At 41.3% G+C, this 72089-nt stretch overlaps 2 protein-coding genes and 2 pseudogenes across 2 annotated transcripts; 1 reads left to right on the top strand and 3 right to left on the bottom strand.

Moving 5' to 3' along the window:
* Window positions 1-17701: 17701 nt before the first annotated feature.
* LOC147451434 (uncharacterized) lies at window positions 17702-22712 on the top strand (annotated as a pseudogene).
* A 9182-nt stretch (window positions 22713-31894) lies between these two features.
* LOC147451435 (putative LRR receptor-like serine/threonine-protein kinase At1g69990) lies at window positions 31895-32389 on the bottom strand. Its single transcript, XM_086520928.1, has one exon. It carries the CDS (start codon window positions 32387-32389, stop codon window positions 31895-31897), a length of 495 nt encoding a protein of 164 aa, XP_086377054.1.
* Window positions 32390-33668: 1279 nt separating this feature from the next.
* On the bottom strand, window positions 33669-34247 carry LOC147451436 (uncharacterized; annotated as a pseudogene).
* A 5517-nt stretch (window positions 34248-39764) lies between these two features.
* On the bottom strand, window positions 39765-40982 carry LOC147451437 (uncharacterized). Its single transcript, XM_086520929.1, has one exon. The coding sequence runs from the start codon at window positions 40980-40982 to the stop codon at window positions 39765-39767; it is 1218 nt and encodes a 405-aa protein (XP_086377055.1).
* Between the last annotated feature and the right edge of the window lie 31107 nt (window positions 40983-72089).

A 72089-nucleotide genomic window follows, 5' to 3' on the forward strand; every position in this document is an offset into this window, starting at 1 on the left:
TAGAATAACTACTCATTACAAATGACGTTTATAGCCATAATCCGTAGCATTTCATAACTCGCAAAAGATACGACTTTGGTACGAAACTTGAGTTATGTTGTGTTATTGACCCAGCGGTCAACATTCATTCAAAGTTTCCATCCCAATATTTAATACCAACCTGGTAAAGAGAATGGTGTAGTTGATGCTTTGAGTAGAAGACTCTTTTAAAATGTATCAACCATTGCATGTACTTCATTTGAATATATGTCTAATACTTATGTGCAAGATGATAATTTTAAGACCACATTGTTCCATATGCTTGAAATTATTCTCACACATTTTTGAAGTATGCAATTTTGTTTATTTCAAGCATAAATATTGTGCCACACAACCTTTTCATCATTTGATTGTTAAAGAATTTCATAGACCACCTTATGCTAGACATAGAGGTTTTGAAGCTACATTTCAAAATTTATGTCATTATTTTTATTGGACAACTATGAAAAATGATGTTAAATTGTATGTTTCATCTTGTTTAATCTACCAAATGATTCAATATACCTCTAATAAGAAATTGTGTCCCTTGCATCTTCTCGCCATTGTTAAAAAACCTCAAGACAGTATTTCAATGGATTTTGTAACTAGGTTTTCACTCACTATTCACAGGTACTATATGATTTGGTATATCATTGATATTTTTCCTAAGCAAGTATATTTCATAAGGTATAAGAAAACTTTCATAGCACATCAAGCTACACTTCTATTTCTCCAAACTATCTTTTCACACCATGGTTTATTGAAGGTAATAAATTTTGATCAAGATTCCAAACTTTGTAGTATTTTTTGGACTATAGTCTTTGAAAATCTTGGTACTACACTTGATTTTACTTCTGCATTTCCTCCTGATTCAAACGGTCAAATAGAAGTAACTAACCACATGGTGATTGATTTATTTAAAGCTTGTATTCATTCTTAACCAAAGACATGGTATGGTTACCTATATATTTTATAGATTTTTTGTAAGAATGTCACTCACTCTGCTACAGGTAATGTCCATTTGATATTCTCTTGTTTCATTTCTTTCTAAATTGTGCATGCTATTGCTAATAATTTCACTCTTAGTTTTCATGAAATTCATACAAGTATTCATTTTTCCATCAAGCATGCCAATAAGCATTGCAAAACACAGATGTTTAAGGAAGGTGATTATGTTGTGCTTGAAATTGAGAAATCAATGATTAAAAGTGTTGACACCAATTTCTTTGTAAAACTTGCTCCATGTTTTTATGGTCCTTTTAAAATATTTTGTATCATTAATGATGTTTCATTTCATTTAGGATTACCATCACATTTGCATATTCACAATTGCATTCCACATAAGCCTCTCACTACGACCCCTACCTTCATGCCCTATCTATGAGGATGCACCTTCACTTGAAGACGAAGAAGAACAACTCATTTATGCAAGTGTTTGATCATGAGATCACCACTACACACTAGCATGATTACCTGTATATATTTATTGGCCTTTAAGGGACACCTTAGAGAGATGCCAAATGGATGTCTAGATTTTTCGCAATTTTCCACATCTTCTCTCTAGTTTTCATCACGCATGGTCCAGTTGAGTCTTTATTCAGAATTTAAAGACAATTACTATTCCTGGATAGAGAGATGTTATGATATTGGTCACCCTTATATTGGATGTGGTTAGCATTACAATTGGAAAAATTTGGTTTGTAGTGGTTAATTATTAATTATTATTTTGGTTTGTAGTGTTAATTATTATTATTATCTTTATTTTTTAATTAATGTTTAGTTGATGTTGTGTAAATTAGAGGACATGAAATTGAGGAGAACATTTCAACAAATTTAAGCTATATATTCAATAAAGCATTTAGTTCTAGCACAAGTGGCTCTTACATATTTTATTTGCATCGAATAAGTTGACATTGCTCACTTTGTACGTAAGTCGTGAAACCAACCCCCCATTATGATTCATGCAATAAGTTGTGAGAGCCTTTAGCTTTTGGCACTACTTTAGCTTAATAAACTATCAAATAGCCAACTCCAAAAGGGTACTAAGGATTTTGGGCGCTAATATTCTAGGCCATTTTTATGCAAGATTCTCTATCTCTCTCTCTCTCTCTCTCATACTATTTTGTGTTTGTGCTATTTTGTCACCATCTCTGTCCTTACAAGATTTCATCATCTCTCACTATATTTATTTGCATGTTTGTTTGTGTGTGTAGATTGACTTAGTCTTTGTCTACTTGTGCATGTCATTGAATAAGGGAGAGATAGTGAGAGGTGTGATAAGTATGTGTGTGTTGAGAGATTGAGAATTTGGTTACCATTCTCCCTTTCGTCCAAAATCCACTGCGTTGCCAATTTAAACATGTTTTAAACGATGGGTACATCCTAGATCCACTAATTGGTCAGTCATAGCAGGTTTCGGATTGATGGGTGAATCCAAGAACTATCACTTTAGACACTTTAAGGATGTTTTTGAAGGTAGGTGCATCCTGGATCATCCATTTGGTGACTTTAAGAAACTTATAGAAAATAGATGAATCCTAGATCTACCACTTGGTGCATCTTAGGCTCACCACTTTCCCATTCTAAATATGTCTTTGAAGATAATGTGTATCCTAGGTTCCCCAGTTGCTATCTGGTGTATCCTAGATTTACCACTTGGACAATTTAAGCAAGTTAGGGAAAGATGAATGCATTGTACATTTGGAAAGATGAATGAATTGCGGCTAATTTAATTGAAATGTGAACAATAGGGGCATCCTAGATCAACTACTTGGCCATTTAACTTCAAATATGAATTATCCCTCACTTTTATCCTACTCATTTTGAATCCATACTTGTCTTTAATTTATCTTTTTTGAACATTTGAATCTCAAATCCACATGTGGTGATTCCAAAGCATTTTAAATTCAAATCAAAATTTAAAGAGTCTACTTTAAGCATGTCCTGTATTATTATATAGAAGATAGATAACAAGACCACATATCTAAAAGATATCAAGAAACACACCTCTTTAAGATAATTGTGTATCGTGTGTTGATTTTTCTTGAACCCTGCATTGACACTAAAGTAGACTGCATCTCTACTAGTGTGTTGCATGCACATACGTACGTACCTATCAAAAGTGAGTAGCTATTATACCTTCAAACCACATGTTGGTGCCCCCAAAAACTGTGTGATTGGCTGTGTCGATCACATCCACATAAATGGGGGCAACCACCCCAATACTTAACCATTTACATTATAAAATTATCCCTATCTTGATAACATAGTAGTTAATGAAAGTAGCTTATGCAAAGAGTTTTATCAAGATTTGAAAATGTAACTATTTGGATAGTAGTGCTAACGGAGAGAGCATCTTAAGGGGAGTCGTCCCTTAACATTGTAAATTATTTTGGATTTCTAATGTAACTCTCCCACTCTTCAGGGTTTGGGAAAAAATCATTTTCACAAGCATTCACAATTCCTTTTTATGGGTTTTTAAAGAGGAAATTTTGAAATTTTGGGCAGCTTTTACTAACTTTACATTATTTTTGACCTAAATCTAGCCCAAGAGTTTTTCTTTTTTCTCTTCCTCTCAACCAATCTTTTTGAATTTCAAAGCATCACGATTCGAAGTTTAGACACTTTTCTTGAGCATTTGCGCTCTTATGTTTGAAAAAAATGTGTCCAAGTAAGTGCCAAGTCCCAACTGGAGAATTGGTCGTGTGTGTAAATGGAGGTAACAAGCATGGTGTACTTGCACAACATAGAAAATAACATGCTACAAGCATTAAAACCACCCACACATCTACATACGTGATGAACCCTACTTGCACATAATTCAAGTTATATACGATCTAAGAGAGAAATAGAGTATAACAACCACAAAAGCACGTGCAAGTGCACCTTTTAGAGTGGAGTGCTACATAGGCTTGGTGAAAGAGGAGGGGTGACAAGAAAGAAGAAGAACACAAACATTGGGTGTAATCTCCCCCAGTGCAAGAGTGCACACTTTCCTCTTGCACGTATTTACTTATGGATTTCTTGAATGCTCAAAATGTTTACAAATTGTTCGTCTGGACATAAAGTGAACATAGCTCATAAAGAGCTATTTAATAATACAATATCAATAAACATGCTATCCTTTTTGTACTTTTTGTTGACTGCTTATGACTTTGCCACTTGTCAGGTTCAATAAATAAATATTTAGCCATTTTTGTTACATTTTTTACGATTGGTAAAATAAATTCAATTGAAAATAAGATATGAGGAAAGAAAGAGATTTATATAAATCAATAAATTAAATCAAGTTCTTTATCACAAAAATTAGAGTGTTCAAAGATTCATTAATATTTCACCTTACAATGGTCTTCAATACTTCTTAATAGTTCTAATATGGTGTACCCAATGAATCTCTTTGTGAAATCCTTCAACCACTAGATCAAAGTTATTTCAATCTTGAAGTACATCATTGGAAGTTCCTATTCATCTCTCTGAATGAAGACACAAACATGTGCTCCCTCGCATGTTCATCTTACCATTCTTGCATAAGTGACCTATTAGATAGAGGCATCTGCAGGTGAAAATCCTAAGTGTGTTCACATCTCTACCACATATATGGTAACAAATCCCCCTTGGGAGTGATGCAGTGAATGAGAGCTAGAACATAGTATATAGGGAAGTTCCATTCCATTAAGAAAATGATCAATCCACAAAGGGAAGCAAGCCCAAAGCTTTGTGGAAAGATTTGAACTTCTCATGAGGCAATGTCTTCATGAACAAACACTACAAGAGGTTCTTTGCACTTGTGACTGCCTTAGGGAAGAAAATACATGGGGATATTTTTATCCCCGACGTCACTATAAGCGTCACTATACGTGTCGCAAAGATAACGTCGCTAGATGCATCTCTATTTGCGTCACTATATAGAGACGGATATAGAGACACATATAGCGATGCAAATAGAGACGCATATAGAGATGCAAGTAGAGACGTTGCAAGTCCATAAATAGCGACGTATATAGCGACGCCCGATAATAAAAGAATTGGTGGCAGGGCATACATTACCCTGCCACCCCATCAACCATTTTGAACATAAAGTTTCCAAAATTAAGATGCAAAACTGACAAAAGTATATCGACGAAAGTGAACTAACAAAAGTAATAAACTGACAAAATTATACACATTATAGGCAAAATCACTTGATTGTTAAGCTTTGATCAAAATGTACTTGCTATAACACAATTGTCATTATTGGAAATATACATTGTTGGCCCAACAAAATTGACATACACATGTCATCTCCTAATGCATGCTGTGAAAAATAAAACTAGTGTTATCTGGCTATGGTTACTTTGATGTCGACTAATCTGGCGTCTCATTGCATCCCGCTGTTGTGTGCTTTTCAATTGGTTATGCAACCATCTTAAACTCATGAATGTTGGTAGGCTCTCAAGACCCATTGGATAATGCATCGATGGTCGTCTTCCCCGTCTCCACTCGATTTGTGCAATCAAGAAACCATAGATCACACTGTAAACTACCTCAAATTCTTTAGCCATGTCAGATCCCCGCACACCTCGGTCTACAGGTGTACAGAGATCAGAGCCATCGGGTTTAATCTTGTCTTTATTGGTCAATGCCTATATTTGTGGGTATGAGAAATCTACACACCCACGTCTACATGACACTGCATATAGTGGACAAAACCCCTTTGCCTCTTCTTCAACTCTAGCTATTCCCTTGTGTTACTTGAAGAGCTATGGCCATAAGTGAAGCCACCGTTTTGTGGTGTGCGCAGTGCGAGAGTGCTCTCGCTTCTCTAGAGTGCTTTGAAAAAGAGTTTCTTTATTATACTTCTTGCTCAACATCTCTTCATAGCAGCTCCTTGTTCAAGGGATTACTGTGCACATTGACATGCATGCGTCCATTTTGAGATATTGTGCCATTGAAATTTTTCCAAACTAATGCCACATCCATGGAGAGAAAGAGAAATAGAAAGAGAGAGAGAAAGATAGAGAAGGTAGAGAGAAGAGAGTAGAAAGTCACTTTTGAACTCCATCTTTTTCTCATAAAGAAGTTCTTTTTCAAAGCACTCTACAGAAGCGGGAGCTCTCTTGCATTGCACACCCCACAAAACGGTGGATTCACTTACAAACATTGCTCTTTACTTGCAACTTCACATGCGCAAACGGCTTGTTTGTGAGCCGTTTGCACATGTGAGCTTGCAAACAACTACATACCTAAACTTGTGTGAGCTACATGCAAACCACCACAAACATAATTATAAACCTAACTCTAAATTTAAACCATAGTCCTGAAGCTAAACTTAAATATAGAAACTAAATCCAAAACCTAACCTTAAATCTAAACCTAAGCTCTAATCACTAACTATCTTTAAATATTCCTAACTATGCTCCAACCTTAGATATAGAGTTAAATCCTAAACCTAAACCCAAAGCTCTAATATTAAATCTAAACCTGAATTCTAATTTAAATATAAAAACTAAATCATAAACCTATGACTATCTCTCTCTCTCTCTCTCTCTCTCTCTTTATCTATATATGTTTCTCTATTTCTCATTCTCTCTCTTTCTTTCTCCTTCTCTCTCTCAATGTATATGTGTTTGTGTCTACATGTGTGTATCTCTCTCTCTCTCTCTCTCTCTCTCTCTCTCTCTCTCTCTCTCATACTAAAGATATATTAGTTGAAAGAGCCATTGAGCTCGGGAGATCTAGACGTCCACGACATTGATTGAGGCTCCATTAGAGGATCACGACAACTCTAGCGCGATATGGGAGATGCCTGTTACGTCTATTTACAAAGGCGGACATTGACAAAGCTCTTCATTGACCAATGCACTACTTTCTTAGACAACGCCTAATGTTGGAAATTGATGATGATGATGATTTTAGTCTCTCACTTCACTTCTATGTTTGTACCCAGACATTAGATTAGATTCACAAGGAGTTTATTGGATTGGTCTCATAAGTCATTTTGGATTTTGAAGACGTTTAATATATCATTTCATTTCATTTCTCTCTCTCTCTCTCTTTACTTTCTTTATCTCTCTTTCTCTCTCTTTAACTTCTCTCTGGCTCTCTCTCAATGTGTGTGTGTTCTTTGTTTATGCATGTGTGTGTACTCTCTCTCTCTCTCACGCACACACACACATTGTGTGTATGTGTGTGTGCGAGAGAGAGAGAGAGAGAGGAAGGGCACATGAGGAAGAGGAGAGGGAGGGAGCATACTTGGCTCTCCCTCCTCTCCTTGTGTGTATGTGTGTGTGTGTGTGTGTGTGTGTGTGTGTGTGTGTGTGTGAGAGAGAGAGAGAGAGAGAGAGAGAGAGAGAGAGAGAGGAGGCGCGGGAGGGAGAGAGAGAAGAGGGAGGGAGCATACCTGGCTCTCCCTCCTCTCCTCGTGTATGTGTGTGTGTGAGGGAGGGGGGGCAAGTATACCTATTTTGCAGAAAGCACCGAAACTCAGATCTACATATCTGATCTTTTGGTGCTCTCAAATTATTTTTACAGGGTTGGCGTCGCTATGAGTGTTGCTATAATCTTCGCTATGAGTGTCGTTATAATCTTCTCTATGAGTGTCGCTATAGGCGTCTCTATGAACGTCTCTATAGTCTTTGTTACATAGCAACGCTTATAGTCTTTGTTACATACCAAGTTTGACCCCAACACAACTGAAAAGGTTCACCATAACAAACGCACCAACCAAGGCATCTCGGTCTTCAAAACTAAGGAGGCATGTATAACACTTCTACAACAAGCATGACTCTTCAAGGGCACCACAGTATGGATAAACGAGGCCTTGACACGTGTCCAACTTTTCAAGTCAAAAAACAAGAACTCCAAAAGGTTTGAGATGCATAATCAGCCGACAAATGGGCCGTCTATCGAGGGGGAAAGGGAACATGAGAGAGAGGAGAGGGAGGGAGCATACCTGGCTCTCCCTCCTCTCCTCATGTGTGTGTGTGGGGGGGGGGGGAGAGAGGGGGGTATGTATACCTATTTTGCATCAGATCTACAGATTTGATTTTTTGGTGATCTCAAATTATTTTTACAAGGTTGACGTCGCTATAAGCGTCTCTATGAGCGTCGCTATAGGTGTCTCTATGAGCGTCTCTATAGTCTTTGTTACATAGCGATGCTTGTAGCGACATTGAACTTTTTCCCATCTGAGCGTCGATACACTCAAGGAACTCTTGTAGTGAAATTTGCAAGTTTATCTTGTGTCACATAAGACAAATTGATCTCTTACTGAGAGTCTGTCCCTCACATAGTGATAATGCACCTCAATGTGCTTTGTGGAAACATAAAAAATTGGGTTCCTTGTTGCAACTGCCAATGCATTGACTATTAGTGTAGATGATGTTGGCACTATTGTTCAACACACAAATCAGCCATAAGGTGTCTGAGCCATACACACTCAACCATAGATGTGAAGACTACCATATACTCAGCTTCACAACTAGAAGGGTGTAATTATGTTAACTTGTCATGCTTTTTGTGTTAGCTAGCATGTGCCAACAAGAACATATCGTTAGCATAAGGACAATATTTAGGGTGAGTATACGAAATTGTATATTTAAAATGAGTGGGGTGCAATCATGTAAGGTTGAGTGGTGGAACATTTTTCGAACTCAAATTTTAACTTCGTGAGCCAAAGCTCCATTTTTCCATTCTCAACAGTCAATTTCGACGAGGACATTAGTGAGTGAAGTGTATTGATGAAGCACACAAGGAAGCAAGGCATGGGGGCAATAGGCAAGAGATGTGGGGGCTTTGCCAAGTAGCCAGACAATGTTGCCTGCATGTAGTCTTGGATCGGCTCCCCAATGAGCAGTGGATTTGCCATTCACAACCAAAGAGAGAGGGGCATTACATATGTAGATGGAATGTATTTTGTCAAATTCTACTCTCTTGATAATGTAACCTTTTGGTTTTTGCTAAGGTTACTATTGCATGTGTGCAATCTGATGGAGAAATTTTGTGTAATTGTGGAAGATTTCAATGTTGCTTATGGCCTCTCCATGACTGGTTTGGGAGCAGCTCAGTGATGTGGAATGGTTCTGTGGGTTCAAATAGACGAAGGATTCCAGAGAGTATCGCATTAAATGCAGTTGCATCCACATCAACATGTATGAGCAGGTGATGCAGTTACACTATAAGGTCTATGAAAAAGGGTCCATCAAACATGGAGATCAACTCCGCATTTGCAAAGGGATTTGTCGAAGAATTTAGTCATTGATTGCAAGCAGTACATCCATGAAGCTCAATTGGGTTGAGTTTGTTGTGCCGTATTTGTAGGATCTTCAAGAGAAGGGCTACTACAAGGGCCATGTCAACAAGGGGAGGATGCATAATTCCCATCATCAAGTTCCAAAACATGAGGATGAATCAATTGAAATGTGGGAGGACAACTCAGGCCGAGTAGGTATGAGCAATAGGTCAGCTTCCAAGGGCACACCATTGTCTCATCGTAGCACTCAGCATGAGGCGGAAAGCCTTTCATTTTTTGGCTTGGAGGATTTGCAATGCATCCCAACAATTGTCCTTCATTTGAGAGCACAATTGCAAGATACAGATCTACTTTACCTGCTCTATTCCCCAAAGCTTACAATGCTCTAGTGTATGTACATACACAAGCTGTCCCAAGCTCCCTGTCGAAGCCGACTGCTCCCCCTTAATTGCTTGCTTTGCCCAACTTGATTGAGGCTTGCACACAAGTCCTTTGGCTTCTCCAATGCTATGCACTGTCTTCGATTTCTTATAGAGATCTCAAAGCTTCCAAAAAAAAAACTTTCAAGCTTGATTCCTACAAAGATTCCAAGCTTCCCCCTCGAAGCCAAGATGGGATGCGCGCGTCGGGGTATCGAGATCCGCCCAATCTCATCCGTGATCCGTGCCGGACCCACTCCGAACAACTCTGATTCGGTGCCGCAAAGCGTCGAGCTCCATAGGAACTCCGTTGCCACCAAGAGACCACCGCCGCCACGAAGCCGTAGCTCTGATACCATTGGTAAGTGCACATGTGTGTGAATGCGTGCGTGCATGGAACGTGTGGGGAAGGGCAAGAGCACCAGATGGTTTGGGTGGAGTAACCTTAGGAACCATAAGTAAGGAGCTGCTTATTCTTCATATAGAAAGAATAAGGGTATGTATACATGTGGGTGGGCGATCATACACCAAACGTCTAGCCCCGGGCAAAGGTGCAACGCCTTTACCCCAACAAAATTTACTTAAGGATCTATCGAGAAGTATGGATGCCCCTATTTCAGAGGGGCATATGAGAGGGACCATCAAGACTTTTAAAGATGGAAAATCTCCAGGAATAGATGGTATTCCTAATGAGTTCTAATAAGCTTACCAGTGTTTCATCATCCTCTACCTTCTCAAAGTCTGGCTACAGTCTGGTAGGCTAGGAGCTCTTCCTTCCAAAATAATCAATGTGGTCATTAAATTAATCGATAAAAGGGGACCCAAGGAGGATCTTCCTAACTAGAGACCTATCTCTTGTCTGACTTTAATATACAAGATCTTTGCATTATCCCAAGCTAGAAGGATCAGTCCATTCATGGAAAAAATTATCCTCCAGGAACAAAAAGGCTTCATCAGTGGAGATAGATTTTAGATGCTATAATCATTTTATGGGAAGCCAATAGGCCTGTTATTGAATCACTATAGGAATTTACTTTTTCTAAATTGACTTTGATAATGCCTATGATGCAATGTAATGGGAGTTCATTCTTCAATCTTTAGCTATTATTGGTTTTGCTAGAAAATTCATCAAATTTGTGCATGTGATTTTTGGAAATGCATAGCAAAAAATATCAGTAAATGGAGAGCTAACTAACAATATTCATCCTCCTAGATCTATAATGCAAAGATGCCCCTTAGCCTCTTTACTCTTTGCTATAACATCTAATGCTCTAGGATTTCTAGTTCACAATGGGCTAATTGTACATGACCATAAGGTGTTGAGTTGATGCTCCTTTGTTCTAGGTTCTTGTTTTAGTCACAAGCTCGGGGAGGTCACCTAATAATTATGTAACCTATCATGTGAGTTCAACAAAAGGGTATTTAAAGTTCTTGAAACTTACAAAAATATTTATACAAAAGGGTATTATTTTTTTAAATTTGAAAAAAACTTACAAATTTTAAAAGAAAAGGGTACATTATATTTTTAACAAAATTCACAAATAATGGATTTTATAAACATGTCTTGAACGCACGTGATATGGTGGTTTTACACATAGTGAACCCCTAGAGGTCACAAGCTAGTGAAATACAAACATTGCAGTAAGGACAAAGAAACAAGAAATTCGTAAACATAGTTTTCTATTTGGGAGAAGTACTGATTGTCCCTCTTGCAATTTTGGGACATGGGTTGAAGTTTGAGATGCGACATCTTGGTCAATTCCATCATCAAATGACACACTCTTGTATATGTTTTCATATTTCTCCGAGTGGACAATCTTGACTTTTTATCGAATCCAAGGATAGAGTCCATGGGAAAGCCTATGGCTATTACAAGATGGGAGTAGAGCATCATTAGAGGTCTGATCCAATAGGGTATATGTATCAATCTTTCCTTGTTGTAACATCCTTGTGTCGTAAGTAGATGTGGTCATAGACTCAATCTTGCACCACTTTATGTCGACACATGAATGGTCGCCCCAAAATGACATCAAAGTTGTAACTTGTTTCAAAATCCACTAATGTAAAGGTATGCCTGTACTCCAATCCACATGAGGATACTATGATATGTTCTAGCATACCCAAAGTTCTTTCTACAAACTCGTCTGCAAATTGTAATTTCATTCGTGTCTTCTTGAGAGTTGGTCTCTCCCATTTTTCCAAAATTTCTTTGGTGGCAATGGCCACTCCAGCCCCACTATCAAGTATAGCAAGTGTTTTCACTCCTTTGTGTCCTAGCAGCAAGGTGGTGTTCCCTTCTTCTCCTTCACAGTAATCTCCCACCTTGTTTACAGGCACATGTTCACTCTTGGTTTCTCTGGTGGAGTTTTACCCATTTGTTCATCTAAGGGAATGTCTCGATGAGGAATTTTCAATCCTGTCTTCTATAGATATTTGCTCAGTTCTTCCCATAGATGTGGTTTAATTTTCAACAATTCTAAGAGATAAAGTGTGCATTGTATGGAAGAAGATATCAATTTGTGCCAGGTTTTGGTATCCTTCATTTTGGTGTGGCTTTCTATTAAGAAGGTACCACTCTAACCTAATATTTCATTTTATGTTCTTTTATGAAATCTAGCAAAGTCCATAGAGAGTGCGGTTTACTCTCTTCAAATGCTATAGACCTATTATCTCTGTATAAAGATTGTATTTCCCTTGGGATTAAATTCATGATCCATGTTGATCTCAGGGATAGGTGCTAACTGTAAAATAGCACTACCATCTTTGCAGTTTTTTATTGTTTTCCACAAGGATTGTGGCCATGGTTCTTCCACTTCTAAAATAGGTTGTATTTCTAAAGACTTGGTCTCATCTGTAATGTTTGCAACCACTCTCATATTCAATGGAATTTCATTCCCTCATTTAGTTAGTTTGCCCAAGTTTTTTTTCTTTTAGTGTGCTTTTTTCCTCTTGTTTTGGCACATGCACTACTTGCTCAGGGATTGTCAATGTTTCTAGCTGCATTAGAGCTTGAGTTGTCTCTACGAGCCTTCTACACATTTCCATTCGTTTGATTTCAATTTTAGGATGCAGATAGGTCAACAATCTTTGTTCTAGTATTTTGATTTATTTTTAGCCTCGTCTCGCAGACTTGTAGCATGGCATCATCTAAGTGCTCGCTCACTCTCTCAATGTAGCTTGAACCACCCGATAAGGTTTTTGACACTTCTTCTCCCTTGACCCTTCCTTTGTTATCTTACTCACACTTGAGTTGCTCCCTTGTTTGTTGAAGCTATGTCTCTAAAGCCATGTTTTCCTTAGCCTTTTTGCTTTTCTTTTGTCTCTTTTTTCTTTCCACAAATTTCTTCCAGTCCTCACTAATATGTTCTAATTTTTGTTTGAACATGAAATTTGCGTTCATCCTCAACGGTTGCATTTTGGGCAGCTTCTTAAGCTTCAGCTCGAGTCACCACATGTATAGGAATCGTCAATTCTACCTCATATCCACTTGAAGAAGGCATCACTCCTACGAAGTTCATTGTTGCTTTTCCCTTGTTGTTTGGGTGTTTTGAACAATTAGGAATGAGGTGTGTAACACTACATTCTAAACAATATCCAAATATATCCACGTTCTTTGCTTGATGAGGAGAATTTCTTGGCCAATTATCACGTCCACACTCATAGCATGGTCCCACTTGATGTGTAGTTGGTGGTGAAGCTACTTGTTGTTCTTGTATGGTAAGAATGGTCTTTGATCCATACTCTTGATTGACTATAAACATCAATTTGTTCTCATCCATGGAGTACTCATTTCTCATCGGTTATGGCACACATGCTAGTTGAATGTAGTTGACTACCAATCTACCATCAATTAGAAGAGGTGGTTGTTTCCCTAGCATACGTTGTGGTTTTGATTAAGTGTTACACCACGGGGTGGTTTTTGTCCTAGCATACTTTGTGGTGCTACCTTCACTTTCTCATTCTCTCTTTGCTTGAAAGCATAGACTTGTGACACCATGTTGTTGTGCTTGATCCCCCTTTCAGAGAACTCCTCTACAAATTTTCACAAAAAGTTGTTCTATGTGTGAAAAATCATCTATGTTCAATGATTGAAACCACAGCAAGTTTGTTCCTTCCAATGTAATCCCATATTGTGTACGAAAATCCACAATCTGTTGAGCTCTCAAAACTTGTTTAAAGAGTGAGACATGAGCATATGGATCCCTTGACCCATTGTACTTTATCTTGATGCATTTGGCTATTTGAAATGGTCTTAATTGTTGTGGTTCAATCACCCATCTAACCAATCTAGGCTCTCTTGCAAAGAAATATCTCACTCTCTATTCTCGCCTTGGAGAAAATATTTCTTGGAGTCCTCTATGATATATACTCTGGCATCATTTTTTCTTGAAAATAAGTAGAGATCATAGTACCCTTGTATATATAACTTTTTAGGTCAATTGGATCCACAAGTCTGTACTCTCATCCATACTTATGTACCATCAAAACTTACACTCCTTGGGTATATGTGAATGCGTAGAGGTTTTAAAGATCTGTCAGCTCTCGAGATCCTTGTTTGTGAATCTATACAAGCCCTCGTGAGCATAATCCATCAAAACTCTCATGGATTCATTGATTTTGATGAATCTCATGTTGGGTTTGTTGATCTGAGGGGTACCTCTCCTCTAGGCCTTCTCCCAATCCAAGTATCAAAGGTGTTGCAATGTTTCTTGCGGCTTGCATGTCTTCATGTTGAGCAGGAAACCTTGGTGGCGGATAATTTGTCATGATAAAGGCTCACTTAATACTCTCAAATAGTCTTTGAAAAGCCGAAATTGGCTTTGCAATTGATCCCTTTTTGGCCCTGGTTAGGTCTCTCAAAGGTCAGGTCTTTGACACCCTTTGGCCTCTCGAAAGTGGTTTTGGGTATCCTAAAAGTTTGAAATTAGGAAACCTAGAAAAATTCAAATTTAAAACCAAAATTTAGCTTTTATTTTTGTTACCATGTACATGTGGTAGTGATGTGTGTGAACACACTAGGACCACCTAGGCATTTTTTCCCTCTTTAGGAGGTTTTCCCCCCATGCATTGTATATACGCCCATCACTCTAGGGCTATCTATTTTTTCATTGCACACTAAGTAATATACTCTCTAGTGTGTGCCTTGAGCTTCCTTTGTCTTCTCCAAGCTGTGTGTGTTTTCCTGCAACCCTAATTCCAACAATTGGTATCAGAGCAGGTTGTGTCTTCTTGGGCTTTGTCACCAACAGCTTTAGCACATGCCTGTTCATGTTCTTCCATTTTAGTGAGCTTTGGCGAGCGTTCACACGTTGACAAAAATTTTGGGTAAGCTCGTAGAGCTTAGTCTGCTCATATTTTTATTCGGGCTCATTTCGGCCTCCGTTTCCACTACAGTCAGGTTTGCAAAGGCAATTTCATCATTTTGTGCATAATTTTTGTCAGTGCCAAATATTGCATAACAGGTCCCATGCAGTCTACTCATGTGGTGCTAGATAGCACGTGTTGGTCTCACTCAATTTCTCCTCATTTCGGGCAATTTTCACGTCAGTAGGTGCATGCATTTTCCATGGCTGAGAACAACACAGATGTGTTCAAGATGTTTGTTGTTGAGGACAGATTGGATGGGGACAATTACCCTATGTGGGCTTTACATGATGCAGCATGTTCTGTGTCAAAGGGCATCTGGAATATTGTGCAGGGCATTGATGTATGTCCTAGTTCTGAGGATGTTGGCGATGTTGAGGATGTGGCAGGTCTTGCTGCAAGGATTGCTGCTATTTGAGTTGGTTTGCCTACTGCAGAACAAGCTTGTTGGGATGTAAAGGATGCGCAGGCTCATGCATTGATTGTACTGTTGTCTGTGAAGTGCACCATTACTCCTCACATTCGTTCAGCAAAATCTGCAAAACATGCTTGGGATATTCTGGCTTGTCTTTATGCAAGCCGCAATGAGGCAAAAATTACTTTACTGCGTAAAGAGCTGGAATCGAAGGTTATGCATCAAGAAGATGATATGGACACTTTCCTTGCTGGTGTCAAGATATCAATGAGCAACTTATTTCTACAGGTGAAGTCATTTCACACAGTTTCCTTGTGCAAATTGTTCTTGATGCCTTACCATATTCTTACCAGACTTTTGCTAGTACTTGGAGACTTATGACCCAAGGAAATCCTGAAGTTGTCAAGTTTAATGCATTATGGACATTGTTGTTGCAAGAGTCACTTTCCAAAAAGAACAGGACTAGACAGTGTGCAGTTGAACAGGCTTTTATTGCTTCTCAAAAAAAGGGTGGTAACAGCAATGCAACCACTTCTTATGGTTCTACTGCGAGTGGAAAAACTTCTGTTCCCAATGCTTCTGCTGGCACCACTTTGTTTGGCAATTTTTTTGATAAGGGCAAAAAGAAGATGCATTGCCATTATTGTAAAGCTAATGATCACTTGATCAAGCAGTGTCCTAAGTTGAAGGCCAAAGAGGCTAAGAAGAAAGAGGGTGGTTCCACTGCAAATGTTGGTTCCACTACAAATGCAACCATTATTGAGTCTTATGTGAAAGGAGACTGTGATGCTCTTGTTGATGTAGAATGGGCTTTTAGTGCAAAGTGCACTTACAATCCTGTTGTCCATGATGCATGCATCTCAGTTGCTACAGATTCACATGTGTGGTATTTTGACAGTGGAGCTACAAAGCACATTACCTCACATCGTGAATTGTTCACCTGTCTCGAGTATGTCCCTCATGGGAATTCAGTCACTTGTGCCAACAATGCCTCTTATCCGGTTCAAGGAGTTGGAAAGATTGTGCTTAATGCTACAAATGTAGTTCTTTCACACTTGTTGATGCACTTTATATACCTGGGATCAAGAAGAATCTTTTGTCTGTATCTGTGCTTGCTAGACTTGGACTCATAGTCAAATTTGTGGATGACAAATGTAAAGTTCATGATCTCAGTTTTGGTGATGAAATTGTTGCATCTTGCCTTTTGTGCCGTGGGCTGTATAAGCTCACTTTGTATGACAAGTGTGGATAAAATTTTACAAATACAGTTGCAGATTTAAGGACTGTTTCAGATGCAAAACTGTGGCATGCACGTTTTGGGCATCTGATTTTGTCAGTTTGCTGCGTTTGCAAAATTCTGATATGGTTGCTTCTTTGCCGCCTCTTGAAACACGTGTCAAACATGTTTGTGAAGGCTGTATTTTGGGTAAAATGCAGCGTTCTAAGTTTCCAAAGGATGGTTCAATTAGGACAACACGTAGGTTGCAGCTTGTGCATAGTGATGTTTGTGGGCCCATGCAAACTCCATTCTTGGGCAGTTACCTGTACTTCTTGACTTTAATTGATGATTACTCCAGTCATGCATGGGTATTTTCGCTTAAAGCAAAGTCCAAAGTTTTTATGTGCTTCAAACAATTTCTGGCTATGGCTAAAAATGTCTCAAAATGTACTATGGGCGTCCTCTGTTTCAATCGAGGGGGGGAGTATATGTCTCATGATTTTAATGCATTTCTGGCTAATCATGGGATAAAACACCAATGTAGAGTGCCTTATACACCTCAGCAAAATGGTGTTGCTGAGAGGAAAAACATGTCACTTCTCCTGCTGATAGAGTGGCCTCAGAACTTGCTCAGCTTAGTCGACTCTTTCTTCAGGAGTCTTCGGCTCGCCTGGCTGCAGCAAGAGAGGAGTAGTGTCTCCGACGGGGCGTTGCTTCCTTGCAGAGGATGCAAGAGCAGCATCCAGACAGTCCTTTGTTGGAGAAGCAGTTATAGCAGGCCCGCCAGGAGCTCGTCAGCACATAGAAGAGGTGCCATGAGTTTGCTTTCCATCGACAGGCATCTCAGTGGACCTAGGTGGGTGACAGAGTGACATGCGCTTTCTTTGAGGCAATGGGACCTCGGCATACCCATGCCAAGGTCACAGAGTTAAGGAGGTCGGATGGGTCACTTGCTTCAGAGCCAGAGGACATGTGTGCAGTTGCTACTAACTTCTACCGTGACTTATTGTCTACAAAGCCTCAGTCAAAGCGTTAGGATGCATGCAGAGAGCAGGTGTGGGCACAGATGCCTTGTCTTGTGATTGAGGAGATGCGCCAGAGGCTTGAGCTACCTCTTCAGCTAGAGGAGCTACACACGGCTGTTAGAGCACTCCCCCGTGGTAGATGTCCAGGTGAGGATGGCTTGACTCCTAGCTGTTTCTTGGACTACTGAGACTTGCTTAGCTCAGATCTCTGTAGTGCTTTTCAGTACATCCTGCACACAGGAGAGATGCCTGACAGCATGAGTGACGGCCTGATCTACCTCATTCCCAAGGAGGGTGTCTCCTTGGGGTGGCGCCCATCACCATCCTCAAATCAGCCTACAAAATTCTTGCCAAGGCTCTGAGTTTGAGGATTCAACGACTTCTAGAGAGCATTATACATGGGACTCAGACAGGTTTTGTCATGGAGCGTAGTATCCTTGACAACATCTTTACTTTTTGGGAGGCTTCTGTCCTCGTGCGACTCCGTGGTGAGGATCTAGTGATTCTTCTTCTCGATTTTGAGAAGGCCTACGACAGAGTTGACTAGGAATTTTTGGAGGGCACTCTACGCAGGATGGGCTTCTCAGATGCTTGGATCAGAGGGGTGTCAGCTTTGTACAGATGGGCATACAGTCAGGTGCTTTTGTCAAGAGGTAGAGGTGATCGTTTCATACTCACACGTTTGGTCAGACAGGGCTGTCCTCTTACCCCCTTTCTCTTTCTGTTCTATGCTGAGGCGATGAGCAGGTTTTTGGTTTCACAGCAGGTTGGTTTACGTGGCTTAGCGCTCCCTATTCGAGGAGATGAGCTACTGGACGTTGAGTTTGCAAACGACTCAGCTTTGTACTTGGATGGCAAGGAGGCCAAACTTCACAGGTGTGAGTAGGCTCCTGAGACTTTCTGTTGTGCATTTGGCGCACTGATCAACTAGAGAAAGACAGTGGCTTTCTCGGTTGGTAGTGCTCCTACGCCCGATATGATGCCACGTGAGGGTTTCAAGTGGATTCCCCCAGGGACTACAGTTCGGTACTTGGGCTGTCAGGTTGGTTTGGACTTGTCTCCCGAGCAGCAGATTGCTCCCCTCCTCCTGTCTATCAGGAGAAAGTTGTTACATTGGAGCTCTGCACGACTTTCTCTGGTAGGAAGAGTTGTAGTGGCCAACCAAGTGTTGTTGGTTACTATGTAGTACATCACTTCTTGTTGGATCTTCTCGAGTTTTTGTATCAGCCAGGTAGAGAGGCTGATAGTTTTTCTCTGCACGACTTTCTCTGGTAGGAAGAGTTGTAGTGGCCAACCAAGCGTTGTTGGTTACTATGTAGTACATCACTTCTTGTTGGATCTTCTCGAGTTTTTGTATCATCCAGGTAGAGAGGCTGATCAAGAACTTCCTTTGGTCATGGCGTGACAATCAGATAGCCCGGGCCAAACTGGCATGGTAGGTCATCACTCTTCCTTGTTCTCAAGAAGGGTTGGGGATCATACATCCACCACAAGAGAGCAAAGCCCTTCTTGGGACGTTTATCGTCAGAGGACTTCTTCCAGGTGAGGAGCCCTGGAAGGAGTTCTTGCTTTAGCTGCTTATTGCTAGGGTGCCTCAGGCCGGAGGCCCCTGGCACCCCTCGACTAGATGGATTTTCACAGAGATGCGCAGAGTTGGCTTGAGCAAGAGACTGGAGGACCGCTTCGCTGTGAGTCTGCTACGATCTTGGGAGCAACTGCGGAGAGGCCTGGAGCAGCGTCAGCCTACTTGCACGGAGGAGCACCTGAGACAGCCCCTTGTTTGGAACTCCATGGTTAGCACTGAGAGAGGCCACTTGGTTGGTAGTCGGCCTTATGTTTCCTGGGGTCCCATGGCAAAGGGTCCAACACGCTCTTTAGGTGACTAGTTACAGTTTTCAGGCTTGTCAGAGGAGCTTCAAGGCATTCAGCTACAGGGCATGAGAGGGGTGTAGAGCATGTGTCAGGACATCTCAGAGGCAGTACCAGCTGAGTGGCTCACACCTCTCAAGTCAGCAGTGCCCAGATGGATGGGAGCCTTCACGCAACTGGAGGTTCTCATCTCAGTTTGGGCTTGCTCAGAGACTATACCCTCCCTATTTTTTGAGCTACAGGGTGAGGGACGTTTACACAGAGTTGCAGTAAAGGCTCCACGGGTGGCAGAGTGCTATTTTCAGAGGATCCGAATGGTGGGCATTTGTGGAAGGACTTGTGTCATGGATCGCGATCAAGCAGCTCTTAAGACTGGCCACTGGAGACTGTGGGTTTGGGAGAGTTGTCCACTAGCACGAGTAAAGTGGGATCCTAGGGAGTGTCTTTGGAGGGACTCTTTCTCCTCAGCAAACCATCCAGGTGTCCCTTTCTTTCAGTACACTGTTCGACTGTCATATACTGGCAGCGTAGAGAGAGGCTCGTCCTGCTGTAGCACCTCATTGGCAGGAGGAGGGTCTCACAGTTGGGTTCTTGGCAACTTTTTGGGAAAGGTTGTGGGACTCTAGACACCAAGGCGAGTCACTTTGTTCCAGTGGCTGGTTGCACACCGAGCTACAACAGTTGGGAGTTGTACATGGTCTTCTCTCGGCCGCATGTGCAGCTTGTGACCATCCTGTGGAGAGGCAGTGTCACTATCTTTGGGACTGTCCTTTGGCACAGTAGGTGTGGCTTCATGTTCTTTGACTGATGCCAGCTCGGCAGTACACATGGGAGCAACTACTTGGTCTACTCTCACGGGCCCGACACTTCAGTTTGAGCTATCCTCCACCAACAGGATGATAGTGATGCAGAGGGGTCGACCTGCACTCCAGCCTGCTACAAAGATTACTCCACAGGAGTGGTGCAGTGAGAGAGGAGTGTTGGGATCTCATTAGCGACTTGACACTCTGGTTCATCTGGCAGGCCCGCTGCTTCCGCATCTTTGAGGCTTGCCCTGTACCACCGGCATAGACTGTTCCGGATCTTTGGCTAGAGCTGGTCCACACTCTCAGAGGACAGTTCGAGAGACTCCAGGGCAGCTCTGACCGCATGCGGGAGCGTAGAGAGGCTTTCCTTCGACTCCGGCATCCTTGGGCCTTTCTTTACCATGGTCTAGGGTGTGCTCAGATAACACTACCGTCCACATGTGTGGCTCTTCCCTCCTCCCATCTCTTGATTTAGCCTCGTTGTACATATGCTGTTTTTTCATTGGGAGAGTCTCCCCATCATGATTGTTGTAGCCCTCTCTTGCAGAGGTGGTTGTAGCCCTATGGGCGGTTTTCATTAACTAAGAGAAGGATCTTTTTCTCGGAAAAAATAAAATAAAAATTCAGCTGAGCTCTTTCTCTTTATACATTGGACATTTCTCGGGCTTATGATGCTGTGCCTTTTCATGCTGAAACCTCTTTCCCTCCTTGGCGAGCCACAGATGGTGAAATACTTGCAGCCCACTTAAAAGATCACATGCTGAATGCACCTAATGATCCAGTCAGCCCCTACTTTGCCAACTCTGAGTGCAAATATGATGCATCATCTCTCCTTGCAGATGCTTGCATGTGATGCCTTGTGAAGGCCATGCAACTTTTCTGGTTAGCGTAATGCCTAAAACCCTGCAAGCCTTTGATGGCCCTGGACCCTAAGCATTTTGAACGTGCCACACTCCCTGTTGCTGAACAACCACATGCAGGCGACTTCATTACACAGTTGCCTCCTGATGCTGCTTCTTACAATGTCGCTGTCCAATCAAGTCAGGCAACACTTGATGGGCCAAATCAATTACTAGACAAGCCTAAAGATCACTCCAAAGAAAATCTTGACCTCGCATGCGCACTAATCAAGCCATGCGCAGATGTTGAAGCTGCAGTCGAGGCTACCAAAAGCAGCTAACAATACTGAGGATGGCGACGTCCATGCTGAGCAACCTGATCCTGCTAAAGAAAAAGAAGTCGATCCTTTACTACCTCTATTGAGAAGTCAATTGCTGGTCTCTGTCCAACCCATTTTCTTGCACATGCGCGCCAAGGATATGTTGCCTTTTCTTGCAACTGCAGGCCAGCCCAAGAAGGCACTGAGTCTCCCCACTTGGAGGACCCATCTGACCATGTGGAGGAAGGAACTGCTGACCCATCTTGTCCTGAACATCTGGCGCATAGAAACCTTTCAAATTCAAGTGCAAGAGGAGAACACACCAAGGTAATGACACACAAAAAACTTTTGGCATCCCTGCGCCAACATGAGCCTTATAATGGGCGTTTCTTACAGTCTTCTCATGCTGCCCAAGCTTTGCATCAAGATCCTCTGCAAACTGCCGCTGGCACTGACTTGCAAGCGCATCAAGTTCTCGTGCCCTTTGCCTCCTGGAGAGCTGGACAATTCAAGTGCACATCTGAATTAACCAAGCCAACCAACCCTACTTTTGGAGATGATGGCCAGTCTCACAGTTTCCGTCTCCCAGTACCCACCTTCAGCTTGAGCACTCCAGCCCTGCTCCCAATCTTTCCAGCGGTTGTCTTATCTGATGCTAGTGTTCCTATAAATGAAGTCCAACATGCAACCAGTGCAGCACATCTTGATGCCCCAGAGGAACCAGCAACCCTATTCTTGGCAAACTTTAACCATGATGTTGTCCCTGTTCCGATCTCACAGCTGTCTCCATAGCTATTTTCATTTCACAGCTGGATGTTCTAGAAGCTTATGATGCTAAAACAACCTGCAAATACTGTTGCCGATGTTCTCACAACCGACGCTCATCCACATGAACTTTGTTGGGATTACATCTCGTCAAGGTGAGGATCCTTCCAATGGTCCAAACCCACAAAGTTCAACAGATGTCTTCACCGTGCTCAATTACTTGGACTACTACCTTATCTTCTTGACCAAAAGCCAATATGAAGCAAAATCTCCAGCACATGTTTTCGGTCGAAGGGGGGATCAATTGAAGAAAGTCATTCAACCTCAACATGCAGGTGAAGGACTTGATTCTCGTATCAAAATCAAGATGAAACCTCGACATCAAACATTTCCACTTAACACCTTTTTGCTTGAACCTGATTGATTGTGCAGTGTCAGGTGCAACGGAATTAAAATGGTGAAGATCTAGTTTTACACTTCCACAAAATCCTTTCCTTCTTTCCTTGCATTAGTGAATGCTTTGTACTTCAATGAATGTTGTCAGGTGCAGCGGAATTAAAATGGTGAAGATCTAGTTTTACACTTCCACAAAATCCTTTCCTTCTTTCCTTGCGTTAGTGAATGCTTTATACTTAAATGAATATTCCTTTTATGTTCCCCTGAAGAGAGGGGTTGAGAGAATGCAATAGAGATGTGTAGAGGGAGAGAGAAAGAGAGAGAAGAAGAGAGCGACACCCGATGGGGTCCCAACCAACCCTCTCAAGGGCCCCCTCCACACCGTTACTGATGTGGTATTTGCTTTAGATTGCGTAAATGGAATGTATACACAATGCAATACCTCAATGCAGACTCTAATGACTTGACGAAGACAAATCACTACAAGAGGCACCTTCGGGGCTGATTTGATGCACCTTTGGATCCTTCTCGATGTGGGATTGTGGATGGCCACCAAGGGTAGATTTGGGGTTGATTTGCGCTCCCGATGTGAGAGGAATAAATGGGCAAATGATAGCTACAACAACGCAGACCTGCGACGAAAAACGCAGTAGATCTCTCGTGTAGAGTAGGGCTGAAAACGCAGATCTCGATGACGGTGATGATGGGCAGCAATGTGAGCACTTGATGCCGGCGAGGGAATGGCCGAGAGAAGGCTCAATGGGCTACCGAAGCACCGGACCGCAAACGTGAAGGTTAGATCTCACCCGCACCACGACAGCGATGGACTGGAAACTGACAACGCTGGCTGTTGTGCAGGGCTGAAATCTGAGAACGTTGGTTGCTCCTCTTCAAAAACGCTGGCTGAATTGCAATCCCTGAGAGAATGAGAATAGCGCTAGCTCCTTGGGTGCCTTTATAGGGAAAGAATAGGCCTTAAATAATTATTAGGCCTTAGGTAGTGCAAGTGTCCACCAGTTTTCCCAACAAATAAATCATAAAATGATTTATTAAAAATTGGTCCAAACTTGGTGAAATTGTTGCACATCTGCCCACCTGGGAATCCGATCGGCGCGCACTCTGGCACGTCGGATTCCTCTAATCTATAACTACATGCTCGTCATGCTAGATGCCCACTGTAGTGTAATAAAATATGTCAAAACGTGTATACAAACCATTTATGCAAGAGGGTTCCAAACTGGAAAACCTAATCTAATGGATTTGTCCGGACATGCAGGTCCTGCGAACAGGCTCACAAAATTGCCAGTACTAATCCTCTAGGATTCTGGACATCCCTATCTAGGAAGAAGGGGAAAACTAGCCTTGGAAGTCGATGAAGTATGTCCAAGTGGAACACAGAGCCATGTGCACGTGACATCCCCTCCTGCTTAAGGTGAGATACGGTTACCGATCTGCATGGCCTCCTTGTATGAGGCTAGAAACTCCGGGTAATCGATGAAGAATTCCTCGTCCACCCACGCCGCTTCATGTGTCCCTCGATCCTTGAATTTGAGGAAATATTTCTTCTCTTCTTTCTTATTGCCAAACTGAAATGTAAGCATTCAAAACACTTTGACTGGAACAATGATCTCCGGTGGTTCTGCTTTTGGATTGCTCCTTAAAAGTCCACCCTTGTGGCGGCAACTCGATAGGTTTGGAAACTCATTGTGCCTCCTGTGGACGTTCCAAAGGAACGGCCACGTGAGGTCTCGTCTTCTGGAATTTGACCATCCTTGACTTGAGTGCCTTGAAATCCACACAAAATTGAAATGAGTTTATGAACAAAGAGAAATGGTAAACCAAAAGACCATACCTTGGGAGGGTGAAGCCTCTTAAATGAGAAATCACCTGGTTTTGGCTTCTCTTTATCCAATGGAGAAAAAGTTTTACCTACATGTTCCTCGTCATGCAATTTGTCAAAGACAATGTCCATAGGTCGATGGGGAGGGTGTGTAGGGGAATGATGATCCTGGGAAAACACCGAATTGACCTTAACAAAACCTTCACTATACCTATCAAGAATACTTGATGTGGGGCTGACATAGATGACCGTCGCTTGGGCTCCTCGACGTAGTTCTCTATTTGCCTGGATATGAGAGATGAGAGGGAATACCGCTCTCGCCTCGAATGAGAACGGGCTGCGACACATTATCTTTGATGAGAAACGTGAGCTTCTCTCAATCGATAATGGGTTTGAACATGCGAAACCACTTAATACCCCAAATGATTTCACATCCTGCAAGTTTAGAGACTACAAAACGACGAGTGAATTTGGTTTGTTGAATGATCAACTTGACATCATTACATTCTTGAAAAACCAAAGCGTCCATGCCTTCAGAGAACCCCTGCACCTGGAGGGTGGGGATGGGAGAAGTTTGAAGATGTGCACATTTCACAAGAGATTCACTTATGACATCTTGAGAACTTCCAGAATCAAACAACACATTGACCTTTTGACCACTAACACGTCCATAACATTTTATGAGTTCATCCTCTTCGAAAGTCCCTTCCTGCATAGCTTCTTGCTTTACCACACTCATAGCATTCACTTGAGGGGTAGCATCAGAAGTTGATGCAATAGAGGTTTCCTTGTTAGATTCTTTCTCAGGACATTCCCTTTTGATGTGACCGATTACATGATAATGAAAACACCTATGTTCATTTGCATACAATGCTTGTTCTTCTTCACTTAATTGACCACCTAAAACTCCTTGGGCAATCTTTTCATCAGGTGTGAGTTGAGGTTTATTAGATTTTCCTTTACCCTTATCCTTAGAGTTATCGCCCTTAGATTGAGATTCAGATAGAGAATTAGATCGAGAAGAAGAAATGAGAGAGTTCTTTTTATGGATACCATTCCCAATAGAATCCTTGTCTTTTTCCTTATACGAGTCATGAGAGGAAGAAGTACCATTACCTGAGGCTGTCTTAAGCTTACCCTTGTTGTGCTTCATCTCTTGGAGTTGAGCCAAGCGGATTGCTTCTTGCAATGTCTTTGGATCACTAGCCTCCACGTCAAACTTGATCAAGTGGTCCAATCCAAAGAGAAAAGCCTCTAACCTCTCCTCATCTGATTTTCACAATTGTCCACCTAGCTGTGACACACGGTTAGCAAACGACATCACCGGTTTACCTTGTTGAGACAAATCCCAAAAATCCTCCTTCAAACGCTTCAAGTACTGTGGAGGGAGGAAGCGAGTCTTGAGATCCTCCACGAACTCCTCCCAACTAAGCTCGAGAGGAGGAACGAGGTAGGACTCGGCATGGGCAGCCGCATGGGCCACCTCTTGCTTCTCCATCCATTCATCCTTCCAAGTGATGGCATCACCCGTGAGATGCATGGAAGCCAAGAGAACCTTGCTATTGTAAATTGATGCAACCATGAGTAAATGACAATAGCATCCATCTTACCATCATACTTAATGAACGTGATCTTCTAGGGAGTTGGATCACTGGTCGTCCGTGTAGCAATGGTTGCCTCCGTGATGGTCTTGGCAAGCTTTTCAGAATCGGGAAAACAAGATGGGGGATCGGGCCGCACCGCCAAGGTGGTGATGAGATCACGCATGGAATCCCTTTCCAGCCTACGAGCCTCGGCTTCGGCCGCCAATCGATGCTCTTCACACTCCGTCGCTTCCACATGCTCTTGTCGCCAAGCTTCGTCTTGCCGCATCATCATCTCCATCATCATGTGCATCATAGCATCCATGGGATTTGATGGTGAAGGTGGAGGAGTTGGGGGAGGGCTTGGAGGATCCATAGGTGGCTCTTGCTCGCCTTCTTGATTTGTGGAGGTATTCATACCGCTACGAGTCTTGACCATGCAAGTATTTCTCCTCTTAATCCTAGGAAGGTCGTGGACTAATCTTCGAGAGACTATCTACCTCCTCGTCGGCGCACCCCGCATGCAACACCCGGTATACAATTGGTTGCTATTTTCCGACGCTCAAGACACACGGCTCTACGCGCAATGGCAGGCCTGCTATTCAAAGAGTGGAAGGAGTATACACTGAAAGGCTGCCAACACAACCCAAAAACACAAGAGAGAAAAAAACTTGTTGTGGATTAGCAGATTAGTGCAAAATCTTCAAAGCTCTGATACCAATGTCAGGTGCAGAGGAATTAAAATGGTGAAGATCTAGTTTTACACTTCCACAAATCCTTTCCTTCTTCCTTGTGTTAGTGAATGCTTTGTACTTCAATGAATGTTCCTTTTATATTCCCCTGAAGAGAGGGGTTGAGAGAATGCAATAGAGATGTGTAGAGGGAGAGAGAAAGAGAGAAAAGAAGAGAGTGACACCCGATGGGGTCCCAACCAACCCTCTCAAGGGCCCCCCCACACCGTTACCGATGTGGTATTTGCTTTAGATTGCGTAAATGGAATGTATACACAATGCAATACCTCAATGCAGACTCTAATAACTTGACGACGACAAATCACCACGGTAACTCCTCGGGAAGAGGCACCTCCGGGGCTGATTTGATGCACCTTTGGATCCTTCTTGATGTGGGATTGCGTATGGCCACCAAGGGTAGACTTGGGGCTGATTTGCGCTCCCGATATGAGAGGAATAAAGGAGAGAATGATGGCTGCAAAAACGCAGATCTGCGACGAAAAACACAGCAGATCTCTCGCGTAGAGCAGGGCTGAAAACGCAGGTCTCGATGACGGCGATGATGGGCAGCAATGTGAGCACTCGATGCCGGCAAGGGAATGGCCGAGAGGAGGATCGATGGGCTACCAAAGCAGCGGCGGACCGCAGCCGTGAAGGTTAGATCTCACCCGCACCGCGACGGCGATGGGCTGAAAATTGAAAACGCTGTTTGTTGTGCAAGGCTGAAAACACCAAGGGCTGAAATCTAAAAACGTTGGTTGCTCCTCTTCAAAAACAATGACTGAACTGCAGTCCCTGAGAGAATGAGAATAGCGCTAGATCCTTGGGTGCCTTTATAGGGAAAGAATAGGCCTTAAGTAATTATTAGGCCTTAGGTAGGGCAAGTGTCCACCAGTTTTCCCAACAAATAAATCATAAAATGATTTATTAAAAATTGGTCCAAACTTGGTGAGATTGTCGCACATCTGTCCACCTGGGAATCTGATCGTTTCGCATGTGGCACGTGGGATTCCTCTAACCTAGAACTACATGCTCGTCATGCCAGATGCCCACTGTAGTGTAATAACATCTGTCAAAACGCGTATACAAACCATTTATGCAAGAGGGTTCCAAACTGGAAAACCTAATCTAATGGATTTGTCTGAACATGCAGGTCTTGCGAACATGCTCACAAAATTGCCGATACTAATCCTCCTGAGATTCTAGACATCCCTATCTAGGAAGAAGGGGAAAACTGGCTCTGGAAGTCGATGAAGTATGTCCACTTGGAACACAGAGCCATGTGCACGTGACATGCAGAAACCCCAATTGAAAGCTAAAGTAAAACTTTTTTTTTGTGCACCTCCATCGCTTGATGGAACAAAAAAAACAGTAAGCACTTTCCATCTCATTTAGGCACTTCTCATGCACAATAAAGTCTTCTCGTCATTTAGCTGAGGGGGGATGTTGAAATAAAATAAAATATGCCAGTTGTACGCCTCGAGAAGTGAAGAGGCACGGACACCTCTTCATATCCAATCTTCTAACCTTATAAAATTAACCATGATGTAAGTCAATAATCAATCACAACCTATCGCCTATCTCTGCGTATGTCTCTCTATCTATCTTCTCTCACTCTGTGCAACACAGACACATAATGTAAGACACACGACAGTGGTCGCCCTCCTAGCATCCTACAACAACATTGTGCACGCCAAAGCCACCAACCAGCATAGTTACTGCATCCACCAGCCTGCCCAGATAGCTTCCGGAAGGCGATTGCTGGCCGCGGTACAGAGGCACCTGCATTTCATAGCTCTCAGGTCTCCCAATTTCTTCTCCTTCTACTCTGACATAAAGGAGCAAGAAGTCTGTCTGTCTCTCTCTCTCTCTCTCTCTCTCTCTCTTACACACACACACACACACACACACACACACACACACACACACACACACACACACACACACACACACACACACACACACACACACACACACACACACACACACACACACACACACACACACACACATAGACAATAATGGATTGCAGTACCAGAGGGTTTGCATATGTCGAAACCTTCATGTGCGTTATACAGTAACCTTTACAGTTGTGCTTGCTTGGGCCGCACCTTGCACGCACGCTGATCTCCATCCATCATGGCAGGATTTCTGGCCGTAGAGCTTCTTGGAATTCTGTGCAGACATACCCTTTATCTCCATAGATTAAAATTTGAAATACACAATTTAGAGAAATATGGTGTAAAAGCAACGATATGCAAAAGGAGCTTGAGCATAAGGCTAATTTGAATGAAGAGAAACTACACAAAAGCAGCAGTAACGGTACACATGATAGAAGAAGTGAATGCCGCAGTTGAGATGATGACAAAAGTCAAGGAAGTAATGATGATGGAGATTGTAGTAGACAGGATTACAATTGTAGCAGAAGAACTCACGATGATATTGTTAGTCACGAATTGTTGAAAAAAGATGCTATGCTTAGCACAGTCTTGGTAACAAAATTGCGGACCAGCTGATGGTTAACACTTGCATTGCGGAATATTCTCAAAGCAGCCGCCGCACAGCCTATAGTGGCCACAAGGAAGCAAAACGTGTGTCTTTTGGGTAGTCGTACAAATGTTACAGATAGTTAGATCCTCAACTTTGTCTCTCAAAACAGTCACCTCTGCTTGAGCTTGATTAAGAAAGTCTCTCAAAGACGACACTTCCTGAGCCTGATCAGTCGACTGTGCTTGAGCGCGATTGAGAAGGTCTCTCAAAGACGACACTTCCTGAGCCTGATCAGTCAAGTATGCTTGAGCTTGATTGAGAAGGTCTCAAAGACGACACTTTTTGAGCCTGAAAAACCACCTCTACTTGAGCTTGATTAAGAAGGTTTGACAGAAATGCGTTCTGTAGTTGCATCTGTTGCTTGGTTAGACCAAGATGATCTTTCACAGATGCGACTTCTTCTGAAAGGTTGCTAACAAGACCAATATGTTCTCTCAATAGAGCCACTTCATGTTCTAAATTGCTGATGAGAACATTCTGGTGTTGCTCATTTACTTTTGAGACATAAAGTTCATGATCAACTATAGTTGCTCCCTGTCACGAAAGTAAATGAGCAACATCAGAATGTTCTCGTCAACAATTTAGAACATGAAATGGCTCTATGAGAGAACATGTTGGTCTTGTTAGCAACCTTTCAGAAGAAGTTGCATCTTTGAAAGATCATCTTGGTCTAGCCAAGCAACACATGCAACTACAGAACGCATTTCTGTCAAACCTTCTTAATCAAGCTCAAGCGGAGGTGGCTGTTCAGGCTCAAAAAGTGTCGTCTTTGAGAGACCTTCTCAATCAAGCTCAAGCACACTTGACTAATCAGGCTCAGGAAGTGTCGTCATTGAGAGACCTTCTCAATCAAGCTCAAGCACAGTTGACTGATCAGGCTCAGGAAGTGTCGTCTTTGAGAGACTTGCTTAATCAAGCTCAAGCAGAGGTGACTGTTTTGAGAGACAAAGTTGAGGATCTAACTATTTGTAACATTTGTACAACTGCCCAAAAGGCACAGGTTCTGCTTCCTTACTAAAGGCTGTGAGGCGACTGCTTGGAGAACATCCACAATGCAAGTGTTAACAATCAGTTGGTCTGCGCTTCTGTTGCCATCCCCTCCCCCCCCCCCCCCCCCCCCCCCCCCCCCCCTTCGCGCCCCCATGGGCCGCTTAGTGTCCATGTCTCCACCCTGTCGATCTCTAGCGACGCTGGTTTTGCTGCCAACAAAGAGACATCACACCGCCCTCTTGATCTCTATCATGTTGGTTTTGCTTCCAAGAAAGAGAAATCACATGGCTTGCTAGCAGTGCAACAAGGCCACACACACACACATACACATAGACAGAGAGAGAGAGAGAGAGAGAGAAGAAGAAGAAGAAGAAGAAGAAGAAGAAGAAGAAGAAGAAGAAGAAGAGGATTTTAACGTCATAGAAAACTATCCCAAGAGACATTAAAGATCTATCCAACGAGAAGAGTTGAACTCAAGACTTGTTATTGAAGAGATTTTCTCCACTCTCAGTTCATTACCCATGGATTCCAGTCCACTCAACAAAAAAATTCACTTTCACAAAGTAATCACAACACAACGATCGAACTTGTACAACATAGGAAAATGGAATGCATATGAATAACTACGTGGTAGTGGTGTGAATACCACATAGTAGAAACAACAATATTCCTAGTTCAATTAGCAACAACATCTAATTGCTATATAGGAATTCCAAAGCGAGTATGATTTTTCTAGTTCTATTGGGCAAGTATACAAAATTTCTATATAGCAATTGCTTGGGAGTTAACATTGCTACTTCCATCTAGCAAATAAACTAAAAGGCCACCATATTTGCTTGATTACGCTCACACACAAAACTTACTATTTGCATCTAGAAATTATATCAAATGCTACCAGTATTTCACCCTCCCCAAGGTCTCCATCTTTGCTTGCAATCCCTTCCCTGATTGTGATGACCGCCACAGCTGCTTGACTGCCAGGATGGACCCATCTGGTAAAACACCCTTGTAAACGGTGCCTGTCCATCCTTCTCCTAGTATGTTATCTTTGCTGAAATCATCAGTAGCTGCCATGAGGCCACACAACTTGAGTTTTTCATAGGCACCTCAACAAGGATACAATCACTGATTTAATGGCGCAGGTACACTTTGCCCAATTGTGATCCTCCTATGCGAGAGCAATTTCCATCTTGCGGCCTTTGAAGAAGAAGCACCAAACACCGGTTGCGCATAGACATGCAGTAATGGATCCCACTGTGACTATGATACCCACTATCAAGCCTATGTTGCACTTTGTAGAAGCCAAGCCATTAGCAAAGCTGAATGGGATCAGTCCAGTGAGTGAATTCCATGACACATCAAAAGAGGATAGTTTGGGCAAAAGGAGGATTCTACCATGCAGCTCGTCGGAAAGCTTGTTATGCTAAAGATTTAGGGTCTGAAGATGCTGGCAATCCTCCAAAGTGAAAAGTATTTTCCTAAGAAGCTATTCTGTGAAAGATCAAGGGAAGCACTATTAGGAACTTGCTTGCAGAGATTGTTGGGTATGGACGTTGGGTATGGACCCGGTGAAGCCATTCTGCCACAAGGCAAGGTTCTGAAGAGCTGTACATTGAGTCAGTCCAGAGGCGAAGGACCCCTCAAGCCCTGCATTTTGGATCTTTATTGCCAAGACCTTGTTCTCCCCGGTATTCCAGCACAAGACGCCAATGAAGTTGCAGTCAGACCTTTTCGACGAATTGCCAAATATCCAATTGGACTGATGATTGGTGGGATCTTTCACAGAGGCCTTGAATTCTTGCAAGCATTGAGAATCATCCTCTGCAAGAGCTTGACTAAGGATTGAAAGGGCGAGAATGCAGAGAAAAGGGCCAGCCACAAGCCGCAACCCATTGCATTTTCTCACAATTCCAACATAGATGCGCAGATCAGCACAAGAAAGACTTTCCCAATGACGCACAGCCAAGCGCTTCTTCCAAGGGATTTGTGAAAGAGCTATGAGGATTGACATCTACAAGGAAGGAGGAAGAGGCACAAAAAGCAGGTGAAAAAATACCCCAGTCTTGGAGACTTCATGCTCAAACCAGGCGAGGAAAGACAACTCTTCCCTCCTCGAATCCTCAGAACCATGAACAAAAAAAACAACAAAAGAGGGTGATGTAAATACTCAGCTATCAGATAGGCAAAATTGTTTCATTTTGCATCTTCAATAAATATATAGAGTAGCCAACGCATGTTGTATCAACAACTGACTAATTGCATGGGCATTGGCCTTTTTAATCAAACTATGGTCCCATTGTACTTCGTATAATTTGCAACTCTCACCACAAGCATGGGAGCTGCGAGGCCAAGCACTTCCAAAACACACTTTTCTGGTCTGCTCTACAATCCATAGCCAGGTTCTAGTATTAGTTTATTTGGTCTTTAATTTCCATGGCATTGCTATCTATCTCACTGCCCCCGGGGTGAAATGATAGCTCTTCTCAGCAATTGAAAGCATGACCTTCGCAAACAAAGCTAAATGAGAGAGAGAGAGACCCAACCTGCAAAATTGCGATGAGCTCATCGAGCAGACAATGTTACTCTGACCACTCTCAGCTCGCAACTACGTCGGAGTCTGGAGATTGCTCGTCCAACAAGCGCACAGTTTACTATTTTGGTGTAAGCCGTAAAAGGTAAACATGTAAAGTTCCCTCAGTACACGGGCTGAAAATTGCTTCGCATATACCCCTCCTTTCTAAATTGCTTCGCATATACCCCTCCTTTCTGCGGAAAGGCATACGATTTGAAGGGCTACCCCAAATGTCTAATGACAGGCATGTGCAGCTTATGCCCTTCTACAATGAAGGGCAAATTTTACATTTGCCCTTCTAATGAACAAAAGGAAAATTTTGCACCCTTCTTCATCAAAATTCCAAGAAAACTAATATTTACTTATTGTATACTCCCATACATTAATATTTCACTTATCTCACACTCTTCCCTGCATTTTAACCATCCTTTTAGTATAACTTTTACAAAGTTCATTATTTAAACAACGTATTCTCAAACCACAGTCCACGGACCACAACTTGGTAAATTTTTGAAATTACATATAAATAGAGCAAATGAAACCAATGACATAATGAATATGAATTCACTTTTATCATTAAAGTACAAAATTGGAGAATAAAAACTGCCTTGAAATAAGATTAAAAGTCCTTGAATACCAATACAATGCAAAAGAGCCTTCGATACAAAATCATATCGCTTGGCTGAATATCTAAGCAAATAAAATTCCATAGTAACAATCAATTTGTTTCCAAGCTTGCTATCCTTTGCTTCCTCATAGATTTCCACATATCAAAGCATTCTTCCTACAATACATCTTGAGGACATGAAGCCTTCGGAGTATTGAGTCCAACAAACATTGCTAAGCCCAATGATGGAAGAGACAATCTATTACGAGACTTGTTTTTTATCTTATTCATTTTTGAGAAGCCTCTTTCACAGGCAACTGATGAAAGTGGAAGTAAAAGCAGAGATCTCCATAATTTCATGGTCCATGGAAAAAAAACCTCCCATTCTTCATGGTTGCAACAATCTTGCCAAGCTGAATGCATACTCTTACCTTTGAAGCAGTTACGAATTCGTGTGATAAAAGATCTGCGTTCTCCTTTGCATTCTTCTTCATTAATGAAAGAGTTGGCTCCTTTTCCAAACTGTTTGCACAATACATCTAGCCACCTTATCGTAAAGAAATCTAGTTTCTGCAAGTCTTGATCATAATCCTTCGGGCTAAAGTACTTTGCCGCTTCAAAGAGATCAAAATCAACCTTAAAACGATTTGACAATGACTCCACCATGCCTTTGATGTACATAATTGCCATTGATAGCCGTTTTTCGGCTCTTTGTAATTACCACAGTGAGTTACCTCACCCTACCAAAATCACCCAAACGCTATGGATATCCCTACCATTTCACTGTACATAGGCGTGCGTGAGTCACGGGACTTTTCCCATATCTTCTTAAAAAACCCTCAATTAGCTAGTCATTGGGCTAGTTGAGCCAAATAAAAAAAAAATATAAAAAAAAATATAAGTATATTATGGCCCATGCGTATGTAAATATTTCTTTATATATAGGGCCTAAATAAAAGATTTTTTCATAATTATTTTGGTATTTATTTAAATATTTCTACCTAGGTGTGTGTTATTTATGCTTTGTACATTGCCTCACCATTACCACAATTTTTTCTTACCATTTTTCATACTCTTTATTCCATATAGAAATATTTTCATGTAAGCTTCTCTTATATTTGGTGTGACTCCATCCCAACAAAAATCCAAAAAAACTAGTTTTATTTATGTGTATATTTTTTCACTATTTTGATTTTTCCCTTTCTACATCTATTTTGTTTTTTTCTAAAAAATTAGAACACCAAAAATATTTATTTTTTATGGTAGCCTCATAATGAGAGAGATTTCTTTTGACCCCTTTATATTTTTTCCACTTATATTATTTATATTTGACATGTACATATTTTTTAGACCCCTCAATATTTGATTTTCTTAGTTGTACTATTCACTTATATCCTAATCTCAACAATATCTTCAATTATAGACCTACCAAATAAGGTCAAGGGTAGGTGGCATGCATACATGCACTATGGAGGGCTCACTCTTGGAGGTATTCAAAAGAATCATCCAAAGAAGGACCCCACAAGGACCTTTGTAGTGGAAAAAAACGGTCGGTTTTGCTGAATTTTTAAAGTTCACTTGCTCTCCGAATTTGAAAAGGTGATACAAACAAAAGTTGTAGCTCATGGGCTGAACTTTTGCCTCAAATTTTTTCATATTTTTTTGAGCTACGAGCTGTGAGCTATGATTTTTTTAGTGGACCCCAGTTTTCCCATGCTATGCAGCCACACTCTCTCTTCCACTTTATCATTTTCCTCTTTCGCACTCACTTCTCCACTCATCATCCCCATCTCTCTCACCACTCCTCTCTGCACACTACTCACCTTCTCCTCAACCTTGAAGAATAAGAGAAACCATGGTGAACTCATACCTCCCACACACAATTCCATTCCAAAATTGACCACCTAGTCTCATTTTTCCTCCTCCAAATTACCCATATCTATAAAAAAACCACAAAATTCAACCTCTTCTCTTAAAAGACAGCATCATGGTGGTTGATTACTCAGCTTCATTTACCTTGTCTCTCAAGGAAGGTCAAGAGTGGAGAAAAAATGTACCGTCAAAGCTAGTGGACCGTCAACAAGCGTCAAAATTGGCCCTACTCAAGACACTTGGAGCATCAACCTTGTAAGAAATCCACCTTTTCTTACCTCTTAAGAGTTTTTCTTCTTTATTTGTATCCTACATGGATACTCCCATTGTAAATATCCAATTCCATTTGTAAATTAATACTAACTCTACTAATACTAACCCACTATGAAAAGTCCTATCACCTCCATTTCTCTCCTCTCTCTTTCCCCACCAACTTCTTGATAATTCCAAGCAAAAGAAATTAGATAAATTGCTGAAAATCTAACCCAACCATGGTTAGAGGAGTAACCCTAGCCTTCAAAATTGCTATAAAAGGAGGGTGTAGCTAGCATAAAAGGGGGGAGCCATAAGCAAGAGCACTATGCTATAGCTTGAGAAGCCAAGCTCAACCTCTCTAGAAGGAGCTCTTGAGTGGAAGCTTATTGTCTTATGCATGTGCATGTGTTGTAATAGGGGATTAGCAAGGGAACTCTATGCCATTGTAAGAGAGAGAGTGATCATTCAATTGAGAGTACGAAATCTATCATTTCTCCTACTAGTGTAAGCCCAACATTTGCTGAATCAAGGAGGGTGGATTTGGACTAAGCTTGGATACTTTGTCTCCCTTCCAACGTGAAGTAATGGACAACAATGATGCGTAAGTGTCTTGGTGTTTTTTTGTTAAGTTCTTGATAGCTTGTTTCTGGTGTTGTCATCAATCTAGCCATAAATCCCACATACTGTAAGAGGGCGACAGGGTGGAGAGGACTCCCCTGGCCTTAAGACAGTGATTGGGGTGGCTTTTATTGTGATGTGTTGTGGTGAAATTTATGCAAGCTATGTTGAACAAATACTAATCTCACTTTGATTTGTCATGACAGATTTGTAAGGAGGTATTAATGCAACAAGCACCCCCTCCCCCTTTCTCTCTCTTTCTTAAATATATAGTTGTGTTTGCTTGATCATTGTCGATATGTTTCAAAGTAGCCCGAGCACTATCTATCTCTCTCTCTCTCTCTCTCTCTCTCTCTCTCTCTCTCTCTCTCTCTCTCTCTCTCTCTCTCTCGTGTTTTAGTGTGTAAGAGTGTTCCATTGGTGTTAAGGTTAGTGTAAATTCCTTGCTTGTTTGTGGGTTGCTCTAACGATTCTCCTCTTTTGCGTCCTAGTTCGCTCTTAAACTAGGTGGAGCCCCTTGTGTAGTTGGGATTTGGCTGTGGGTTTGTTGTTTTGGTTTGTGTTGTGTTGTGCCCCAGCCCCATTGAGCAGCACGGGAGCCTTGAAGGGTGTCTAGAGGTTGCTCTTCTTGTGGCCCGCCCCGGACCGCCTCAAATTGGTGCCCCCACTGAGGACGGCTTGTGTATTTTTGTGTAAAATCAACCTTTAGCATAGTCAAGTAGTTTGCATGAATCACGAAGATTTGTATGATCCCTTCATTCCCATTGCAAGGCAAAAGGTACACATAATTGTTAGTACTAAGTTGCAATTTCAACGTGTCATTCGTAGAATACCTCACCCTACCAAAATCACTCAAACGCTATGGCTATCCCTACCATTTCACTGTACATAGGCGTGCGTGAGTCACGGGACTTTTCCCATATCTTCTTAAAAAACCCTCAATTAGCTAGTCATTGGGCTAGTTGAGCCAAATAAAAAAATAAAATAAAAAAAATATAAGTATATTATGGCCCATGCGTATGTAAATATTTCTTTATATATAAGGCCTAAATAAAAGATTTTTTCATAATTATTTTGGTATTTATTTAAATATTTCTACCTAGGTGTGTGTTATTTATGCTCTGTACATTGCCTCACCATTACCACAATTTTTTCTTACCATTTTTCATACTCTTTATTCCATATAGAAATATTTTCATGTAAGCTTCTCTTATATTTGGTGTAACTCCATCCCAACAAAAATCCAAAAAAACTAGTTTTATTTATGTGTATATTTTTTCACTATTTTGATTTTTCCCTTCCTACATCTATTTTGTTTTTTTCTAAAAAATTAGAACACCAAAAATATTTATCTTTTTATGGTAGCCTCATAATGAAAGAGATTTCTTTTGACCCCTTTATATTTTTTCCACTTATATTATTTATATTTGACATGTACATATTTTTTAGACCCCTCAATATTTGATTTTCTTAGTTGTACTATTAACTTATATCCTAATCTCAACAATATCTTCAATTATAGACCTACCAAATAAGGTCAAGGGTAGGTGGCATGCATACATGCACTATGGAGGGCTCACTCTTGGAGGTATTCAAAAGAATCATCCAAAGAAGGACCCCACAAGGACCTTTGCAGTGGAAAAAAACGGTCGGTTTTGCTGAATTTTTAAAATTCACTTGCTCTCCAAATTTGAAAAGGTGATACAAATAAAAGTTGTAGCTCGTGGGCTGAACTTTTGCCTCAAATTTTTTCATATTTTTTTGAGCTACGAGCTGTGAGCTATGATTTTTTTAGTGGACCCCAGTTTTCCTATGCTATGCAGCCACACTCTCTCTTCCACTTTATCATTTTCCTCTTTCACACTCACTTCTCCACTCATCATCCCCATCTCTCTCACCACTCCTCTCTGCACACTACTCACCTTCTCCTCAACCTTGAAGAATAAGAGAAACCATGGTGAACTCATACCTCCCACACACAATTCCATTCCAAAATTGACCACCTAGTCTCATTTTTCCTCCTCCAAATTACCCATATCTATCAAAAAACCACAAAATTCAGCCTCTTCTCTTAAAAGACAGCATCATGGTGGTTGATTACTCAGCTTCAATTACCTTGTCTCTCAAGGAAGGTCAAGAGTGGAGGAAAAATGTACCGTCAAAGCTAGTGGACCGTCAACAAGCGTCAAAATTGGCCCTACTCAAGACACTTGGAGCATCAACCTTGTAAGAAATCCACCTTTTCTTACCTCTTAAGAGTTTTTCTTCCTTATTTGTATCCTACATGGATACTCCCATTGTAAATATCCAATTCCATTTGTAAATTAATACTAACTCTACTAACACTAACCCACTATGAAAAGTCCTATCACCTCCATTTCTCTCCTCTCTCTTTCCCCACCAACTTCTTGATAATTCCAAGCAAAAGAAATTAGATAAATTGCTGAAAATCTAACCCAACCATGGTTAGAGGAGTAACCCTAGCCTTCAAAATTGCTATAAAAGGAGGGTGTAGCTAGCATAAAAGGGGGGAGCCATAAGCAAGAGCACTATGCTATAGCTTGAGAAGCCAAGCTCAACCTCTCTAGAAGGAGCTCTTGAGTGGAAGCTTATTGTCTTATGCATGTGCATGTGTTGTAATAGGGGATTAGCAAGGGAACTCTATGCCATTGTAAGAGAGAGAGTGATCATTCAATTGAGAGTACGAAATCTATCATTTCTCCTACTAGTGTAAGCCCAACATTTGCTGAATCAAGGAGGGTGGATTTGGACTAAGCTTGGATACTTTGTCTCCCTTCCAACGTGAAGTAATGGACAACAATGATGCGTAAGTGTCTTTGTGTTTTTTTGTTAAGTTCTTGATAGCTTGTTTCTGGTGTTGTCATCAATCTAGCCATAAATCCCACATACTGTAAGAGGGCGACAGGGTGGAGAGGACTCCCCTGGCCTTAAGACAGTGATTGGGGTGGCTTTTATTGTGATGTGTTGTGGTGAAATTTATGCAAGCTATGTTGAACAAATACTAATCTCACTTTGATTTGTCATGACAGATTTGTAAGGAGGTATTAATGCAACAAGCACCCCCTCCCCCTTTCTCTCTCTTTCTTAAATATATAGTTGTGTTTGCTTGATCATTGTCGATACGTTTCAAAGTAGCCCCAGCACTATCTATCTCTCTCTCTCTCTCTCTCTCTCTCTCTCTCTCTCTCTCTCTCTCTCTCTCTCTCTCTCTCTCTCTCTCGTGTTTTAGTGTGTAAGAGTGTTCCATTGGTGTTAAGGTTAGTGTAAATTCCTTGCTTGTTTGTGGGTTGCTCTAACGATTCTCCTCTTTTGCGTCCTAGTTCGCTCTTAAACTAGGTGGAGCCCCTTGTGTAGTTGGGATTTGGCTGTGGGTTTGTTGTTTTGGTTTGTGTTGTGTTGTGCCCCAGCCCCATTGAGCAGCACGGGAGCCTTGAAGGGTGTCTAGAGGTTGCTCTTCTTGTGGCCCGCCCCGGACCGCCTCACCATGTAAGCCAAATTATTCACCACCCCGTGCAAAGTTTCATGTGGATCAAGAACATCCTCGTCACACATAGGGCCAAGATGTAGTTGATGAGAATGTGAATTTCCTGAGGAATCAATGTAATCAATGATGCCATGTTGATTTATCACCTTTGTCAAAAAAAGTTGAGTGTACATAGCCTCACACCCAAATACATTCCCTAGAAAAGCCATTTGCAAAGACTCTATAGAAGCCTTCAAATGGTTACCAATAGCAAAAATATCAATGTGATCCTCTTGAAGTTTACAACTCAAGACATTGAGCTCTCCAAGGACATCTGCAAAGAAGTGTAAAAGAAACTCTATTTTGTAGTTTGTGAGGTATGCATACAAGTCCGCTTCTTCTGCCTTCAAGACATTCAATAAAGCCGGCATTAAGCGCACTATCCTTATCATAACTTGCCCTTTTGAGAGCCATCGAACATCATGCATTTTTAACAACTTCAGTTTTCCATTGCGACCAAGATTGAAGTCCTTTACAACTTCTGCCAATGATAGACGTCGCTTTGCGGATCTGGAAGCCCATTCATATAACTTTCTGGCCACTTTGTCCACAAATTTGAATTCCTTGTATAGTTTGAATGCATCACCTGCAGCTAAAGACTCCCTATGTGCAACACAATGAAAACTCAAAAGATGCGGCACAACCTTCTTCAATCTTGAAACCACACCATTATTAGCACCTATCATAACACTGGCACCGTCAGTTGCAATGCCTATCATTTTATGAAATGGCAGCTTCATTTTGTCCAGAAATGCTATCAAGGTAGAATACAAGCTTTCAGCTTCAGCATTTTTGACATGCAACAAATCCACAAATGACGTGCATATACAGCCATTGCCATGTTCCCGCATATAAGTAACATAAAGAATCATGTTTTGTTGAGTGCTTACATCTGTAATCTCATCAATCTGCAAAGAATAAAAGGGACTAGCAACAATTTCCTCTTTTAGTCTCTCCCAATAGGCTTGTTTGATGGCATTTGCGAACTCTTTTCGTGCACTAATTGTGCTCGTATAAGCTGAATATTCACTTGCAATTGGCATATTTGGTGTCCGCATGAAACACTGGAAATTGCAAAGCTTTGAAAACTCATCAAAAGGAAAATTTCTACGAACCACAAACCACAAAGTTTGCATGACTGAGATGATTCTTTCTCTCTCCTCATCTGTTAGCATTTCAATGTGTTTCTTTATGGGAATTGTGGTTTTTTTAGTGTGAGCATTCCATATTGCCTTCGCATCTGAATGCAGACCTGACGTCGCATGCTCATCTAATGCAGACCTTTGCAAGGTTGAAGATCCTTCTCCACTAAATTGAGTCTTTTTATGTGCAAAGATGCACCACCTACATTTGACTCTCTCTTTTCCATCATGATCAACTGTTGGAAAAGCCCAAGGATGAGGTATCCTCCAGCTTTCTATCCATCGTCAAGCATACTTCTTTTTGCTTGAGCTACCTTCAGCTTCAGTGTTACCTAAAGCTGTAGTAGCCGCCTCACCAGCCTCTTTGTCAAGAGAGAGTTGAGGATCATGCAAGCCAAGGACTTCTTGAATGGTCCTCTACTTTTTATTTTTCTTAGGTCATCCAAGAGAAGCCATCTACCAATAAATTTAAAAAACATAGCATAAACTATCTTTGCGACTACAAAAGATATATTTAAAATATACAAAATAAAAACACTTGAGATACATTGATTGAAAACAAAAGAAATACATCTTTGAGGGCCAACATTTGGTGTCCAAAAGAAAGTTACATCTTCGATAGCCAATATCCTATTACAAAGAAATTTCACTTTAACTCAATAAAAGGCTGGCATCATTTCTACCAATGGCCGTAGACATTTGGTCCCATCCAATTGCATGTGGCTTAAGTCTACATACAATTCTTCAAACGACTTTCTACTCTTGTCCTATAGAAGATACCCAGCTCTTATAATCTCCTGAATATGGTATGCTTCACTTGCTGAACGAGATGCTAGCCAATTGGTTCTGTATTCCATAGAAAACTCCCTACAGAAGATGATCATTTGATTAATAAGCCAGGCTAATGCATATACATCAACCTCTCTGGTATACACATGGTCATTATGTGTGTCCTTCAATAGCTCTGGAGCAATCCAAGGTTTAGGCTTATGGGGTTTGCTTTGACAACAATTGAGTGATTGACGTTTCTCTGATTCAGGCCTCATGGCTAATCCCCAATCAATGATGCCAACTCGAGGATCTGAATCCCTTGTAAAATCCAACATAATATTGAAAGGATGTAGATCACAATGAACAACACCTACTTGATGGGTATAGGTCATTGTATGTATTAAAGCAGCTATAATATTTGGAAGACTGTTCGCAAAAGCCACGACTCGAGTTAGTTCTCCTTGATTCAGCTTAGCTGCCTTGCCTTTACTTGAACCTGCACCATCTTTCTCTTCTTTTTTCACAATTTTGCTGAAGGTACCTTTCTCAAAAGATAGACTATGCATCATTTTTCCAATGCTTCCTCCATTGAAGTATGGAAAAATAGCTATCAAAGGCTCATAGCAAGTATGTGCAATACTACGCACAATCCCCCTGTGTCGAAGATCAAAGCTGACCTCGTCCTTGAAGGATTTTAATTTCTGTCCTGGCATTCCTTGATACTGCTTTGCCGCATAAGTATTTTCGCTTGGAAGGTACGAAATGCCATCAATTCTTACTTGGAAGCATGTACCAAAGGAGCCAACACCCAAGTTCTGTAAATAGTTGATGGCATCATGTGGTATTCCAAGAGTCATGGTACACTCCGAGTTCCTCGCAGATCTTTGCAGAGGGTTCCTAGCTGGATGCCCATGGCAATCTATCTTTGTCTCCATCTTCTCTTCCACATGGTTGACTTGCTCCCTTCGTAGCTTTTTAGATAGCACAAATTGTGTATCTATATCTTTGGCACGCTTACTCTTCTCTCTTTCAGCACCCCAAGCCAAATCCCAAGCCTTAAGCTTTATCAATTGAACGCCTTTGGGAAGAGCTTCATATAAATCACAAGCGCACTTTTCCATATTACCAATGATGCTATAAGCAGACTGGTGAGCTTTGTCTTTACTTATAACAAAGGTTTCCTTGGAGACTGCACTTACAATTGCTTTTTCAAGCATTTTTGATATGAGCGTCTCATTCTGCACAATACTCTGCACTTGCTTCTCTGATAAGTCACTTATCATCTTGCAGAGAGTTGACCTTAGAGATTGAAGAAATGCCTTCTTACCTTCTGCCATAGTGACTATATATAGATGTCCTATAAAGAAAGAGAGAAGAGAAGTCAACCTACATATGAGACTATATTTGTAATTATATACGAAATAAAGACATTGTGTATGTGTAATACACACTCCCAAGGTTTCTGCTACCCTTGTTATTGTAAGAAGAGACATAATCTATGTTTTTGTAAGAAACTAAAGCTCAAGATAACACACCCGGTCAAGCCATATGACCATGTGGAAAATTGAGACTATAGAATTTGTAACTGCATAGAAGAACTAAAGGCAAAATTCGATAGCTCAAGATGGCACACCCGATCAAGCCATATGACCATGTGACAAATTGAGACTATATTTGTAATTATATACGAAATAAAGACATTGTGTATGTGTAACACACACTCCCAAGGTGTCTGTTACCCTTGTTATTGTAAGAAGAGACATAATCTATCTTTTCGTAAGAAACTAAAGCTCAAAATAACACACCTGGTCAAGCCATATGACCATGTGGAAAATTGAGACTATAGAATTTGTAACTGCATAAAAGAACTAAAGGCAAAATTTGATAGCTCAAGATGGCACACCTGATCAAGCCATATGACCATGTGACAAATTGAGACTATATTTATAATTATATACAAAATAAAGACATTGTGTATGTGTAACACACACTCCCTAGGTGTCTGCTACCCTTGTTATTGTAAGAAGAGACATAATCTATGTTTTCGTAAGAAACTAAAGCTCAAGATAACACACCCGGTCAAGCCATATGACCATGTGGAAAATTGAGACTATAGAATTTGTAACTGCATAGAAAAGAAATTAACAATAGGAAAAAGAGGCACAAAGTATCATTTGGTAAGAATGGATAGCTCAAGATAACACACCCGGTCAAACCATATGACCATGTGGCAAATTGAGACTATTCTAATTTCTTCTACATAAGTCTATTTCAATTTTGGATTGTCCCAATACCTACATATATGTACGATAAATAATTATTGCTAAAAGCTTAAGCAAATCTTTACAAGAAGAAACGCTTTAGAGTTTCTTTCATTTTGGTTTGCACACAGAATGACCACTTTTGCTACTTCAAAAAAACTTGAAAAGAAAGAAATCTTAAAGTCTTTGATAGAAACCTACGACGTCACACACCTGGCTTGAGACTTAATATACATTCTTTATTGAGTTAAAACCACACTATCACTGAAAATTGTGAGTATGAAAAAAAAAGATTGAAACAGTTTAAGACTTAACGCATAAAAACACTTCAAACGTGGGATGCACATTTTAACTTTTGAGTCGAAACTTGCCTTGAAAAAAGACGACAAAATATAGCAAGATTTAAATTTATCGCCAGCAAATGCTTCAAATTATGATGTAAAAATCGGAATAGTTTCAAATATATTGTTTGCCCCTATTTTCTTCAATTAAGAATTAGTAATGATGTTGGCAATCCCTGCAAGCTGCAGCAATGTGTAATGTGCATTGTGCACCACCCTTGAAACCAGTGTTCGGGAAAAGTGTGCCTCAGCTTAGCCTTGAGCCGGTTGCAAAATCAAAGTAGCCGGTTGAGCCCCGAGGGGAGGGTAAAAAGGAGAAAATTCCGCTTTAAATACATGTAAAATAGTGTAATTTTGCAAAAATATTGGCTAGTTTTGTAAAATTTCGGGTTTAGATTTGTCTTGGAGGGCTTTTTGTATGTTTGTGAAAATGATTTTTCCCGCACACTGCTTCAAACTAGCTGTCTAAACTCTAAAGCCCAGGGGCCAGTACTGTCTAAAATCTAAAGCCAATAGTTGCTAGTCTACCCCAATAATCACTTTAAAGAAAAACCCAAAAAAAATAAAATTTTTAAATCAGTTCTTACACTCTCTGTCGCAGTGTTGAGCGCACAGGTCGAGAATCAAGATGAAGGCAGCCTGCAGGTGGGCGCTGGGTGTGTGAGTTGAGGCCACCGCAGGTTGGAGACGTAGGCGGCAGCAGCTCTCTATCCCCGCAGGTCTGCAGGTCACAGAATGCAGCTCGCAGCAGGTCGGAGACTCGAAAACGCAACAGGTTGACGCAACAGGGTGGGGAGTTTGGACAGCGTCAGGCTACAGCAGCTCGGCTGCTCAAGTCTCGAACGAGGGCAGGGAAACGAAACCTGCGCAGCGTGAGCAATGGAGTACTGAGTGCAGTGAGTAGATAACGAAACATGAAAGTTGAAAGGCCCGTAAGTTCATAACATTTCCTTTTTTGGGATGTACGATGTACATGCGTTCACACCTTCAGTGTTCACATGACCAAATTTCAAATTAAGTGCAAATTCACAACTCATTGCTTACGACCAACTAGCAAGTTGAAGGCACAATATCATGAAACTGCAACCCATCACTAAACTTGGTCTAAAGAACTTGTAAAATTTGAAATCAATTTTTGAAGGGCAATTGGATGGCCGGCCCTTCTAATTACAGATCATAGCAATTTTATTCCTTCGCAATTGAAGGGAAAATTCAATTCGATCCCTTCAAATGCAGGGTTCTTCACGAGTCAGCCCTTCCTACGCAGGGTTAACAGCCATTTGAAGGGCAGAAGGGCGTCAAAAACTATCGCTAGTGCCAATAAACACTGAACTTGAGTGTGTGTGCATGGGATCGCTCCCACGAGGCCTTTGACACTTTGAATCCCGATTCCCCACCCCGCTCACTCACGCACCTCAAAAGAGGAGAGTTGAGAGAGAGAGAGAGAGAGAGAGAGAGAGAGAGAGAGAGAGAGAGAGAGAGAGAGAGAGAGAGAGAGAGAGAGAGAGAGAGAGAGAGAGAGAGAGAGAGAGAGAGAGAGAGAGAGAGCTCTTGGTGTGCACTCACACACACATACATAGGCGTGTGCGCACATAGGTGGCGAGTAAGCCCGGGCATCACCCGACATCAGTTCGAGTTCAACAATTTTCTTCTCAACGTTGTTCTCGGCATCAAAGACTCCCATTTGACGGAAGGAGGTGGCCTCAAAATTAATTTTTGACACTAATTTGGTGGCTCTACTTTGGTGACACGCTTTACGGTATTGACTGTTGGCGATTTTCCTCTACGACTTGGCAATTGACCGCTCAACACCGGCTTTGAGCATTGACGGCTCGGCACATTGGTTTCAACATCGATCATGCGGCTATTTAGCTAGCGTGCTTTCACCCGACGGCGGAAGGTGGAATCGATGATGACTTCCTAACCTCGACACATTAGGAGACCATAGACCGAGAGCGGCATCGACTCTCCTCTAGCCCCATCCGGAGCGGATGTAGTCTCCACGGCATTTTGATTTCGATGATTCTTCAATTTTTGGCTTTGACGACACACAACAACACATGTATGGCTCTGACAAACCATTAGAGAGTGGGTTTTTCCCTCGAGTGCACTCAACTCTTGGTAGGTGTTTTGGGTTGATGAGTTTATCGACCGATGAGCTAGTATGTGCTAGTTTCTCATCAGTTTTGGTCACAAGTTGCATAGTGCATTCTAGAGAGCTTTTGGCATGATCTTGTGTAGTTTTATGCTATGTATGCATTATGTGGATACAACTTGAGCTTGGTATAACTCACATGTATCAAGTTTGTAGGGTTTACGGGTGTTTTTGGATAGGTATAAGTCCATAGAGCGACTCGGTCAGGAGTGAGGTATTTTGCCAAGGTTTTGGCAGTGCTATATATGCCATTTGTGGATTTTGCTACTGAGACACTGATTGTCTATTTTCATGCGTATTTGGTGAGATTTTTGAGTTTTTGCTTAGTTTTCAGGGGAAACTCTACCGGATTTTTCCCACATGCTCGCCATGGTTTACACGTATTTGTAGTATACTCTCTGATGGTTTAGTGGTTGAGTTTACTCCCACCACTCTTGCAGTTATTTGTAGTTTTTTGGCTTGCGGTTTGCGTTGAGTTTTGGCTCATTTTGCAAAAGAAACTTTGTTTGTTTTTCCCCGTCTTCTAGCCATAAACGTTTGCAATGTTATGCCATCTTGTACAGTGGTCGATATATTCCCACTTTGACAGTGATCAAGTGTTTACTCTCACTTTGACACGTTTTGTCAGCTTGGACATAGCTTGGTGTTCTTGTACCCACTCTTGCAAGAGTGAGGATTGCATATGCATATGTGGCTATAGATAGATAGTTACCCTTTCACAAGTTTTTGCAGTTTTTTGCGGGCAATTTCTCTTTTGCGATGCCTTTTGAGCTAGTTTGCTCTCTACTTGTGTATATGGTTATGCGCTTTACGCTCGGTTGAGCAGTTTGTCCCAATTTATGCTTGTAATAAATAGCAGATTGTGGAGTTGTTTTATGCATATTTGAGCATCGTTATTGATGCGATTGGTCATGATTTTCATGATCGTGTGACAGTGAGAGACGACGGTCTCATTCTTGTCGATACATGCATTGTTGGCATTGTGGTCACGCAGGGCACATTAAGCGCCATTGTCGCAGGCGTATGAGACAACAACAAAGATCTATGCATGGTGCACATGAGGTTTTGGCACATGCTAGAGCAGTGGCTTCATATGCCAGTGATGGTGATGTCACATTTGCCTTTAGCATTCCTCTTGATTACATGTCTTTGAGTAGTGACACTTCTCCATGTTGGTTGCTATGAGGATGCATTTTTCCATGTCACACCACATTGTGACTAGTTTAGTACCTTCTCTAGTGGGAGTTTTGGTTGTCTGCACTTGGCTGATGGTTTGACATTTGACATAGAGGGTGCAGGAGATCTTTTTTTGTCTTTGTCGAGTGCTGCATCATACACGCTACGTTCCTTAGCTGAGATAGAGCTTGATCTCAATGAGACAGTTAGCAGAATTTGATTTTCAGATACTACTTAGAGAGACGTCTTTCCAAATGCATTGCGGCTCATTAGTGATTGCCAGAGGAGCCCTCAACAGCCTAGTATATCCTATGCATGTGTTTGAGGTTTGAGACTACGTAGTCTTGATTTTGTTGTTGGCATGCTTTGAGCGAGAGACGAGACGCGTCTCTTTTGTGGGTGAGCTCCATCATGCTAATGAGACATAGCATTTAGCTGTGCAGGACGTGCCAGTGGACTTTGTAGAGACAGAGATAGAGCGGTAGTGCTCTAGTGAGACACAACAGGTGTTGTCAAAGTTTGTGCAGGCAAAGGTAGAGCAAGTATGCTCCCTAGAGACACAGAGAGACATGGAGTTCTTTGATATGCTCATGTAAGAGGATGATGAGTTGATGCTAGGATATGTAGTTCCGCCTATGGGTGAGAGGGCTGCAGCTATCCCAGTGTTAGTGTTGTCACATCCATATGTGATGGGTAGTCTTGATGATGTAGTACATGAAAATAGCACAGGGGAGGTGAGTACAGCCAGGCTTGCACATATTTTGTCGGTGTTCGAGCATCACATGTTCAACTTGTTAGTGTTGAGGCCCAATCTAGCAGCTACAGTGGGAGCATTTGCAGCAGGGGGTTGTCAGTCGTGCGATGACTACCACTAGCATGATGCACATTGGAGTTTTGCAGACCATACAAAGTAGTATGTAGGATTTACATGTAGGCTCTAGCATGGGTATGCACACTTGCCTATCACTAGAGTCGATACTACTGCGTGTAGATCAACAGAGTGAGCCAGTGGGCATAGGTTGAGAGAGTCTCTCACCTAGTTTCTTCTACATCTAGTAGTTTAGCTAGTAGGTATCACTTATCGGTGCATCACCTTTAAGTGGGAGTTAGTTGGGGTAAGGACACTAAACCTTTGTCCGGGGTCGGACGTATGGTGTCCGACTGCCCTCCCACGTGTGTATATACCCTTATTCTTTCTCTATGAAGAATAAGGAGCTCCTCACTTATGGTTCGTGAGGTTGCTCCACCCACACCATCTCGTGCTCCTCCACTTCTCCAATGTGCCACATTGCACCGCACATGCACGCATCCGTGTACATGTGCACTCACAAATTTTTCTTCCCGATTTGAGCTATGTGAGCTCTAAAATTCCTTACAACCTCATTTATGGAGGGGGAGCCAGAGAAGAAATTTGAGTAGAAGGCATGAGCCAACTCCATATTTTCTTTATGATTAGACGTTGTTGTCCTAGTTGAACTTTTAAGAAAAGATGTGAAGTCTCTGGATTTTTTCTTTTTAAGAAACTTAAACTTAACCTTGTTGAGTTTATCAATCTTTCCTACCCGGAAAGTCTCTAGTCCAAGATAGGGTACTTTTAGCAACAAGGAGCTCTTCCTACCTATTTAAGATCTATAAGTTCCTAGGGAGGAGAATCTATTGGGGACAAATTATTCTCCAAAGCTATGATTTTGTCCCTAATCATCATTCTTCTACAAGATTTGATTTCCCTAGCCTTTTTCCTATAGTCAGCGAAGAGTCTTTGGATTTCCCTAATTGCTATGTCCAAATAATTGAAGGCGGAAGATTCATTCTCAAAAGTTTCTTTTAGTAATTTTTTGACCCTAGTTTGAGCAAAGATTGATCTAGGTGAGGCCATCTTGCTTTATATTCACAATCAGATTTATCCTAAGTAGCATGTGATGAGAAAGAAGAATAGATTTGTCTATTTTGCAATTAATGAACCAATGAAGTTTTATTGAATCAACAAACATAACCAACTTGTCCAGTCGAGCAACTTTGTAGCACTCACATGATTGTTTGTTATTCCATAAGAATCCTATGGATTTAGAGATATTCACTAGGATAAGATTCCCCACCATATTATCCCATTGGATTTTTTCTTTTTTAGACATAGTCTATCCTTGACTTTTGTGTCTATCCTACAGAGATTCCATATTATTGAACTAACCAGCCAACAAAACGGGGTTAGTCAAAAGACTCCATTTTGCCCAAGTATTCGCTCTCTCAAAATGGAATTGGAAGCATCGAGACTGATAGCTACATAATTAAATAGTTTAGAGAGATCTATACTAGCTTAACTGTCTCTTTGATAGTGGAGGCTTTGTTTGACAAGTCCAAAATATTTTGCATTGATTTCGATGGCAGTTCACCCTTTGCATTGTTGATGATTTGTAATGAACCAATCAAATTGAGATCCCAATCTTTTTAGATTGAATTGTAGGTTGTTGCCTACATTTTTCAATTCCTGGAGACTTATAATATCAGCATTTAAAGACTTTTCATGCATCCATTTCTTTAGACTTGCTAGTTTGGGGGGATCAGTTATCCTCGTGCAATTGTAACTTACAAATGCTAGCTTTGGAACCTTCATTTCTTACTAGATTACTGGAAAGGACAAAGAAGGATCAGGGGTGTTTTCTCTCTTTCTCTTGGTTTTACCTTTGCCTTGGGTGGGTAGGGATTCTTCTTCAGCTATTGTCATGTTGGTGTCCTCAGAAGGGCCAGGTGAGTTGGCAATCTTATACTTCTCTTTGTTGTCTTCTGTTTCTAGCTCTTTTTCAAAAGTTGATTGAGACTCTTCTACGTGGATCATTGGTATTTGTGTATTAGATATGGAATCCCCTTCACTTTCAGAGGAGGAATCTTGTGAGTTTGTACCCCCACCTAAGTCTCTAGGGCTTGGAGGGCAATTTTTGGTCCATAAGAACATTCAAATCCTTATTGAGAAGGGGAGTGTGGTTACCTTGCTCTTTATTAACCTATGGGGAAGGGGCTTTGCACTCTTGCAAATCCTAGTTGTTAGTAGGAATATCATAGTTAAAAGGATCAAAAAAATCTTCCAAAACAGCATAGAAAACTTGTCCTTTAGGAGGGTTGCTTTTTATATTCTTGGGAGATCAATAAGAGTTTTTTTTGGACATGTTTAAAAGGCTTCTCAGCTTCATCTAGTTTATTCTTCTATGGTTCTTTTGGAGCTAGCTCTTGATAACTTTTTATCAGATGACCCTGCTTCATATAGTGGAAGCAATGATTAAGAAGATTCCTCTAGAAGACACTTTGGGTATGAAGACAGTTTCCTATAGAGTCTTTGATATTGATTTCACATGTGAGTTCTTGTTTAGTGTCTACTTCAATAAGAAGCTAGGGATCCCAATTAGGGTTGATTTCCCCTCACGACTTGTACTAGAACTTTGCCAATTTGAGCAACCAATTATGTCAACCAGAGATAAAAGTTGATAGGCGGGTGAGGAAAATCAATTTGAATGGGTACCTTGGTAGGTTTTTCCCCTCTATGGTCGAATCCCGCATACAATGTAAACACAAAGAAAGGAGTATTCTTAATCATCCATTGCTCATGCCCTATAACTTGGAGGGCCTCATTAGGACTGCCAAAGAAGAACAAACAATAATTATTGGGAAAATATTGAACGTGGTTGAGATTTATGTTCCAATTCCCCCACTGTTGGTTAATTCATTGTTTGACAGTGTCTGGCGAGGGCCCAATGACATGACATAGCCCTATGTATATTATTTCTTGAAGTTCAACATACCAAGTTTGAAGCTCATTAGCCTCATTAATGAGAGTACCATCACTGTTAGCACGTTGCTCAACCCAGGTCTCCTAGGTGTGGGATAGGACATCGGAGGGACATCTAGCAGGTGTACTTCCATTGATCATATCTCTATTAGGGATTTCATAATCATGTGATCACAACTTCTTTTTTGGTAATAACACTTGTGAACATGTTATTCACATGTTAACAAATTCTCATGTTCACAAAATTGCCGGTTTGGAGTGACTTGGGAACCGGCCAAAATCTCGTCGGGTTTATTATTAGCCCGGGGTCGTCAGTAAGCCCGATAGGCTACACTTTCCTATATGTAACTGGCCCCCATCGGCCCTTTGAAGATATATTTCCCAACCATCTTCCCACCCACAGGCACTGAGATTTGTATGTGTGGGTGTGAGTGGGCATGTGTGCTTGTGCAAGCAACTGCACATAGTCGTAGTGCACGGCTAGATGTGTGTAGTCTGCTACACAAGGAGTGCATGCGTGTGTAAGGTCATTATCTTGAACGATGCTTATCATGGGGCACTTGGTAGGTAACATGACTGAGTAGTGTTCTATGATAAGTATGGCACGTCATAGTGGTACTAGTCAGTAATGTGGCAATAATAGTATCTTTATGACGATATCACCTTCCCTTCTCTTTATCAAATGCAAGCATATGGTTAGTAACATGGCTAAGTTATGTCTGTATACAATTCCTTTTCCCTTAGATTCGGGCGGCACTTTGTTGGTAATGCAACAAAATGGTGTCCTTCGCTAGTGCACGTTGTATTTTTTGCATATTGCAGCATTTGGTCAGTAACGCGGCCAAAAAATGTTGTAAATTTGTTTGGTTGCCAGTTACGCAACTTGTATTGTTTTTATTGTGTGATTCAAGTGATACATGGTCGGTAACGTGGCGTGAGTATTTCTTGGATCATAGTTTACTTCATATTATCTTCCTCTTCAATTTGATAAACCTCTAAAATTTATGAAATATCATCTAATATCTCTCCATCTCTATATTTAAAAAAATAAAGATTCATACCATGCAATCTCTCTCTCTCTCTCTCTCTCTCTCTCTCTCTCTCTCTCTCTCTCTCTCTCTCTCTCTCTCTCTCTCTCTCTCTCTCTCTCTCTCTCTCTCTCTCTCTCTCTCTCTCTCTCTCGTGCCCTAGCCGCTACTCCCTGATCTGTGTTTGTGAGTCTCCCCCCGAGCGAAGGGCATCTCCGTTGGGGGGGGGGGGGGGGTTAAGCCCTGATGCTCGCCCTGCTGCTAGAGCCAATTGTCGCACCCTCCTGCCCAACTCCTGTGCTACTTGTATTGCCGTTTACACTATCGCACCCTCCTGCCCAACTTCTACGCTACCTGTATCGCCATTTACAACGCTCCCTATTTTATTTACACATTCTATTTTATTTTGAGCCTTTCACTAGTTCAACTTTCACCAGCTCAACAACGTTCCACAACATTAAATGCTTAATAAACTAAGTTGCATAGAGTGAAGCTTAATAACCAAATTTCAGCCTTTGATCCCACTTGTCTAAGTTTCGACTCACTAGAGGGTCAAATAGTTCACAGTTTCAAGTAAGCTTGACTTTCTCAAAACCTGCCTTTGAGAAGGTGTCACGAGTGGCCCCAATGTCCTCCTTCGACACCCCTGTTTCACGCAAGAGCTTTCTTGGGGTGGCAGCGGCACCAAGGAAGGACCCATCTACCCACCTAGAAGAAAGGATCATGGCCCTCGAAGCTAAGATCCAAGAACTCATCGAGGAGAATGAAGGACTCAAGCAACGGTTATGCAAACTTGAAGCCATTAAGGAGGTAGAGAGCCAAGCTCTACTGGAAAAAGCCCACGAAGTCGAAGCCTCCCTCACAGAGATTGTCATGGTGGCTCAAAAGGAATCCCATGAAGCAATATACAAGAAGATTGACAACAAGATATAGACGGTAGTACAAGAATGCCGGCTACAAGAATCTCTTGGCCTTAAGGTCAGGATTGGGGGCCTCCACCCACCGTGGTGCACCAGTGAGGACACCCTTGAGGAATCCATTACCAAGTTCAATGACATTCTTCAACCTGTCTACATTAAGCCTAAAACTATCTCTTGGATCAACGACACACATAGGCATGTACCATCCGAGCATTGCATACTCACTTTCAAGGACAAAGACAAACGGTTGAAGCTACTATGCCAATCTCGGCTTCTCAAGGGAAAAAAGTTCTGAATCACAGAGGAACTAACTACAAATCAACTCAAGAATAAAGCGAGCGAGCTGAAGAAGATGAATGAAGCATGCAAGCTGTTGGGATTAAAGCCCAAGTGGCCTCTTATGCGGATATGGCTGGCCGCCCGCCTAACTCACTTTCCTCTAACTCTTTTTATATACTAACTTATACTTTGTGAATACTAAGTTTTATTGGGAGATAACCCTTCTAACAGTTCTCTGCGTACTGTACTGTGTAAGCTCACTATGTGTGTGTGTGAGAGAGTCGACCCACGCTCCGCTGCTCGACTTCAATTGGTATCAGAGCCTTGGTTCAGTGCGGTTTTGCGCAATCGTGCACGCGTGCACTTTTCCGGCAGATTCTGGATCCGGAGTTCGAAAATTCACACTCGACGTTCCGGGAGCGTTTCCAGAAGGCGACCTGGGGTTTTACCCCCCTTTCGAAGCCGTTTATGCCCTCAGAATTTCGTTCTGAGCACTACAGCAGAAGATAGATTTCAGCCGCAAAGAAATCCGTCTTGTGTAGATTGGCAAGCAGGAGGTGGCCGACATCAATATCGACATCGACATACATCACTCATTAGTCTTCAGAGCATCATCTATAGACCAGGTACGATGGCTTGACACCACTGGCATGTATTGCAGATTGATGTACTGTGATTGTGGGTCTGCTAGTTGTGAGTCACGCTAGCAGACAGACCGCCGCAGCGGTCATAGGACAGTGATTGGTCTATTATAGGATGTATGCTAGTTTTGGGCAGTTTGCTGAGCCATCTGAGAGGGTCGTGTGTGAGGTTTTTTGAAGCCAAGCACTGGGGGCTGGGTTACCCAGTGTGAGGTGGATTAGGTTGCTGGAGTTCCCCTCTACACGCATCCTCTTCGACGACTTTTATCCCTTAGGATGTATGACTTTGTGTAGACACTGGATTGCATCTTATGCGTCAGGCCGTTGAGGCATTGTTCAGGGTTCATTCTTGAGACAGATACAGGTTCTGTCATCGCCCAGAGAGGAGACAGTGTATGCTTACAGGACAGCATATTACAGAGATTTTTTAGATTTGTCACTGGTCAGCTATTTATGATTGTTTTTTGAGCTATCTTTTGGTTCCTAGAGCTCAGTTTACAGGGGAGACTCTATCAAAATTTTTCAAAATACTGACAGTTCCTGAGGAGAGGTGTTCAGCTTGTTGATTACAGCTTGTTTACTGTGTACAGAGGCCAGTTTATAGGGGAAACTCTGCCGGATTTTTCTCAGGAGTAAACAGTTTGGCAGATATGGCATCTTCTCAAAGTGAGACTCTTTACAACATAAAGAAGCTTTATGGCACAAACTTTCCATTCTGGAAGAAGCAGATTTGGCAGGTTTTGGTGCAGAAAAAACAAGTGAAGCCACTGAAGCTCAAAGGGGAGAGACCAGAAGGTATGGCTGAAGATGAGTGGGAAGAGCTTGACGAGTTAGCTTGTTCCACAATCATGCTGACACTGGCAGAAAATGTTTACTTCAACGTAGCAGAAGAGACTACAGCGTATGGCGTATGGCAAAAGCTATGTGGTATGTACGAGAAACAAAGTGCTGCTTCTCAGATTTACTGGCTCAAGAAATTGGTGGATTTGAAGATGAAGGAAGGGACAACCATGTCAAATCATCTGAATGAATTTCACACAATTTTCAGCCAGTTAACAACACAGGAGATAGTCTTTCCAGATTCAGTGAAGGCTATGTTTCTCTTAATCACTTTGCCAGATAGTTGGGATACTTTTTGTACAGAGTTAAGTAATTCTGTCGCGCCAGAAGGGCTTACAAGTGCCAATGTAGAAGGCAGCTTGCTCACAGAGGAAGTGAACAGGAAGAACATTGACAAAGGCAAAGGCAATAGTGCTTTGGTCGTTCGAGGGAGACAACAGTTTAAAGAGAAGAAGGGTAAGAAGGCACAAAACCGAAGTAAGTCTCGTGATTCGAAGTCAAAGGATGACATAGAATGCTACCATTGTGGCAAGAAGGGTCACATGAAGCGAGACTGTACGAAGTGGAAACAAGAAAAAGGAAAAACAAAGAGTTCTGAGCAAGATGAAAAGAAGAGTTCAGTGAAGATTGAAGAGGTGAATGTCATAGGATCTGGTTCAGACAGTGATTCTGGTATAGCAGCTGGTGACATCTTCCTTACAAGCAATCTTGATTCTGTTTTCTTGACTGCAGAGGATGGACATGCTATGAGTGATTGGATTATCGACTCAGGGGCATCTTTACATGTTTCTCCGCACAAAGAGTGGTTTACATCATATGTGGCTACTAAAGATTATGTCAGACTTGGCAATGAGCAGGTTTGTGACATACTTGGAGTGGGAGATGTGCAGTTGAAGTTTCAGAATGGCTCTTCTTTATGGCTCAAGAATGTCAGACATGTTCCAGCAATCCGAAAGAGCTTGATTAGTACAGGGAAGTTGGATGATGCGGGTTATGTGACAGTTTTTGGGAACAACGCTTGGAAGATCTCCAAAGGTTCGATGAATGTAGCACATGGCAGCAAGTCAGGAACTCTGTACACTTTACATGTTTCAGAGGTTAAAAACCATGTAATTAATGTGATTGAGCAGCCAAGTGTGTCACTGTGGCATCGTAGGTTGGGACATATGTGAAAAAGAGGAATGGAAATACTTTCTCATTATGGTTATTTGCCTGGCTTTTCATTTCAAGATTTCGAGTTTTGTGAGCATTGTGTTTATGGTAAGCAAACACAGGAACCGCACAGATCAAAGAGGAATCGTAGGGACGAACGGTTAGCTCTTGTACACAGTGATCTATGCGGACCAATGCCTAGTTTGTCACTAGGGGGAGCAGCGTACTTTTGTACATTCATAGATGACTATTCTCGCAAAGTATGGGTTTACTTCTTGAAGCACAAGGATCAGGTGCTCAAGGTCTTTAAGACATTCTTGCAGCTGGTGGAGCATCAGAGTGGTCAGAAGCTGAAGTGCTTGAGAACTGACAATGGTGGAGAGTACGTTTCCAAAGCTTTTCAAGACTTTTGTGAAACAAAAGGGATTAAGCAGGAACTTACTGCACCATATAATCCTTCACAGAATGGGGTTGCAGAACGTATGAATAGGACCATACAAGAGAAGGTCAGAAGCATGTTGTCAAATGCTGAGTTGCCTGATGGATTTTGGGCGGAAGCAGTGGCTACAGCAGTCCATTTGATCAACAGGTCTCCTAGTAGGGTTCTGGATAAGAGTGCAGTGGCCGAGATGCTATGGACAGGCAAGGCACCTTCGTATAAGCATCTCAGAGTCTTTGGTTGTGAAGCTTATAGCCATATTCCTAAGGAGTTCAGAAATAAGTTAGAACCAAAGAGCAAGAAGTGTATATTTCTTGGCTACGGAGAATCGGGCGAGATGGGTTACCGGCTTTGGGATCCTGAGTCCAGAAAGCTTATTCGTAGCAATGATGTGCATTTCAATGAAGCCAACTTTCACGCTAAGCCAGAGAAGACAGAGGAGATCAGAAGAGTTGTCTTCAGGGAAGATGGACCTAGTGCTAGCACATCAAGACAACATGGTCAGGCTCAGGAACAACCTATAGTGGCTAGAGAGGCAGAATCAGTTATGGTGAGACGTTCTGAGCGTGTCTCCAAACCACCTGATCGTTATGTGCCATCTCTAAATTATGTCATGCTCACAGATTGCGGTGAACCATCTTGTTACAAGGAAGCATTACAAGTGGTTGACTCGAAAAAATGGCAGTTGGCCATGCAGTCAGAGATGACAGCTCTTCATAAAAACCAGACATGGAAGTTGGTTAAATTACCACAGGGCAAAAAGGCTCTACCTTGTAAATGGGTTTACAGGTATAAGATCACCGCTCATGATAGTCAGCCAAAGTACAAAGCAAGGCTTGTTGCCAAGGGCTTTAAGCAAGAACAAGGCATTGAATTTGATGAAGTCTTCTCTCCAGTGGTCAAGATGACTACATTGAGATGATTTCTTGCATTGGTTACTATATTGGATTTGGTGTTGCACCAAATGGATGTCAAGACAGCGTTCTTGCATGGTGATTTAGATGTGGAAATTTACATGCAGCAGCCAGAAGGGTTTGTTGAGAAAGGCATGGAACATTTGGTATGCCAGTTGTTAAAGAGTCTTTATGGCTTAAAACAATCACCGAGGGCATGGTACCATAAGTTCCACCAGTTTATGCTTTCTCAAGGCTACAAACGTAGTGAGTTTGATCACTGTCTATATACAAAGAAGGCTAAGGATGGCAGTTGGCTGATCCTTATTTTGTATGTGGTTGACATGTTGATTGCTGGCAAACACTTGGAAGAAATTTCAGCTTTGAAGTCAAAGATGGCAAAATCGTTTGACATGAAAGACATGGGTGAGGCAAGTCATATACTTGGTATGCGCATTGAGAGAGACAGATCAAAGAAGTTGATTTGGTTATCTCAAACAGAGTATATTGACAAGGTTTTGCAACGTTTCAATATGGAGAAGGGAAAGGCATTGAGTGCTCCATTGCCACCATATGTGAAACTTAGCAAACAAGATTGTCCTGTGTCTAAGGAAGAAAAGGCTGAAATGGATAAGATTCCATATGCGTCTGCAGTGGGTAGTTTGATGTATGCAATGATTGCTACACGTCCGGATATTGCATTTGCAGTGGGAGTGGTTAGCAGATATATGTCAAATCCCGGCAAGAAACATTGGGAGGCAGTGAAAGGTATCATGAGATACTTAAAACATATAAAGAGTATGCGCATATGCTATGGTAGTCAGGATTTGAGTGTCAGAGGATACACTGACTCAGATTACGCAGGAGACTTGGATAAGAGGAGATATACATCAGGCTATGTCTTTACATTGGCTGGAGGTGCCATATCATGGCGATCTCGATTACAAGATTGTGTTACACAGTCTACTACTGAAGCTGAGTATGTTGCAGCAAATGAGGCATGCAAAGAAGATATTTGGCTTGGTAGATTGGTTGCAGACTTGGGAATCAAAGTAGATATGCCAGAGTTATATTGTGATAGTCAAAGTGCTATACAATTGGCAAAGAATCCAGTGTTCCATTCGAAGACTAAGCATATTGATGTCAAATATCACTTCATTAGGGAAGTACTTGAAGACAAGCAGATACAATTGCTGAAGATCCACACCAAGGACAATCCTGCTGATCTACTCACAAAGGGACTTCCAGGAGAGGGCTTTGTGCATTGTCATGAGTTATTGGGAATTGGATAGATGGCAGCCATGTAAATCTTTGTACATTTATGTTCATAGATTTACAGTTACTTAAAGTGCCACATTGGACTTTAAGTGGGAGGTTGTTGGGATTAAAGCCCAAGTGGCCTCTTATGCGGATATGGCTGGCCGCCCGCCTAACTCACTTTCCTCTAACTCTTTGTATATACTAACTTATACTTTGTGAATACTAAGTTTTATTGGGAGATAACCCTTCTAACAGTTCTCTGCGTACTGTACTGTGTAAGCTCACTGTGTGTGTGTGTGTGAGAGAGTCGACCCACGCTCCGCTGCTCGACTTCACAAGCAAGGTAAATGGGCAATCTACCGAGGGGGCAAAGCCATCATCCAAGAGTTTTGAACTCCTAAACCAGCTCTTCCCTTAGCTGACCCCCCGTAGGCTTTTGTTCTTTCTCTTATCTTATCTTCTTGATGGACCCTCAGTCCTTAACTGATATGTATCTATCATCCTTACTTACAAGGAACCGTTGTAATGTTTTGCTTTGGTCACATGGGTCATATATGACCTCCGTGGACGATAATTCAATCTCTCGCTCTCTCTCTCTCTCTCTCTCTCTCTCTCTCTCTCTCTCTCTCTCTCTCTCTCTCTCTCTCTTTGTCTGCAACATGAAGTAAATATAAAGATTGATTCAAAATGTAGTCTGGATCTCACTTTCTCTCTCTCTCTCTCTAAAAATATAGATCAAGTTAAAAATACCTAGAAAAGCACTCTTGTTACTCTATATTCAAGATTTCAAAATCATTTGTAGTGCAACTCTCTATTTTTCTCCATGAAAATATAAAACAATTCCAAACATTAATTTTGTCTATCTTTAAAAATTTACGAAACTACTCTAAATGCCTTCTAATATCCTCTCTCTCTCTCTCATTTTAGTGTAAATGGATAGTAATGTAATGTTTTGCTTGTAATTATCTGATTACTACTCTCTGACGCTAGCTTTGTTTTTGTTTATATTTTGAAAGATATGGATGCGTATTAAGTGTCTATTGTTTTACTATTTTTTAAAATATAATTAATGGTCTAGTTACCATTGTTTCTCTCGTTTTAGGGTATATGGATAGCAATGTGATGTTTTGCTTGATGTACAATCAATATTTATCGTTGCTATTGTTTGACACTTTTTTTTAAATTTCAAAAAATATGGATGTATATTAAGTGTTTTGTGTTGTAATAGTTGTAGCTCTCTCTATCTTTGCAACCACCATGCATTCCAACAAAAAATAATTTTGTGTGCCCGACGGACATAAGCAGTCATTATAGTATCGCAAAATAGATGAGGCCATAAGGAAAGTCAATGAGTCTGATATCCTCATGCGAGATCTTGTTGAGAAGATTTGGAAAAATACATTGCGTCGATTCCGAAGAGAAGGCAATGCAGAATCGTGTGAAAAGAAGAAGATAGCCGACTGATTATCAACACAGAACTCACACCATTTTGGGAAGTATGCGAGTTTCATACGAGGATTGAAAAGATTTGGTGGAAGCTTCTGCTGATTACAAAACTCACACCATTTTGGAAAGTATGCGAGTTGCATACGAGGTTTGAAAAGATTTGGCAGAAGCTTTTGCTGATTTATGTTGAATGCAGCTATGGGATGCGATATGGAACAAGTAGAAGGTGAAGAGCAAGTGCATGAGGGCATTAGATGTAGAATCACTTCCAAAAAGAGTGCACATCGCCCAAGACACAACCACTACATCATCTGGGTAACCAGACATTACAAGGATAGCGGCAATTATGCTCACTGTTTACAAATCCATGTGCGCACATCTCATCGACATTCTGCACAAGGCATGGATTGAAGGACAAACAATTGGTTCGGGACCTTTGTTGAAGTAAAAGAGTACAAAGTTCGAGGGAATTTCTTTCTTCGGGAGCACATAACATATTGTGGGAAGCTATACAAGGGAAACAATAGCTTAAAGTTTGAGAGCTTTCAAATAGAGTAGGGCATGCAAGTATTGCACCCAACAATCATCATGTGCATTGCTTTCACAAATGAGTTGCCTTGGATTACAATATTTCCTTACTATAATGGCAGATCACTCGGCGACATGCTCTTGAAGGTTCCCTTCAAATATAGTCAATTTGCTAGAGTGATGTATTGCTTGGATCAAGGGTGGAAAAAGCCTCCCCCTCTTGACATGCAACTAAGCCGGGAGTAGTTTGCCAAATTCAAGGAGGTAGTGATGAATATGCCCCACATTATGCATGCTATGGTGGATGGCATGGTAGCTGCACATACGGCGGGCATTATTCACACTGACCTACACCCATTTAATATAGTGATGGACTTCACTAAATATTTGAAGGCACACATCGGCATCATAGATTGGGGACTTCTACTAAGAGCGCCCAAAAAGTGATTTTTGCTTACTTTTGTATGTGAGGTAGACAAAACCCCACAAAAGGTTGCACATGCTCAATCTACTATTGATCAAGAGCAATAGAAGCGAGGATAGCTGGAACCCGAGTTTTATGATCCCCTTCTTGAAGATGCCTATACTCTGGCAAGTGATGTGTACGCTCTGGGATACAGGATCTATCTATGATATATGATTTTTGGAAGGCTGTATAGGATATGTGGATGTGTGGTAGTAGCCACGAAAAAGCCACCATGGAAGCTATACCTTATAGAGTAAGAAATTGGATGTTCTTGCCAAATTGCAAAGAGAAAAAATCTATGATGCAAGTGGCTAAATTTTTTAGATCATTGAAAACTGAGCCAGCCAGGGTGCAACCCCACTAGTCGCACTCTCTGTCATTTGATCCAATTTTGTAATTGAACATGGTTTTAATAGGCATTGTAGAGAGTGTTGGTAGTGTCCTGTCCAACACCCAAATCAGCCACACATCTGAGCCATACACACTCAAATGTAGCTGTGAAGACTGCCCTATACTCATCTTCACAACTAGAAGTGGCCACAGTAGGTTGCTTTTGGCTCAACCATGATATGCATAAGCTGCCAAGCATGAAACAAAAACCACTTGTGGACATTCGTGTGTCAAAAAACCAGTTCAATCTGAGTCCAAAAATCATGTAAGTCTGGCGGCAATGATCCCCTCTTTGGATACATAGCAATGTCACTATGTAACTTTTCTGACACAAAGCAATACCACCATCAAACTACTTAAATTTTTACCCAAGTAATGATGAAACATCCCCAAATCTTTCATCTTGATAGTAGCATTCAAATCAGACTTAAATTCAGCAATATGTCTCTCATTTGGTCCGACTGATCATCAAATTATCCACATAGAGAATGACAATGAGAAGTACATCACCCTCATGCTTTACATACAATGTGCTTTTTTTTAGATTGTTACAAAAGCCTTGTTTGACCAAAAGAGTGTCAGCCTTCTCATATAAAGCATGAGGAGATTGATTCAACCCATACAAATCTTTCTTATGTTTGCACAATTTATCTTCCTACCCTTTCATGACAAAACCACGAGACTGCGCTACATAAACTTCCTCAAATATGTCACCATTCAAGAAAGTAGTAACATTGTCTGATTGATGTACATCCCAGCCAAAATGAGCTGCCAACGCACATAGAAAACACAAAGTAGTCATACAAGAAGTGGGAGCAAAAGTCTCTTCATAATCTATGCCTTTTTGTTGTGCATAGCCTTCTACAACAAGTCAAGCCTTATGGCGATCAATCTCACCATCCGGCTTGCATTTCAACTTGTAAACCCACTTCATACAATGGCCTTTTTGCCAAGAGGAAAATCACCTAAAGGCCATGTATCATTTTCTATAGATGCATCATATTTTGATTGCATGGTAGTCATCCAATTTTTTGAATTTTATGCTTCATCAAAAGACAGAGGTTCCTCAACATCATGTAAGCTAGACATAGCCAAAGAATAACAATCTCATGTATGAGATGCATGGTGAGAACTTGAACGAGTATGACTAGACAAAGGTGGATCCAATTTAATGTCACGTGAAGTGTGCACCAACCATTTAGGCATACCTCTAGCTTGATCATTTTCATCACTTTCCTCATCAAGTACATCATGTACATCTGCATTAGTAATAGGTTGACCTGTAACATTTTCATACCCCCATAGGTTGTACATTTGCCTCATTGGAATATACATTCGAACTTCCACCATTGAACAGAGGCAACAAAGTGTCATAAATGTCATGTGAGCTTACATTTCTGTCTCTAGTACATGACAACAAAGGCTAAACAAAATCTTCCACAAGCACAACATCTCGTGAGATCCAACCTGCAACATTTTATTTCAACATTATAACCAACAAAAATCCATTTGACAGCCTTATCATCCAATTTCCTGCGCTGTGTTTGTGGCAGCAAAATAGCCAAAACACGCATGTTCTCTATAGAAGACTTTCTATCATGCCATGCTTCATATGGAGTCATAGACTGCAAATATTTCATAGGACACCTGTTTAGTACATAAGTGGTATGCTGCACACCTGATGGCATCAAGCCAAAAAGAATGTGGCAAAGCTTGACTCTTGACCATACATCGTGCTTTTCCCTTCCAATGCTCATTCTCCACCATCATCATAGCACTTCTTGAAAAGTAAATTGCTTCAGCAAGAGCGAGCTGTGCATCATCGAGTAGACCATTACATAAGATTTATTGCAATGAAGTTTGACGCATAGACACCTTTCCCATGATACTTCAATAAAGATGCACTGAGTAGATTGCTTTCTGGCTGCACCTTGGGATTCAGAGTGCAAGCCAGTGATGCTTCCAGAGTTTGTTGGTTGGAACCAATATGTTCAGTAGTAAACATGTAATGTTTCTTTGATTATTTCTTTTGAATTTCTTCCCTCGATCGTTTGACCACTGCAGTTGCACTATGGCGGCTACATGTGTGACCTTGTTTCTTGAGTCCACCTAGAAAGTGTTTCCTTAGTCAAGGTGCCCTACCAGATTTTGTTGTATGACATAGTTTACACTCCCATTCTATGAATCGATCAGCGATGTTGATTGCATATTGCCACTCTATCCTAGGTGCCTTTTTTTTCTTGCTAATTTAAATTTGAGTTCTATCACTAGGTCCAACATTTCCTTCTATCTCAAATAACCTATTCAAGAAAAGATGGAACAATGTTTCGTATGATTTTGGTATGGCGTGGTGAGTTTCCTTCCGTTTATGTGTATGTGGGTTGGGTGGTGTACTTGAGAGCAACGAGTTTCCCGATTTTGGTTAAGTTGGCCTTCCAAAGTGTTTTATGTGTGGGATGGTCTCAACCTGACAAGCTATAGAGATTGCCTCTGTGTGCCTATCGTGTCATCTGTGTCCTCGATTGACATTATGTTGATCTAGATACTATTGCATGCACTTTATAGGTGGTGTGATTTGCTCTTGCAACATTGGTGCCACTGCTGGGGACACAAGGACTTGAGTAGGTAATCCTTCTAACCCTTGTGTGATGGTTGCTTGCTTTAGTTTCGACTAAAGAAAGCATTTTTCTTAATTAGTGGATCTAGAAGAGGATACTCCGAGATCAAGTGGACAACCAGGAAGAGTGTGTCTTGTCGAGGGTCTGCGAGTAGATAGATTTAGTTAGAATTTGTAATATTAGTTGTGGATTAGAGTAGTTGTTGGTGGTCAAGTGATTTTTGAGGTAATAAAAGCATTTGCTAGTCCGTTTGTGGCAGTGAAGCGTTTTTCTACTCATAAATGTAAAACCCCGTATGATGTGTAGGAGTAGTTTTAGGTAGGATATGCTGATTTTGATCTAGAGTTATTCATCAGTGATTTGTTTGTTGAAGTGCTTGTTTGCATTCATGATCTTTGAAAAGTTGATTTTGAGGTAAAATGCAATAAGGGTAAAAGCATGGTTTGGTGGTACAAAAAAAGGACCTTTTTTACCAATGAAAAGTGGAGATTGGTAAAATATTTAGACTTTAGGTAAAAACTTTTTGGAACTTGTGTTTTAGGATTCTTCTTTTGAAGATCTATCTACTCATATATATTATGATAGGTAGTTTTTTAAGTGACTTGTAGAAATTGTAACTTAGAGATTTTTCAAAGATGTTGTCAAGGACATTCCTTTTTGTACCACCAAAGTGTGCTTTTAGCCATAAACAGGTTTTTGTTTATTGCATTTTTTCAAGACTGATTGATGCTGTTCATATAAGAGGGCATTTGCAAGAGTTTTGTGTAGAAAAACTGAAAATCTGAAAACTTGGACATCATATGCGTATGATGTCTCAAGAGACACGTGGAGACCAAATTTGACAAATCTGAGTACACCAGAGTGTTCAAAAGGGGTGTTTTATCTAAGTACACATTGACACTAGAGTTTTGACCAACTCTTGACACCCAAAAGACAAAAGACAAAGTGTCAAAACGAAAATACAAACTTGTGATTATGAGCATATCTTTGAATGAAAATTGGTAAAAGTGCTTGAAAAGAAGTGATGGAGACTTGGGGATGCTTGTGGTTAAATTTTGGCCAAAAATCCATCAACAAACATCATACGCATATGATGTCTGAAGGGTAATTTTGGTAGCAAAATTGACTTTACACCCCTATTTTGCATGTTGTGTTGAGCACATACATGCACCAAGTTTCATTTCATTCGGGCATATAGATTGAGAATTGAGGGGATTTTACTCTTTTGGGGGATTTCCTTGTCAAAAAGTGGTGAACTTGTGCATTTTTGACACCCAAAATTTTCTATGAGCACATGTGCATGTAGTACATATCAAGGAGCAATAGAAGTCCATTCTGACCAGATAGACATCATGTCCTACAGGCCAGATTTGAGGTCAAAAGATACATCTGAGTGCACCCTTGTGATCTACAACATTTAGAAAGAAAATAGGCAAAATTCCATTGAATTTGAAGCATTTTGGGCTTGTAAAGGCCAAGAGATGGATCCAGTAAAGTCAATGTTTGAATTGATCATATCTAGCACAAAAAGTGTTGGAATTGAATTCTAAAAACTGTCGTGAGTTGCTTGTGAGGTGAGAGACCTCTGGAGTGAGCTTCACTTCATTCTGACCAGATAGACAACATACGTGTATGATGTCTAAAGGATAATTTTAGGGACCAAAGTTGACATCAGAGCTTACTAGGGTGTTTAGCACCACAAAACAAGCTTAGAGACCAAGTTTGGGCTAATTTTGAGCACATAGACATCATATGCATATGATGTCTCAAGTCTAGATTTGAAAGTCCAATTGCACTTCTGACCACACAGGAGGTTTGGAAATGATGATTTAAGCTTGTTTGCACATATCTTTGGACACATATCTTTGAATTTAAGAAGAATTTTGCAAATCCAAGAAGGTAAAGGTGGAAAAGTAGTGATTTTGCGCAATTTTGACAATTAAATTTTGTTGCGAGCATATATTCTTGGAGTATTCTTGTTGTACACATCAAGGAGCACCTTGGCAAGAAACATAAGTGAAATCTGAGCCAAAAGACATCATATGCGTATGAAGACTTTTAGGCCAGATTTGGGTCAAATTAGACATCTGAGTGTACCCTAGGGTCCTAAGGCATAAAAGAAGTCCCTAGCCAAAATTTCATTGCATTTGGGCTAAAAAGTGCCAAAAGACAAAAATTGGGCAAGATTCATGCTTGTATTGTCCATAACTTGCACAAAAAGTGTCAAAATTGAATTCTGAAAGTTACTGAGAGTTGATTGAGTAATAAGGAGTCTTTGGGATAAAAGTAACTTCATTTTGCCACAAAAGACATCGTAGGCGTTGTGAGCGGGATGGAAACACACAGAACACCTCTATAACAACCCGACACACACTCTTGGGATGATACACACACACACACACACACACACACACACACTATGGGGCACCACTCGGCTTAGACAACACACCTGGCCGAGACAGGGAACACACCTCTGGAGTGAGAGGAGAGAGACTATCCACTTGCCCACTCCACACAGACACACACACACACACACACACCCAAAAAACTCAGCTCAAAAGAGGAGAATTTCTGATGTTTAGATACAAATGAGCTTGGGCCAACACCAATGGGGCAAACAGCTCACACAATATGGGTAAAAGATACCAGATACAATCACAAACTGGAGCAGAAACTTCGCTCATAGGAGAAACTTACACAACCAAAATAGCAGAAAAGGAGGGAGGAATTTGGCAAAATGGACAGCGCCATCGCATCCGGAATAGCCCAAAACCCCAGTCTACAATGTCAGAGTGCTCAAATCCGACCTCGGATGAGCAGTTTACGACCAAAACAGGCTCCAAAATGAGCAAAAACACAGCTGCGGCTGTTCCTCCTCTCTTCTCCACGTTTTTTCTGGTCTTCTCTCTTGTTTTTCAGTTCCCACATTTAGCTTTATTAGTTGGGCACCCTTGGCCTTTTAGATGACCTCAAACGGACCCCGAACAGGCCAAAACTGACCTCGCAATGCATAGTTGTCACCCTGCTGCATCCATGCGCACACCTGGCACTCAAATTTTTCCAATAATGCATCCCGCCACCACATGAAGGTGCCGTTAAATATTTCCAAACTGATGGATTTTATGGCTTCAGAAGTCAGAACCACATCATACTCATGGCTAGCACCACTATCCATAGCTTCTAGCATGGGTTCATCAGTCTCCAAGAATACACATCCCTGCTCTAAACCACAATCATGCTCATAAATCGGTTCAATCACTGCACATACATCAAAATATGGATTCAAAACAGGCTCCACATCCAACAAATCCACAAAATGGCTCTCAACCTTGCCCTCTTCCCTAATTTCCAAGGAGCTAGTATCCACAGATACGTGCTCATCATCAATAACCTCAACCTCACACTCACACCCAGAATCACAAGGTACATAAGTAGCCAATGCATCCTCTTCAAGACTTGTCAATCCTCTATCCAAAGCATTACTCACCTCTTTAGGCTCTTCCATAAACCTGTCAACCTGCAAGACCTCTTTACGCTTCACAATAGACCTTGGGAAGAAACGAGAAACATCATAGGATAGGCTACTTTTCACCTGCTTAGGCTTAACTTCATCTTCCATGTCAAATCCATCTTGCACATGCATACCTGTACTGATACCATGTTCCTCAAGACGCTTAAACTTCCATTCCTTATGCTTTGCAATGCATACTGCATCTTCAAAAGACTCAGGCCTCTTCAACTCAACCTCGAACCGCAACCAAGGTGACAAACCATCAACAAAAAAACTTTTCTTCAATGAACAAGGGGGGGTCTCATCCTTAAGAGAAACACACCAACGAGTCCATAAATGTGTAAAACCTTGTACATAGGCATCAACAACTTGACAAGAACCTTGCTTAAGAGCATTGAGCTCATTCCATACTGCATTTGCATCTTCAAAAACCTGGAAACGCTCTAAAAAAGCTTCTATAAACTTGTCAAGTCTTAAACCATAAGAAGAAGCCACTGCTTCTTTAGCTTCCAAATCCATGAACCAAACACGGGCCTCATCTTTCAAAAGCAATCCAAATAGCCTCAAAATCTTGTCCTCATCACACATTTTGTTGCTTATGCATGCCACCTCGACTTGCTCCAGAAATTCTTCCGCATCTTCACCACTTCTTCCATGAAATTCCGGATAAGAGAAAGCCATGGCTACCCAAGTTACGATGCTTTGAGAACCCCTTTGAACACACGTGCAAGAACCCAAAAATTTTACTGACCCAATACCCAGAAGCTTCAATGGAGCTCAACTTTAGATAAGGACAAACACATGCACATCATACGAGTTTTCATAGTTGATCATCGAAATTACAACAGGCAAAGGACATTCCAAGATCTCTCGTAATCTTCTTGGCCCGAATATAAAGACTATGCGCTGCTGGAAAAAAATCTTCCTGGAGACATGAACATTTATTTGGATTCTTTGATTTAAATGAAATGGAGTGAATTGAGGGCCATTTTGATCATCCAATAAAGCCAACCATGAAGCTCCCAAGAAGGCACACCTGACTTAACCTCTGATTTTGCCAAAATTTCAGCAGCATAACAACATAAATGGCTCAAAAGACCAAAAAACCAGCCATCATAACTTGGGAAAATTTTGACAGAGTTTCCCCAGAAATAGAGCAGTAAGAACCCAAAATATAGACTGTATGTGTAAGCATAGACTGCCAACAATAGAACTCAAGGATCAAGTAGGAATCACTAGTACATAGCCTATGGCGAGGTCACAAAAAGGGTGCTCCAGCTACCTGTATCACCGAAAGGATCTCCACATTTGAGAATCCCCCAGCTCAATAAAAACCTCACGCTATCGACCCTCACACGAAGGCTAATGAAAATCGCATATAGTCAAGTCTCAGAAATGACTATCTTCCAGACCAAGTCTCAGAAATGGCTGGGACTGCCAAATACAACCAAGTATGGATCCACAAATGCGTACAATGGCAGTTCCCACAAGTAACGTACAATCCAGCAGACAATGCGCTCAAATAGGCGCCAAGTGATGCATACCCACAACAACTGCAAGTGACACCAATGCTACTATATCATTGTCCTCTAGCTACCTGTACCTGTGTGAATCACCTGTACCTGTACCTGTCCTTGTAACTTGTAACTTGTAACCTGTAATCTGCAACCTGCAACTTGTAATCCCGAATCTCGAAGCAGAAGGTACTCGAAGAAGATCCTCTGTGGGGGCACCAAAAGAATGTGAGCGGGATGGAAACACACAGAACGCCTCTATAACAACCCGAAACACACTCTTGGGATGATACACACACACACTATGGGGCACCACTCGGCTTAGACAACACACCTGGCCGAGACAGGGAACACACCTCTGGAGTGAGAGGAGAGAGACTATCCACTTGCCCACTCCACACAGACACACAGACACACACCCAAAAAACTCAGCTCAAAAGAGGAGAACTTCTAATGTTTAGATACAAATGAGCTTGGGCCAACACCAATGGGGCAAATAGCTCACACAATATGGGTAAAACATGCCAGATACAATTAGAAACTGGAGCGGAAGCTTCGCTCATAGGAGAAACTTACACAGCAAAAAAAACAGAAAAAGAGTGAGGAATTTGGCAAAATGGACAGCGCCATCGCGTCCGGAACGGCCCAAAACCCCAGTCTACAATGTCAAAGTGCTCAAATCCGACCTCGGATGAGCAGTTTACGGCCAAAACAGGCTCCAAAATGAGCAAAAACACAGTTGCGGCTGTTCCTCCTCTCTTCTCCACGTTTTTTCTGGTCTTCTATCAGTTTTTTCAGTTCCCACACTTAGATTTATTAGTTGGGCACCCTTGGCCTTTTAGATGACCTCAAACGGACCCCGAGCAGGCCAAAAACTGACCTCGCAGTGCATAGTTGTCACCTTTTTGCATCATTCGCACACCTGGCACTCATTTCTTTTCAATAATGCATCCCGCAACCACGTGAAGTGGCCCCAAAAAGTGGTCCTTATGATGACCTTTCTGCATAATTATCACAAGGAAACACCCACGTTGTGTCCGTACTCATCCACGTGCCAGTATTGACCCCGTTCGGCCTCCTGACGCCACTAGATGCCATCTGACACACCTGCTTACCTCATGTCGTCGGCCCGCGGATAGCTTCCTCAAGAAGTTTTACGCGTTACCAACTCCTCCTTAATGTAGAAAAAACACACTGGTACTGGTAATATTGAAAATCGATGCATTATGTACACCCTGTCCTACCTGTACACATGTGGGCCCCACGTAACCACCTAGCTCTGGAAAATGGGCAATTATTTATTTGATGCACCATGCATGTGTATGTACATATGCGCAATCCCTTGCTCCAAAAAACTCATGAGAGCGTATGATGTCTCAAGTCCCAAATTAGAAGTCAAAACTTACATCTAAGCTTAGAGAAGTATTTGCCATCACAAAATAGGCCTAGAGACTAAGTTTCATTCAATATGGATCACTTTCCACTACAAGAGGTTATGTGCACTTGTGATGCTTTTAGCGACAGAAATACATTGGGTTTTTATACTCCCCGGGCATTGCTAAGACCGTCGCTAACAGTGTCGCTAGAAGAATGTCACTATGACGGTCGCTATATGCATCGCTATATAGCAACGCATATAGCCATGCTTGCAGTCATTTTGTAGCGACGCTTATAGCGACATTGTAGAACCTTATATAGAGACACTGATAGCGACGCCCAAGAGTAAAAGTTTTTGGGTGAATGCCCTGCCACCCATCAACCATATTGAATGTTTCCAGAATAGAGTAAACTTAAATAAATCCAAGATAAGCCCAGATTCACCTTTGAAAGAAAGTGCAAGGTATAGACCGAAAGTAGTCATCCACAAGACAATATAACCATTAACTCCATCATGCATAGTATTGTTTGCAAAATAAAGATACAAAGTTGACAAAAGTAATTGGATGAAAGTAAATAGACGAAAATAAATCAATCACAATTGTTAAGCTTTGCAAATGTAATAGTTACAACACAATTGTCATTATTGAGAAAATACATGGTTTTTCAATAGTTACAAAAAGACGTGCACATGTCATCATATATACATGCTATGACAAAAGAAACTAATGCTATCTGGCTACGGCTAGACTGATGTCATCTAATCAGACGTCTCATCGCGTCTAAGTGGCGTATTTGTTGGATTCTGCAAAAAAAACAATAAGACTTTGTGTAAGTATAAACATATAATTAAAAAACAATCTATTTTCTTAGCTTATCATTAAACGACAACAAATGTAAAAGAGTAAAGTGAAATACTAACGATGCCGCTGCGAGAACTCAGAATGTCCATTAGGGCATTTAAACCCTTTCTACCTGCGTACTCGCGCTCGTACGGTGTGGGGTCATGTCCTGTTCATCGACCACTGTTCAAAACATACAAAGAATCCATAATGTTATAATTTAAAAGTACAAATAGATGTAACTACCAAACCTAGAGAGCAATGTAAAAACACTTACAAAATCGACCTCAAATGATGCCCACCCGCCACTCCCCAAGTTGTGCGAGCTCCGTGCCTCTACTTGCACTTTGGCTACCTCCTTTTGTTGCTTCCACTTTTCAAGATTCTTGCGTGCTACTCGCTTTGCATTCTTCCAATCTTCTTGGCCAGACAATCTGGTATGTTTCACCCATGCTTTATTGCTTTATGTACTTTA

Source organism: Adiantum capillus-veneris, chromosome 9 (genome assembly GCF_014529385.1).
Source record: "Adiantum capillus-veneris isolate H3 chromosome 9, ASM1452938v2, whole genome shotgun sequence".
Classification (NCBI taxonomy): domain Eukaryota; kingdom Viridiplantae; phylum Streptophyta; class Polypodiopsida; order Polypodiales; family Pteridaceae; genus Adiantum; species Adiantum capillus-veneris.

What these genes read in the sequence shown, in the direction of transcription:
- LOC147451435 (XM_086520928.1), bottom strand. Translation starts at nt 32,389, where the DNA reads ATGTCAATCCTCATAGCTCTTTCACAAATCCCTTGGAAGAAGCGCTTG.
- LOC147451437 (XM_086520929.1), bottom strand. Translation starts at nt 40,982, where the DNA reads ATGCAAACTTTGTGGTTTGTGGTTCGTAGAAATTTTCCTTTTGATGAG.